Source organism: Podarcis cretensis (genome assembly GCF_951804945.1).
Source record: "Podarcis cretensis genome assembly, chromosome: 17".
NCBI classification, from domain to species: domain Eukaryota; kingdom Metazoa; phylum Chordata; class Lepidosauria; order Squamata; family Lacertidae; genus Podarcis; species Podarcis cretensis.
Genome location: NC_137187.1, coordinates 18,470,562 through 18,542,650, shown reverse-complemented (window position 1 = coordinate 18,542,650; position 72,089 = coordinate 18,470,562).

Below are 72,089 nucleotides of genomic sequence, written 5' to 3'. Positions count from 1 at the left end.
GCAATATATGGATAGGGAGACCTCCTCTGAGCATGGTTGGGAAAGTTCTTCCCATTACAGGATTGCAGAGGAAACTTGGAATTCTTGCCTTTTATGATAGTACCCTTAGTACGGATGTAAGAGGGCATCAGTTTCAGTTCCTACCTGTGTTTGTTATTTACAACATGCAGTGCTGATTCCATTCAACTGCAGTTTGGATTCTGACAAACACTAGGTTATTTAGCTTGCCGTCTGCTGCTGCGGAATTTTATGTAACTAAAGACATAATGAATTATGTTACCATTATGTTACTCCACACCATGCATTTCAATGCAAAGGCTATTTGTTTCACTGCAACGAAGAATCATAGAATTATAGTGTTGGAAGGGATGCCAACTCCCTACTGTTAGTTTATTCAGCTCCGGCCCTTGAGCTGATATGGCTCATCTTGTCTTGAGCCCAGCGGAGTATGATCCCATAGTCCGCAAACGAAAGGATGAGGCAGGTATGGCTACATTGTTAAACTTTATTTCTAAGCTATACTGAGAACACACAAATGTACATCTTGCCTCTGTGAGAGCAGAGAGCAACTCCAACAAAGAAACGATAGAACAAGGAAACAGGAAACCAGTGAACGTCACATCCAGTCTCCCTTTCCCGTGAGAATCCAACAGTATCTGGACTCTGTGGAATGTAAACACAGTCCTGTGACTGCAAGCAGCTGCTCAGTGAGGAAACAGAAACTAACACTTCCAATGTAGGAATCTCAACTAAAGTATCCATGACAGATGACCACCCAACCTCTGCTTACAAACCTCCAAGGAAGGAGAGTCCACAACCACTCAAGGAAGTCTGTTCCACTGTTGAAGGGCTCTTACTGTCAGAAAGTTCTTCTTGATGTTCATTTGGAAATTCATTTCTTGTAACTTGAAGACATTGCTTCAAGTTATACCCTCCAGAGCAGAAGGAAAACAAGCACGCTCCATCTTCCATGTGACAGCCTTTGAGACGGCTATTGTACCTCCTCTTTTCCAGGCTCAACATGCCCAGCTCCCTCAACCGTTCCTCATAAGGCTTGGTTTCCCGATCCTTGATCATCTTGGTTGCCCTCATCTGTGCATGTTCCAGCTTGTCAACATCCTTCTTAGAATTCTCTATCAACTCTGATCCTTAGATAATGGTTTAAAAAGTTACAGGAGAGGGATAAAATTGTGGGCAGTCCGTGAATGGGGTTCATGGATTTCATTAAGCCATATACCTTTCACACCATAATTAGAGCTCTGATTTTGCACCCATAATATTCCATGTAGGGCGTTCAATGGAAGTGGGGCCATCATATATCACCTGTCAAAATGGTTGGCCAAATTCAGCTCTCAGTTCTGTGCTTGAAAACAGAGCGGTTAATTCATTCACATGCCACAGCCAGGAAGATCCATCAATGCCATCAATACTGTATAAAAACAAAACAAAGGCAGCTGTGTTGGTCTATATAAGAAAGGAAAAGCACACACTCCAAAATCCACAGTTGGGCAAGAGCAGCCACTATGTGACAAAATAATGAGCAGCAGTTTTCAAGTTCTCTACAACTGTTTATCAGGCGAGAATCTAGTTAGTAGATGTTACACAGAGCAGGGGTTGTGGAATACCGGGGGGGGGGGGGGGGGGAGAACAGTAGACAATAGGCAGGTTGCTGAAACCATGATGTCTATATTTAGATTCTGACATGAGATTATTGCATTAGTTTTGCTGGTTATAATGCCAGTGCCTCAGCCCTGATTTCTGAAGATCCTTTTACACTGCAGTACCTGTTGCATTTTGGAACTGTGGCTTTTTAAATCAATATACCACCATGTCACACTAGGACATGGAAAAAAACCCACCCTGTATGCCAAGATACCACCCCAAAATTTTATCACATGAAATTACAATGCAAAACTCCAGCGATTGTCCAAGTTAACGAGGTTGCAAATTGATTTCTTCTGGAGATAATTAACATGGAAATTAGCACCAAGCTTCCACTAGATTTCCATAAGTGGCTTTTCCATTATGTGAAAGATCACATAAAATGTGGGAATCATCAGGCAAACAAACATCAGGAAAATGAACTAAAGTGCTGTCTGTTTGGGTCAACCAGTGTCATATAACCAACATGCTTAATTAATGCATGAAAGGGTTAATACCATAGAGTAAGCTGTCCTGCCCGGCTTAGCTATGTCACTTTCCCTCATTTTGGGAGGAAATAGGTAATCAGCCTATTGTTGTATTCAGTATCCCTTTGAATCCAGTGTGTTAGGAACTTTGGTTTGGTTCCTCCAGCTCAGCTGCATGGCTTCCACCAGCTTCTTTTGTGCTCTTATACCAGTAGTTTAGGAACTTTTACCACTTTGTAACAAAGCTATGCTCTACTGCCTGTGCAAGTTTTCTGACCGATGTATGAAAAGCACATGAATCTGATCTTTGGGGAGTTTGTAAGTAAACCATTTTTAATGGAAAAATGGGAAAGGGTAACTGTGGAAGGAACTTTTAAAGGGCACAATTTTTGAACTCATATCTTTAAAGGGATATCTTAAAAGTTTTACAGCTTATATTTCCTCACTTTACTTTGCTGCTTATTTTGTGATTTTAAATCTTTGCTAGAGTTCTCTCAACAAAGAGTACTTGCCCCTCTTGGCATCCAGGAATTCTCATTTCTTTATTTTATTTTATTTGTACTAGTATTCTGAATGCTGTCTGTCTGAAGATGTAAAGTGTAAACTGAATTCACCTTTGCTAGTTGCTTGCAGGTATCAGGTTCCCCTAGGATCCCAGGATATGGAAACAAAGACTAATCTTACAGCGCAGCAAAAATTTGGACCTCCACTGTTTTTGAAAACAACACCTTCCTTTCCCCCAGATCTGTCACAATGCCATTGTTCATGCTCAGATGCTCCCTTTCCACTACACCACAGGTCCACAAACATTAAGAAAGAGCACATTCTCAAGGCACTGAACATTTGTTCACAATAATCAAACCAGTCAAACCCACAACACCAACCTCATGCTTGTATAGGGTTGCCATATTTAAAAAAGTGAAGACCTGGACACAAAGCTTGTTGTGTGGCTATTCCCTCCCCCCCCACAGGTGGAATAAATGAAGACAACGGACACAGAGTTTTAGGTTAATGGGCGAAAATGGCCACAACTTTATTGATTACAGGAAAGAAGGGTATTGGCTTTAGGCATTGGCCCTAACCGACTATCCGGTCTGACCGGGAAGGGTTAAACACCAACAGGGGGAGCCACCCGAGATGCATATCCCTAGGCGCTCCCCGATGGGTTACCGCTCGGGGGCGCGCTTTAGGCCCTAGCCTCCGTAGGTTTCGGACGAGGCGTCGCCCCTCGGAGTCCTTTAACGAACTACCCTTCAAGCATTGGGGGAGGTGATGGCGTTCCTCCCCCCCAACCTCATCTGCATGATAATACCCCGGCCAATGCCTACCGCCAAAACCGAGGGAGTTGTGACGATTTGCTACGAGGTAGGCGAAAAAACCAAGTGGCTCACAAAACCAGCCAATTAGCCAAATGGAAAAACTCCTACCAGGCCCCTTGCGGCGACCAGCCGAAGCCCATAGCAAGGTCAGTGGCAAAACCTAAAGGGCGGGTGGGTGGGAAACTGCGTCGTCTCCAGGGAAGAAAGGGGGTGAGCCAGGGGCTGCCCTGACCTTAAGTGGCCCTAGGAAGGCCCGCCCCTGCCGCCAGCCAATTGGCTGGCGCCACAGGGTATGCTAATTGGGTGAATCCCTGTCTCCTGCGAGGCTGACGCCAGCCTCGCAGAGTGAGTGTGGGCGGGGTCGTGATCCCACAACCCCCCCTCCTCCTGAAGATCGGAAGGGGCATTGTGCTTTTTTTTCGCAAAATCACAAAAACGATGGTGTTATTTTTAAGGGAAATAGGCAAAAATGACACCACTGACGTGTCGCCATATGTCCGGATTTTCCCAGACATTGTCTGATTTCAGCCCGGACACTGCAGTATTCCGGGTAAATTTCAAGCAGATGGCAACCCTTTAGAAAGACTTGTCTTCCGTGACATTGGCTTAAAATGGTTTATGGCTTGATGCTGTCCTGAGTAAACACCAGTTAAGTTAAATACATACCAGGTGATGCATACCAGGGATAGCTGTTCACATATCACAAAGCTCTTTCGCCATCACCAGTAAATACCTTCCCCCATAGACAAAACTATCCCTGCTTAGAGCATTAAGGCCCAAATCCAACAGTAAGAAAATTAAAAAAGCGGCTTTTATCCCTTTACCACTGCCTCTTCTTCAGGTACATGCTTGCTGAAGACAGGAATTTCCCCAGGCATTAAACCCTCCCTGCCCCACAAACACAAATTATCATTCCCTTCTCCAGCTTCCCATTACATACACAATTTTGTAAAATGAGAGGAGCTTCGCTGATAGGAGGAGAAGGAGCAGGAAAACGCATTGCGTGCCATTTTGTACTGTCAGAGCTGCATTTGCAAAGAAATATTAGCAGAGCGACCCTAACTATAGGAACCTGTCAAACTGAGGTTGAAGGCTATAGATCAGGGGTCGGCAAACTACGGCCCAGGGGCCGGATGCTGCCCGAAAGGGTCGTGAATCCAGCCCACACGGCCATTTGAAGACCCCTGCCAAGTGCCCGAGGCCGAAAGGTCATGTCGGCATTTACCTCAATGTGGGGCGGGGCAGCAAGCATCTCCAACGCAGCTTTTCAGCAGCGTGGAGACTGATTGGTCAGTCCCCACGCTGCGCTGAGGTAAACTCCAATGTGGACTTTCATTCGTTGAGCCACCACCAACACGCAGCCACCCATGGCTCCCACAGCAGCGTGGGGCTGAGCAGAGAGTGAGGTGGGAGGGAGCAGTGAGGGGGCCAGCTTGTGGGGCTGAGGATGCAGCTGAAGCTGGGCTTCCTCTAGTGTGCGGCGCTGCTACTCGACTGCTTCCTGGAGCCACTGCTGCTCTGGTCATCGCTCTAGCCCCACACCAAAGACCCTAGCCTGGGGGGCAGGAACCAGGTGAGTTGCTGCTTCCTGGCTGAGGGAAGGCAGAGGAGGAGACGGGGTCTCTGTGCCCGAACGGACGGTAGACCTCCCCCTCCCGCCCCCAGCAACAACCCTTCTCTCTTCACTGCCTGCTGCCCACCTGCTTCAGAGGAGCCGGGCCGAAGCCCTCTTTCTCTCTGTCTGGGTGCCTTCCTCTTCAAGCCTGGGCCAGCGGGCCAGGAGGGGGCGGCTTCGGCGGCAGCAGCGGCTGCTGTCCCTGCCCAGGCTGAGGCCTGTGGCGTTGCGGAGGCCTGAGGAAGGGGGGAGCAGCGAGGGGGCCAGCATGGAGTGGTGGCGGTGCTTGGGCCCTCTTTCCGCAGCGGGGACTGTGGCTGCGGGGGCTCCCGACTCCAGCTCTTTCTTCTTCTTCTCCCCACCCCCGTGGCAGTTCATATTCCCCCCCCAAAAAAATATAGTCCAAATCTTCCATTTTCCCCAAAATAACCTCCAAGGAAGGAGAGTCCTTAGAGGGTTTTTTTTTTTTAGCAGAGGTTAACCTGTTCCTGTGAGCAGTCTGTTGCTGCATCCTGAGGGACAGGTCTGAGGGACAGTGAACCGGTCCCCTGCTGAAAAAGTTTGAGGACCCCTGCTATAGATGGCTACTAGCCTTCATGGCATACTCTGTCTCCACAGCTGGAGGCAATAATACTTCCAAATACCTGTTGCTGGAGACCCATAGGAGGAGAGAGGGCCAGTGTGGTGTAGTGGTTAAGAGCGGTAGGCTCGTAATCTGGTGAACTGGGTTCGCTTCCCCGCTCTTCCACATGCAGCTGCTGGGTGACCTTGGGCTAGTCTCTCAGCCTCACTCACCTCACAGAGTGTTTGTTGTGGGGGAGGAAGGGAAAGGAGATGGTTAGCTGCTTTAAGGCAGCTTACGGTAGTGATAAAGTGGGATATCAAATCCAAGCTCCTCTTCCTCTCTTCTTATGCTCAGATCCTGCTGGAGGGTTTCCCACAGGTGTCTGATTGGTCATTGTGAGAACAGGATGCCACTGGCCTGATCCAGCAGGCTCTTCTTATTGGGTCACTGGACACTGTGTGCAGAGACATTGGGGCCAAGTCCAGTGGGTGTATTCCCATTTTCCTCCCACTTGCTTCATAAACACATCTATGCACATGTGAAAAGCCATAAGCTCTCATGGAGCCATATAGTCCAGACTCAAATTACGAACTATCCATTGTTTGGCAAAGGTTATAGCAATTCTGAGTTGGAAATGTCTCCCTTCCTCTGCAGAGAAGTACAGTTCCTATAATTCCCTGAACAGTGAGAGTATTATTATTATTTATTTGCAAAAAATGTCTATACCGCCAAGATTAGGGGGGGACATCATGGTGGAGAACATAATAAAACAACACTAAAATTACCAGTAACAGCTCAGAAGAATGCATCAACATAGCTGGTTCACATCTCAGAGTTGGGATGGAGAAACCTGTCAATGCTGTTTTTTCTCGGTTTCTCATTTTTCCAGTCTCAAATCAAATCCCCCACATTTCCACATCGGTTTGTGATTACTTGTTTAAAGGCCTCATGAAAATTCAGCAGCAGTTTAGTGCACATGCCTCCCAAAATACACGTTTTTGCAAAGCAGTATTCCCCAATATAATGATTTTTTGGCATTTCCTTAACGCTGCCTTTTTAAAAATAAAAATAAAAAATGAATAACCCAGTGCAACAGAATTTAGCAAAAGCTAATTCAAGGGGAAGGTGATCACATCCCTCTTTTCTCCTCATTTGGTCACCAAAGATTCAATTTCATTTCATTTAAATGTGTGAAACCTAGTTAGCTTCTTTCCTCTCTCCACCAAATAACATTAGATTTCAAATATATGTGTGTGTGTATGCGAACGGCTGCGTCTTTGCTGAAGGCAATTAAAAACCTCTCGTGTGAGCTGATCAAATTAAATAAAGCTTCTGTGCTGTTGAGATTCACATCTACTGATGTGCCAACATTTATTCCACGGTGCCGTATTTATTTGTCAAGGCAGGCAAGATCGGCTGGGCTTCCTTGCTCTGGCAGCTACCTAGGAGGGAAACAGGCTGGATTCTCCCTAAGAAAAAGAAACAAAAACCATGGATGCTGAAATTCCGCCTTCCAGTTTCCCTTCCTGCCCAGCTCAGAGCAGCTGGCCTTGCTAGATTCCACCAGATGGCATTCTTTCTCCAGTGAAAAGAGAAACAGACTGTCTTCCTCCAATCACCTCTGAGCCTCTGGGTTTATGTTTTCTTTTTCTTCCCCCTGCTGTAAAAGAGAGGGTTTAAACTACCGCCAGCCTGCCAGTATCTTATTTGGCAGGTAAAGGCAAGGTAAAATAATAATCGTAAAAGAAATGGACAGACCCTGTTGAGCGTTTGATAGGTGTCAAACTGTAACCTGAAGAACAAATGTTGGAAAGTTCCCAGGAGTAAAACTGCTCCCGGATTGTATCTCTCCAGACTGCAGGGTGGGGATTGTTCATTTCCATGCTGCACAACTTTCAGGGAGAATCTAAGCTCTCTCTGTGTGTGGAGGCTGCATGCTCTAAAACGGTGAAGTCCAAGAACAGTTGTGCAAGTCAGGGCTTTGAGAGTGGTATGTACTAAAAAAACCAACCCTAGGGAAACTGTATTTTATAGTAAGCTGGACCCACTGATCTCCATGCTGTCTACTGTGCTGTTTGACAGTGGCTCTCCAAGGTTTCAGACAGGGCTGTACTTCAGCCTTATCTGGAGATACAGGAGACAGGACTTTTTTTCTCTTTCACAAAGCCATCTCTCTTTCCTACAGAAGGGAGTGAGGAAACACTGGGGTCTAGCCTTCCCAAAGCATACTCCAGAGAGGTGTGGGGTGTTGCTTTCTGTACGAGCGTAAGAAGCCACTTTAATATGTGTTGGACCATTGCTTCAGGTCATTTTACACAGTCTAGCTCAGGAATTCCTCTGCAGCTTGTCTTCTTCTTCTTTGGCGATCACTCGTAGCTGAGTAAGAGTGTCTTCCATAAAGATGGCTTTAACAATGAGTCCGTAGATGACCGTGGAGGCCAATTTTGGATCCACACGTCCTTCCACAGTCAGGACATTGGTTTCTGGGCGGGAGTTGATCACGGTGAGGGTTTGCCAAGTGTGCCTTCCTCTCAGCATGTTTCTCCCTTGCATCCTAAGTCTGAGTGTCTTCAACGCCCATGACACCTTTGGTAAAGGCTGTTATCCAACTGGAGCGCTCACAGGCCAGTCCTTCCCAGTTGTCAGTGTTTATACTACATTATTAAAATTTGCCTTGAGACAGTCTTTAAACCTCTTTTGTTGACCACCAGCATTATGTTTTCCATTTTTAAGTTCAGAATAGAGTAGTTGCTTTGGAAGACAATAATCATGTATCTGAACAACAGCTTGTATTTCTTCCTTCACAACCCAAATAATCAAAATCCTACCATTTTTTAATTTCTTGGGTTTTGGGGGGTTCCCCCCAAATCTATAACAGTCATTTTGGCATCTAAGGCAGAGAATTGCAAAAGCCCCTCTTCCCAGTGCTACAATATAACAATAATGACTAAAATAAGACTGCAGTTCTGTGACACTCATTAGCTGTCTGTGGCAGGAATGGGTCTAGGAATCCATAAACTTTCTTAGGGCTGTGTACACATTACTGCTTACTCCGACTCCAGTTCATTCCAGCTAGGGGTGTTTGAAGCTGAGTAATATAGATGGAGGCTAACATCTGATGTTAGCCTCAATCCATATGTAGCCTGAAGTTTTTTGAGAAATACCCTTGTTTGATATGTGTTCCCCTCAAACCAGCCTCCATCTGATTTGAAATCAGAACCCATCATTACACTGAGGTGTACAGATCTGTTGCACATGTGTAGATGACAGCTTCATGGATTAGGAGTGGTGGGAGAGGTTGCGGAATGAAACGAAACAGATCAGGTAATGCGCATCAGGTGAAAACCCATCTCTGGTGTGTACGGGGGGGGGGGGGGATGTGACTTGAAATGTATCAAAGAGAACAGGCCTTGCTGTGTTTTAAGCCGTTAATGCCTCTTGTGTGTAACTGCAAAGGTACAGGAGTCCTTTGCATCTGTGAAGAGGAATGAGAACCAAGCAGGGCAGGTCTGCTCCAATAGCATAATCCTAGCCATGACTACTCAAAAGTAAGTCTGCAGAGATCAATGGGATTTACTCACAGGTAAGTGGGTGGAAGATTGCAGCCTAGGTGACTTTCATATGTCATTCCTCCATTATGTTGCGTTGTTGTATGTTGAGCAGACTGGAGCAGGATTTTCTTACTTTTGTTCTGAATGTTTGTTCACATCTTTGTTTTCTACTTTGACTTTACCCTTTATGCAATAAGATGAGTCTTGCTGGATCAGACCAAAGGGCCATCTAGTCTAGCATTCTTTAGCCACTGCAGCCAACCAGACACATACAGTGATACCTCGGGTTAAGTACTTAATTCGTTCCGGAGGTCCGTTCTTAACCTGAAACTGTTCTTAACCTGAAGCACCACTTTAGCTAATGGGGCCTCCTGCTGTCACCGTGCCGCCGGAGCACGATTTCTGTTCTCATCCTGAAGCAAAGTTCTTAACCCGAGGTAATATTTCTGGGTTAGCGAAGTCTGTAACCTGAAGCGTATGTAACCTGAAGCGTATGTAACCTGAGGTACCACTGTATAGGAAGGCAACAAACAAGACAAGTGTGGAGCAGCACACTCTTGATCTCATGAAGCCCAGCTACTGGTCCTCAAGTGCACACTGCCTTTGATTCTGGAGATGATATATACAGTAGCCATCATGACTAGTCTCCAGTCTCCACCAGGTTTCCAGCTCCCATCATCCCCCATCAGAACGGTCAATGGTGAGGAGGATGGGGATTGAATTTTTTGGCTATTCGGAGGGCCACACACTAGCCACTCATAGTCTACACTCTGAGCAGAGAAATCAAGATAAGGAAGCTCTTGGTTGTGTCCTCTGGAATACAAGGGGTGCCATACAAACTAACAAACTGTATCTATTTGGAATTTAAAAAAGGTAAAATAATAATATGCTCCATGGCTGAGGATTTTGGCACCCCAGATGGTTGTCCAGGGGAAGGAAGGTCACTCAGTTATAGAGCATCTGATTTGCATGCAGAAGGTCCTTGGTCCACCACCTCTGGGATTGAACCAGGGACATACTGCATGCAAAGCAGATGCATTTCAGGAATCCCGGAGAGCCACTGCCACTCAGTGCAGACAATGGTAAGCTAGAAGAACCAATGATCTGATTCAGTAAGACAGCTCCTTATGTTCCTCACTGGTCTCTGTCCAGTCCTGAAATTAGGTCTTGAAGAGCAGCAGCCTAGCGGCCCATGTACATCTCCATGCCAAGGCTTTAAAAGTTTTGTTCAAGGATCTTGACTGTTCCTCCTCCCAAGTTCAACAAGCCACCCACGACCACACCACCATGTCTTTGTGAAACGTTCCGCTTTGCCTCACCTCCTCCTGCAATTATATCACCCTCTTCACCGATATGAGTGATTTTTCAATCAGCCTCTGATTTACAATTAAGTAGATGAGGAGAGGGCGTTGAAGGAGGGAACACAATCTATCTCGCTGGGTGGGCACAGCAGTGCAGCCCGCAGGGAAGAAAACCCAGGCATGCCGCAAAGGCACAGAAAACAGGGAGGTGTCTAGGAGGAGAAACACACTGCAAATAGCAGATAAGAGAACACAGCACTGAAGAATCGCGGCTCTATACATTGAAAACAAGTTTCATATTTAAGATCAGAGAAAGGGGGTGCTATTTATCTCTGTGGGATATATATGTGTGCAAGGTCACATTTCATTCTAATGTTAGGGCTGCAACATTCATAGAGAATAAGGCTGTCAATAGCTACCAGCCATGATGGCTGTACAGTACCTGCAGGAGCAGATACAGGCTGCCTCTGAATACCAGTTGCAGGAGAACCACTGCCCCCAGTTTCTGGGGAACCATTGTCTCATGTCCTGCTTATGGGCTTACCACAGGGAACTGGTGGGTTGCTGCAGGAAGCAGTGTGCTGGACAAAATAAATGAGGGGACAACAATCCCCTCTGGACACATCTCCCCCAGATCAGACCCCCTCCCTTGAGAAACAGAAAGAAGGGAAGTACAAGCAGGAAAACTGCTAAACAGGGCAACTTATGAATGGGGTTTAATACAGCTGCAGCTTCCAGAACTTGTCTAAGGCATGCAGCAACATTCTGCCTAAGCAGAAGCTTCCAAGCTGTCTTCAAGGCCATTGTAGTAATCAAGCCTGTAAATGAGCATGTATCAGTTTAACATGTCCTGACCTGTCTAGTAAAGTTGGGGGAAGCATTATTGACAATCTCTGCCATTTGCTTTTCAAAAAGCAGTGCTGGATCCATGGATACCTCTATTTTTTAATAAGAAAAACTCTGATGGGTGAAGCTGACAGCAATTCCATTGATCACAGCAGACCAATCTCCTCTAAACTACAAGCATTTCTTACCTTATTTCTTATCTCTGCTTTTTCCTGGATTTTAACCCATTCTCCCTCATCTGCTGGGGAAAAACAACAACTTCTGAATAAATTTCTCTTACAAACTTGACCCAGGGATCCAAAAAATGTACAATTTTTGTACTTGGAATATCAGAAGCCAAGCACAAAACATTGCAATATGGATCAGGGAAGCTGCTGCAGTGCTCACTGAACCCTGTGCATGAGAAGTCACCAACACCCATAATCCATGATTTGTATACTACAAGGAGTGTTGAGTCATAGGAAATGTGGCTCTGTTGGCACCTCTAGAATCCGCGCTTCATGCTTCACCTCTCTCGTTTTGCACCTTTCTTGACTGATGGAGGCTCCTCCTGGAGCGAATTAATGCTTCTGTAAGAAATGGTTTAAATTCTCCTGCCAAGGGCAGAGTTTACAACAGCTGCCAACTCTGCTGGCACTTAAGAAAGTAGTGCTGTTTTCGTTGCTCATCTAGGCAAGAGGGGAAACAGAATTGCTTATCCTGGCAAGACTTTGCATGCTGGAACTCTGGGTGTGTCATTGTTCTGGGCTTAACTGCCTCCACTCATGAAGCATACTGAGAACGGGAACTCATGCAGAAACACAGATTCCTCCACGGATGCATAATATAAGTAAGGTCTATTCAGAAGTAAATTCCAAGTTGTGGTAGTTAAGACACACTCCCCCCTGAAAACAGTTAAAATGATGTTCAAAACCAAAAGCAACAAAACTCAACCATCCTAGATTAAAATGCCTAGACAAATAAAAATGATTTTGCTTGGAGCCCACTTCTGTAGACTCTAGGCATCTCTTAAGTTGGGTACCAAAACACAAAAAGACTGTTCCCAGGTTACCAGATGCCTTACTTTAGCAGTCAGGGAAGCAGACCCAGAGAAGACCTCATCAGAATTCCAAGTTCATCTATTGAGTAAAAAAGGAACTTCCAGGAGTACACAGTAAGGCAGGGGTAGACATTGTGGTGCTCTCAATATGTTGTAAATTCCAACTTTCATCAACTCCAGGCAAAATGATCAATGCTCAGGGATGATGGGAGTTGTAATCCATCACATCTGGAAGACACCAGGTTGACAACCCTAGATTAGTCTATGATTAACAGGGACGCGGGTGGCACTGTGGTCTAAACCACTGAGCCTCTTGGGCTTGCAGATCAGAAGGTCAGCAGTTTGAGTCCATGTGATGGGGTGAGCTCCCGTTGCTCTGTCTCAGCTCCTGCCAACCTAGCAGTTCAAAAGCACACCAGTGCGAATAGATAAATAAGTACCGCTGTGGTGGGAAGGTTAACGGTGTTTCTGTGCGCTCTGGTTTCCGTCACAGTGTTCTGTTGCACTAGAAGTGGTTTAGTCATGCTGCTCACATGATCCAGAAAGCTGTCTGTGGACAAATGCCAGCTCTCTCAGCCTGAAAGCGAGAAGAGTGCAGCACCCCATAGTCTCCTTTGACTGGACTTAATTGTCCAGGGGTCCTTTACCTTTGCCTTTTTACCTTTAGTTTATGATTGGATCATGACAGGGGTAAGCAACCTTTTACAGCCATGGGCCAGTCCACTGACCCTCAGACCATGTGGTGGGCTGGACTATATTTTGGGGGGAAATATGAATGAATTCCTATGCCCCACAAATAACCCAGAGATGCATTTTAAATAAAAGGACACATTCTACTCATGTAAAAATACGCTGATTCCCAGACCGTCCACGGGCTGCACTTAGAAGGCAATTGGCCGGATCTGGTCCCCGGGCCTTAGTTTGTTTACCCCTGGATCATGAGATCAACCTCTAGCAACAGCACTACAATAATTCACTGTGAGAAGCTCAAGGCAATTTGTGGTTATTAAAAAGTTAGTCCACACAAGCAGGTAAAGGCATTCCTGGACTGTACCACTCAAGACTTGTAACGAGGGTGTGCCCCATAACTTCAAAACCAAATAAATTTTGAATAATCTGTATATAATCTGTATATAATCTGTATATAAGGTTGCAGTCCTAAGCACTCTTTCCTGGGAGTTTGACCCTTGAGCATAACATCAGCCGAGTCCTGTGGAACACCCTGCCACTAGAAATTTAGCAGGCACCTTCTGTGCCAACTTTCAAATACCTGCTGAAAACATTTCTATTCTACCATCTCAAGCAATTACTGTAAGAGTGCATCCCCCACAATGGTCTATTGAGGTTTGTTTTTAATTTATTTTTGCTTTTAATGTGTTTTTAACTTTTTCATGATTTTCTTGTTTTGGTTTATGTTTTTATATTGTTGTTAATGTATATATAATGGTATATACATATTTGTATAAATAAATAAGTTTCCCCGAATACAGTTGGACTTATTTACTGGAAAACATGGAAGGAGATTTTGTTGTATGTCTTTGAAGCGTACTAAAATGTTGCAGACATATCCCTTTGTCTTCTTCAGTAAGCAGCATCTGGGCTAAGAAAGACCCAGGATTGCTGGTGACAGTATTTTTAATTGTAATTTCCCAGCAAATATCTTCTGCAAATAATTGTTTTGTTTTTGTTACTGCTGCTGTTCTCAGTCTTAGCTAAAATAAATAAGAGCCTCCACCTCCTGCCTGTAGAGATGGGGACATTTAATTTATGGCAATTTCCCTCACATCAATTTCCATGACTTTGCCAAAACAAAGCATGATGGATCACAGCCTGTATCTGCATTTATGCTAAAGTCTGTGCAGAGCAAGCCATGTCGGACACAGCAAATATGTGAGCATCATCAAACTGCCTTTGCGGCATCAGCAGCAGACCCTAGAATGCCATCATTCTACCTGCCAGCCTAGCTGTGCAAATAAGAAGACCGTCTAACTTCAAGCTGCTTTTAAGTACATGCCCTCCAACATTTCTCTAATGAAAATAGGGACAGTCTATTCTACGTCAGGAAGCTTCTCCCACGTTTGATCTCTTGATGCATAGGCATCATAAACACATCCACTTCTGTCACCTAGAGCCAATTGCAACCTCTTTGCCTAGCCTACCTCACAGGATTGTTGTAAAGAAGAAAATTGTGAGGGAAGAAATCATGTGCAACACCTTCAACAGATAAATGGAATGAAATACAATTGTAGCTGTAAGCTGCCTTGATTCCCTGACAGGGAAAAAGCGGGAAACAACAACAACAACAACAACAACAACAACAACAACAGACACTGTGAGAATGATCGGGAACATAGCAGAGAGTACAGTGGTACCTCTGGTTACGTACTTACTTCGTTCCGGAGGTCCGTTCTTAACCTGAAACTGTTCTTAACCTGAAGCACCACTTTAGCTAATGGGGCCTCCTGCTGCTGCTGCTGCGCCGCCACCACACGATTTCTGTTCTCATCCTGAAGCAAAGTTCTTAACCCGAGGTACTATTTCTGGGCTAGTAGAATCTGTAACCTGAAGCGTATGTAACCCGAGGTACCACTGTAAATCCTATTGAACTCAGTGGGACTTAGTGCTAAGTAAAAATGCTGCCAAGCCCTCAACCTTCCTCATGTTTAGAGCAAAGTTTTCACTTGAGGATGAGGACCCTCTTCATGAGAGAGAGCCCCAGATACCTCAGGCCTGCAGTCACTATGAGTGGGGCTGATGTGTGTGGGCCCCGTGCCTCCTATACGTGACCAGACTTCCTGCTCAGGCATAACACCTGAATAGTTTTGATGCTCCTGACGTCACGTGATTGGCCTTTCCATGCTTATTATTTTCTTTACCTGAGAACATGCACTCCAACATTTCTCCGATGAAAACAGGGACATCTTAAGGAAAAGCTGGACATTCCAGGATCAAATCAGAAACCAAGATGGCTTCTGTAAATCCGGGACTGTCCCTGGCAAATAGAGACCCTTGGAGGGCCTGCAAAGAATAGTCAGGGCCGTCTTAAGCATATCCGGTGCTGTGGTGCCAAGCTCCCTCTGGTGCCCCCCCCCCATTTCCCAGAGTTTTTTTAGGGAGGATGGCGCTGCCGGCGGGACTGGAGGAGGTGGGCAGTGGCTGGCGGGTGGCTCCTCTGGTAGAGAAGAGATGGAGGCTGGCTGCAGTGCCTCCCAGCTCAGCTGGCCACTTCATGCCACGGTGGCCATGGCAGACGGAGGCTCTGGGCGCGGTGCTGCTTCGGCACGGCATAGCGGAGGCGGGCGAGGGTGCTGAGCTGATGCTGGGAGCAGTGGCGTAGCGTGGGGGTGCAGGGGGGGCCGGCCGCACCGGGCGCAACATCTGGGGGTTAGGGAAATCCACGGGTTAGGGGGCACAAATCCACGGGTTAGGGGGCGCAAATCCATGGGTTAGGGGGCGCAAATTACTTGCCTTGCCCCGGGTGCTGATAACCCACGCTACGCCACTGGCTGGGAGAAGAAGAAGAAGAGTTTGGATTTGATATCCCGCCTTTCACTCCCTTTAAGGAGTCTCAAAGCGGCCAACATTCTCCTTTCCCTTCCTCCCCCACAACAAACACTCTGTGAGGTGAGTGGGGCTGAGAGACTTCAAAGAAGTGTGACTAGCCCAAGGTCACCCAGCAGCTGCATGTGGAGGAGCGGAGACACGAACCCGGTTCCCCAGATTACGAGACTACCGCTCTTAACCACTACACCACACTGGCTCTGGAGTGTGCCGCGTCCAGTGGCACTGGAGGTGCCACGTCCAGCCTCCGCCTCTTCCCTAGCACCCTCCAGAACTTGGGGCCCTGGTGCCCTGCGCCACTAGCCTCTATGGGTAAGACACCCCTGAGAGTAGTAATGGGGGGGTGATTGAGAATGTGTGGTAAAGGTAGGAAGGTCATTGTGACCCACAGGTACCCAACATGGGGCCTTCTGGATGTTGTTGTGCTGCAATTTCCACCATCCCTGACCACTGGTTATTCTGATTGTTGGAGGTGATGGGAGGGGTGGTCCAGAAACATCTTAAGTGGACTATGTTGGTTCCCCTGCTGTGACTCTTGGTTCCCAATACAGATCTCTTTCTGGCTGCTTATTTAGTAAACAAAGGAAAAACATGCATTGGGTCAACCATGGGGCCTGGCCCTTAGATAACTCACTCAGAAACAGAAGTAATCAGTTAGAGCCTTTCAGCCAATTTTTATCTTTTGGGAAATGGGCTGTCGCTAAATGCGGGGTAAATGAGATAATTTGCTACATTTGGATCAGGCCGACATAACATTCTGCAGAGAAATAAGGATTTTTCTGCTTGGTGATGATCAAAGAAAGCAACAACATTATCCGACCATTATTTTTATTGGCATATTCAGATAAAGCAGCAGGTTCCTTATTAGAATGAATTCTCGTTCAACATGCCATGGTTAAAACCACTTATTTATTCAAATGCTAATGCTAAGAAAAAAACTTTCCTAAGAGCACAGCGGGTGAGTTTTCCTGCATTATCTGAACAGAAACAGTCATTGTGCTAAGGGGGGACCAGCAATGTATTTACTGCCTATATCCTCTAATTGGCGTGTGTCATTCAACAATGCGATGCAATGAACATTGTATGCGCTGCCCCTGTGTGTGTGTGTGTGTATTATCTGTGTTTTATGCCTCTGCTAAATAGCAATTTAAATCAGGAGAATTCCAGTAACACGGTATAGCAGCAATGCAGCAAATCAGTGTTTAGCAAGAAAGTGTTAGGAACACTCTGTTTAGGTTATGCACAGAGAAAATAAGCTCTCATGCTGTGCTTCATATCTGATAGAGTGCACCAAGGGTGGGCAGCATTTCTTCTTCTTCTATTGAAGGCCACATTCCCTTAGAGGTTATCTGCCAGGGGCCGCATACTAGCAGTGGGCAGGCCTCTTCCGCATGTTCCTCTCTTTCTACAATTCCAACTTTCCTCCATTCCCCATCCCAACCCACATTCTGATGCTGTTCTATTTTGTTTTGATTGATTGATACATTGCATCTTATGTACAGTGGTACCTCGGGTTAAGAACTTAATTCGTTTTGGAGGTCTGTTCTTAACCTGAAACTGTTCTTAACCTGAAGCACCACTTTAGCTAATGGGGCCTCCCGCTGCCGCCGCACCGCCACTGCGCAATTTCTATTCTCATCCTGAAGCAAAGTTCTTAACCCGAGGTACTATTTCTGGGTTAGCGGAGTCTGTAACCTGAAGCGTCTGTAACCCGAGGTACCACTGTATTTTATTTGACACATGCAGGACCTGAATGCAACAGCACTCTGCTCTCCTGCAGTTTCTAGCAACTGGTATTCAGTATTGCAGATATTAATACTGTGCAGTTTGAAGTGACTGGATGCATGAGAACTGACTCCTTTTGGAAGAAATCATTGTCCACACCTATAAAAATATCATCCTAACTTTTACTGGCAGAACATAAGCATCAAAGACTCATAGGGCTTCTTGTGCTGTCCAGTTATTGGAGAACCATTATCATGTGCTTTTGTTCTCTGTCTCTTTCAGAAAAAGACTAACAGCCACCACCCTTTCGAGATGGCAAATTTGCAACTCAATACCTTTGTCACCTGATCTAAAATTACAACACTCACAAGTTAGCTAGTAGAAAACAATAGTTAGTTAATTAAATTGGCAAGAGCTCAAAGTCCACTTAGAAAACCCCAATGTTAGCAATACACAGTTAGCCATTTTCCATTTTAAACCTTTATTAATATACATACATTTTTCATTTCTGTGTTAATTAAATCAATTATACTTAACATTCAACAGCACACTGCCTCAGACTGAACAGGTAGAACATCTCCGTCAGGGTTAGTGGTCACTGATCTAGATTAGCTACTGCTGAAAATAAATTTACAACACAGGCCTATGCATCTCAGAAGTAAGTCCCACTGAGTTCAATGGAGCTTACTCCCAGGTAAACGTGTACAGCAGGAGGGCTAACCTGAGGTTCTCAAGGTGTTTATCTGACACCAGATCCTATCAACCCCTGCCAAAATGGTGATAGGAGTTGCAAGCCACCAGTTAGGTACAGGATCGATGCACAGGATTGCAGCCCCAGAAGTAGTTTGCTTCCTCGAGTGGAGCAGCCTTGGCACCATTCACCCTCGCTTACGTTCTCATGGCTGGTACTTAAAGTGATTTCTTTATACTCTGGAAAAAAAACTGTAAACAATTCCCAGGAGGCTTTAATAAACTGGAGTGAGTGCTCACAATAACTTCCCAGGAGCAGTGTTTGGCCTCCCGGGAAGGAGAGTTCACTGGTAGGTTTTCTCTTTTCTCAAAGTAAGGATCTCCTGGGGATCTCTTTGTTTATCTCCCTTCTTGTGGCTCCCTTTCATTTCTGCCTTTTCCAGTCCTAAACTGTGTTTTGCTGTTCCTTTGAAGTGAGAGCGATGCTCTGTGGAATACGTTCCTGTGATGAGCGTATACCAAAGGGACTGGGCAAACTTGGTTAGGCCGGACAGCCAGATAAACAAAGCAGGAGACAACAATTTCTCTTCAATCCTAAAATAGTATTTTTACCATCAAATAAATAAATAAATAAATAAATAAATAAATAAATAAATAAGAGTTGTGGGTCTGCTCCTGACCTGGAAACCTCACCTTCAGGTCTCAGGTGACGATGAGCTCCGAGGCACTAGGAATTATATACACAGCAGCAAGGTTCTACTGGGGTTTGCCGTAGAAAGAAAACTGTGTGATAATGAGTGCTGTGGGATTAGACTAAGGGTCCTTTTATGCCAGCACTTCAGTTTCTAACGAGGCCAGCATGCAAAGCGTTAAAGAATGAACTGCATCTTGTGGATTTTCACCCCTATTCACATCAGTCTAATTGGCAGAAATGAGTTCAGAGGCAGAGGAACTTGAAAGGCAGCTGATGAGATGGCGTTTTTGAGAAGGCACTTTGGGAAAGATATTTAATTCCTTTAAAAAGAAGAAGAAGAAGACGTGAGAGTTATTTTCTTCCATTCATATAAAGCCATCATGGAACTCAAAGCCACTTACACAGAGTTCCCAGGTGTTCACCCACCTAGGTGCTGACCAGAACCATACCTGTCTTGCTTCAGTGAGGTGGTAGCCTCATGCTACCACACTTTCAGGCATAGGAACCAACTCTTAGGGGCTGAGATCCCTTTGCCCCCCCCCCCCATAAAAGATTTGAGGGGACCGGGACCCCCAAAACTGATGGGAATTGCCATTCAAATGCACCATACCTTGTGACTGATTATGCAGGGCGGGGCTTACCTGCCCCCCTCCCCATATTTTATACAAGTTGGCACCCTTGTCCTCAGACCATGCTTGTAATATGTGACTGCAGGAAGTCAGAGGCACAACACACAGCACAGTTCATAACACTGTTGTAAAACTGGTGTTTGTAATGATTGGATCACTCCTTCATGAGTACTTTGGAGTCAACTGTAAGACCCAAGAAGGAAGTGCACAAAGGCGAAGGACAGTGGTCCTCACGCAAGATGCACATCATTTGCTATTGAGATGAAATCCTTAGGAACTCTTCCGAATCCTGTCAGGAGGCCTCAGTGTCACAATAGTGTGGCGCATGTTTCAGCTCTCTAGCGGTTTGCTTTCATCCTTCTGTCTGTCACACGTAAAATTATTTTCTGATTTATGTCCCCTGTTTTCAATTATTTACTGCTTTCAGATCCACAGGGCCGGTGCTCATTCACACAGTCAACAGCTTTTGTGCCAGGCTCAGAGCACTAATCCACTGGAGTTTTCAAAGTACCAGAAACCCATCCTGGATCTAGCCAAATAAGCTTCCGTCCATCTCCCCATTTGGTTTGTTTATTTTAATTAGGGTAAACAGATTTATTTTGCCTTTTGCCGTAGCATCCTTGGGATGCTAATTGGTCTTTAAACACATGCATAAGAATTATTTGTGTTTATGCAGAAGTGATGGGAAAGGAGGGGAAAGTGAGAGAATGAAGGTAATTATGCCTATAGAGAAATGTAATGATTAATTATCTAGAGTTCATCATCTATCTGAGAGTTCAGCAGAGGCAACACACAATTGTGTCTCCCGTGTGTCCTTTACTGAGCACTCTAGCCAACAGTCCCAAATCTAGTGAAATCTCCATGGACTCCATCCTTTCAGCATTGCTGTTCCACATGACCCATCAAAATGAATGGGAAGGCTGTAGGGGATTGATGGTTGATGCCAGAGAAGCTACAGCAGAGATATCGTCCGATCCGTCCCTCTGCTTTCCTTTGCATTCTTTGCCGGCACTCCGAAGTCCATCTGTCACTTTGACTGCGTTGTTCTGGGCCGATAACCAGTAATGTTGAATTTGCAGTGTCCCAAGCACAGCGGAATGATGAGGAGTACGTGCCACATACTCTATATTACTTTATTTACACTTCAAAGCTGGTAGATTACAGAGAAACATCTTGCCTCTGCCGGAGCAGAGAAAGCATCCTCTCTCCTCTAAAGCACGGAGAGAACTCTAGTGAAAAACAGGAAACCAGTGTACGTCACATCCAGTCTCCTTTCCCGTGGGAAAACCCAACAGCACAGACTGTGGAATGTAAACACCTGTCTCGTGACAAGCACTTCGCTGCACAGTGAAAGAGAGCAGAAACCAACATTATTTGTGTTTATGCAGAAGTGATGGGAAAGGAGGGGAAAGTGAGAGAATGAAGGTAATTATGCCTATAGAGAAATGTAATGATTAATTATCTAGAGTTCATCATCTATCTGAGAGTTCAGCAGAGGCAACACACAATTGTGTCTCCCGTGTGTCCTTTACTGAGCACTCTAGCCAACAGTCCCAAATCTAGTGAAATCTCCATGGACTCCATCCTTTCAGCATTGCTGTTCCACATGACCCATCAAAATGAATGGGAAGGCTGTAGGGGATTGATGGTTGATGCCAGAGAAGCTACACAGAGTGAACTGTGTACCGCAAAGATCTTCATACATTCATTATTCATTGAGCAGCACCACATTTGATGTCCACAAAGGATGACAACCAGGAAGAGTTCTACTTGGGGATACTTCTGGATCCCCTCTGTTGCCTGAGGATCAAGTGGCCTCAGTGGCATGAAGTGTGAGTCCTACCCTTCAGAGCAGGAGAAAACAATCCTGTTCCCTCTTCCATGTGACAGCCCTTGAGATATTTGAAGGTGGTTATTATATCTCCTTTCAGCCTCCTCTTTTCCAGGCTAAAAATACCCAGCTCCTTCAGCTGTTCCTCATAATGCTTGGTTTCCAGACCCTTGATCATCTTGGTTGTCATCTGGCTTGTCAACAGCCTTCTTAAATTGTACTACTCAAAATTGGACAGAGTATTCCAAGTGTGGTCTGACCAAGGCAGAATAAGGTAATGGTAAAGAGACCCTTGACCATTAGGTCCAGTCGTGGCCGACTCTGGGGTTGCAGTGCTCATCTCACTTTATTGGCCGAGGGAAGCCGTACAGCTTCCAGGTCATGTGGCCAGCATGACTAAGCCACTTCTGGTGAACCAGAGCAGCGCACGGAAACGCTGTTTACCTTCCCGCCGGAGCAGTACCTATTTATCTACTTGCACTTTGACGTGCTTTCAAATTGCTAGGTTGGCAGGAGCTGGGACCAAGCAACGGGAGCTCACCCCGTCGTGGGGATTCGAACTGCCAACCTTCGGATCGGCAAGTCCTAGGCTCTGTGGTTTAACCCACAGTGCCACCCACGTCCCCCAAGGCAGAATAGAGTGGTGCTAATACTTCCCTTGATCTGGACACTATACTTCTGTTGATGTTAGACAACAACTCCCGTCAGCCCTGACCACTGGCCATGCAGAATGACTTTGAAGGGAGTTGTAGTCCAACACTTGGGAGCATTAGGCTCCCCATCCCTTGTGCATTGGCACAAGATGTCAGAGACTGTGCTGAGGGAGACTGCACTGAGGAGGAATGTTGAGGGGCACTCCCCCAATCCTGAATCTTCCCAAGAGCAGGACAGTATAGATTTGGAACAGTGGTTTGCAGAGGGGCATAGTTCAGAAGGCAGAAGCTGGGAAATACTGGATGGGGAACAGCTAGAAGAAGAAACACTAGAAGAAAGAGAGTTAACAGATTCACAGTCTCTGGACAGCATTCAATCCCCATCCCCAAAGACACGGAGAGCTCAGAGAGTGTTAGAACAGAAAGTGTGGAGGGTTCAAGCTCAGATTACAAAATGTAGGAGTGACGTAGATTAATAGGGACAGAAGGGGGAGTGTCCCTTAATTGGGAGCACCCATTCTAGGGAGATGCTTTCTTTTGTTCCTCGCTGTGTTTATTAAAGGAACTAACTGGTAAGAATTTCCTTTCTTTTAATCTGCTTATTACTGCCAAAAGGGAGGAAGCTGATTCCCCAAAGCCTGACACAAAACCACTTGGGCAGAGAGCAATTTCCCGAAATCTAATACTTTCCTAATAGTCAGATCTTTCAATAAATGTCTTGGCATTGAGTCTTCAAATACAGAATCTTCAGCATAGTATATCAACAGTCTCTTTAGCAAGATTTAAATAGACCACCCTGCTAACATGGTCACGCCTCTGTGTTTGACTTTTCAGGTCTGTATTCTGGACTACATATTACCTTCAATATTTCATTCTGCACCAGGGAACATTCTTAGCGTTGATGAAAACTGAGGTGCAGAGGTAGAACATGTTTCCTATAGTAAATAAGGTCAATGAATAATTTCCTTAGTCTGTTCTTCCCCCCTCCCTCCAAGTCACTAATGAAGCAGATTCTTATCGGACTCATAAATATGCAAATGGTTGAGCTGGCCCTCCCGATCTTTTCTTCCTGAGGAATGTGGCTGAAGATATAATTCAGATTCAAAATTTCCGGTGGCATCTCAGCCGAAAACAAGTGAAATCCATCCGAGAGAGTCAGAATGTAAAGGTCAGCACTTTGATGAATGGCAGAGGAAAGGTGAGGGAAGGGGGACATGCTGTTTCCTGCTGCCATAGGACATCAATAGGTTTAACAAAACAAAGAATAAAATACATAAAACATGCAGGAAACTTTTCAGTGACAAATAGCTAGAGGCAAACAAAGGTTCATGAGGGGAATATCCGAATGTTTCTGCTCACGGTGGGATTCCCAAAGTGTATCAAAACTGCACGTGAACGCAAGAATCAAATACATCAAATACTCAGACTCTCCCAGAATTGTTTTAAGGGTGCTGGGAGAAGTGACGTTGTTTGTCCTTGTTTCTCAGTTTGATCCTTTTGCATGGTTCTGTATGGTTCTGTTTTGTGGTATTATGTGCATTTTGACTTGCCGTTATTTTTTTTTACTGATTATAGTAATCCTTTATTGTAACTGATAAGTGCAAACTGTTTGATTATTATTTGCTGATAATTCATTTTACCGTTTACTGTTATATTCTAATGCATGACTGAATATTGCTTAATTTGATATAAGTTGCTTACTTAAAAGTTGTTGTGACTTTTTGATATTGGGTCAGATTGTTATTGTTGGTGCATCTACTGTTGGGAGTTCATTTCTTTCTGCAGCAGAGTTCCTTTTACAGAAAAGTTTTCCTGCATCTTTTACTTCTTCACGGCAGCAGCAGCAACAACATTCCAGCTGGTACCTCTGGTTATGTACTTAATTCGTTCCTACTATTTCCGGGTTAGCAGAGTCTGTAACCTGAAGAGTATGTAACCCAAAGCGTATGTAACCCAAGGTACCACTGTACAGGAATAAACACTAATTTGTTCTGTTTCTCAGAGACTTTATTATTTACAAAACTTTACACTGGCCATTGATAAACAAACAAACAAACAAACAAACAAACAAAGCAACATAATCTTTTTCTTTTTTTAGCCATCCGGCCAGAGACCTAATGCTGACTGATTCACATGCTCATTTAGACTGACCTAGACTTAGTTGAGAGGAGAGCTTTCGTCAGGCCTCCTTCCACCTGCCTTGCTCCACCCTCTAGTCTCTGCTTCTCAATTTGTATTGTATTATTTTATGTACTGCGGCTTGCCATTGTTTTATTGATCATAGTTTAGAAATTATTTATTGTAACTGTTGAGTGGATTTCTGTTTAACTTGTATATGTTGATATTATTATTTTATACTATTCTAATGATTGTTGAATGTTACTTTTTTGACGTAGGTTGCTTATTTTAAAGTTTTGTTTTATTATCACATTTTTGTATTGCATTAGGTTGTTATAAGATATACATTTTTTGTTTCTTCAGTTTGTAAACCGCCTTGAGTATTGTAAGATAGAAAGACGGTATACAAATCAAGAATGATGATGATGATCACATGCCCTAATAAAGGCATCTGTTGCCTAGCAACTTGTTCCGAAACCAATGCCAAGTTTCTTCTAGAATATTCCAACAGTTATTTCATGTGTGATCTTTGCTGTCTATTTTGTTGTTTCTTCAGCTTGTAAATGGCCATGTATATTGTAATATAGAATGGGGGCATACAAATTAAAAGTGACATTACATGAAATGGAATGAGGGTGTAATTTCAGTGCTCAGAATTGGTATCTCTGTGTGTGTTTTGAATTTGCTTTTAAGATATGGTGTATACTCCTTTTTGAGGTTCCAGAAAGTTCTCTAAGCGAGGCCCAAGCCTCAGCCACTGGGTTTCCTGGAGATGGATGTGCTTCTGGGGGAAAATGTGGGATTCAGGTGTGACCCTGTGACTGCAGCCACAACAATAAAATATGCTGAATTATATATGTTTCCCTCTAGAAGAGTAGAGACCAGTACGGTAATCTTCACATGTACAATGTGTCCATAGAGAAATGATTAGAGGAGTAATTGAGGTGAATGAAACTTGCATTTTCGGAGAAGGTTTAAATTAAAGAATTACTGAAGTAAATCTGGAGCTCGGAGGTAATACAGTATTGGTTTTCCTTAACAAAGAAGAAGATAAGAAATGTGTGGAGGTTGTTTTTCCCCCCTCTCCTCCAAAAAAGTGCCAAAGTCTTTGAAGTCAGAAGTCCCAGAAACCTACATTTGTGCTACAAATAATCCTGTGATAGTGTTTGCAGACTTTATAATCCATAGTCATCTCAGGGGTTTTGACCAGATTAATAGAAGCTCAATAGCTTTACTAGGAAGATATTATAGAGCTAAAAGTTTATACTTTTTATAGAGAGAAAAATGCACTTAGGATTCATTCATGCAGATATGCTGATGAGGCTTCACTATTTAATTTTAATCATCCTGCTTCCTGTTAAGCTTGATTATAAAAGTTGTGCCTGGTAATGATAAGTTAGGTAGGAATCATTTCTTATTGTTAAAAGAAATCTGACTGGCTCAGTAAGTGGAGTTTGAAAGTTGCTAATTATTTGCCTTACAAATGGAGTGAGTTCATACATGATAATTTTCAGGCACCACAGATTTGACAGTAACTAGAGTCGAACCACAAGTAGTCACTATTTTTCCTGAGCATTTTTGGCAGTGTCAAAAAAGCACCTCCTGTTTCAACGTTTCAGCACCGCTTGAGAAAATGTTTGCCTATTCTCTCCCCCCCCCCCCCAATGCCTACAATTTCTCTGTCTCTGTCTTTTGTTGTCTGTGACATGACCCCAAGGCCAAATTAAGGTCTTGGTGCAGTTTCCAAAATAGAACCCCCTTGCCCTGGAAACCTAATACATTCAATAAGGGACCAGAAAAAATCTATTTAAGTATCTTAAATTTAGCCTTACATAAGCTTTCAAGGAGTACAAAAAATAATAATATTCTGAGCAGATGCAGGTTCACAGCTCTTGGCAAAGTGCACACACACACAAAGTAGTTTGATAACTTCAATAGGCAAAAAGAAAACATGGTTGTTGTGAGGATATATGAGACATAAAATGGCTGCAAAAGGACCACATGTCTCTGGATAATACACCCTAGTAAATTAGTGTTTTTGTGGAGGTTGACACTGAGTTGCTGGAATTACGAAGAAAGCTGGCACCTTATAGAATTTTTTAAAAGATGAACATCAACAGACTAAAACTATTTTGAAGGATATCATTTTCTCTTTTTTTGCTCCCCTCCAAAATTGCAATATTTAACTAGAAAAATAACATTGGGAAATATTTCAGGGCAACCTAACACTATTCTAGGGTTGGAGAAAGTATCACCAAACTCATATACAGGAGCACCTGCATCTGTGAGCAGGTGTAATGTAGTGGATGGCTGGACTTTGGCTGAAAAAAACAGTTTATACTACCCTTGAGCCATAAAGCTCCTGGGTGGCTTTGTACAGATCACCATCTCTAAACCTAATCCCACGCAGTGGCGTAGCGTGGGTTATCAGCACCAGGGGCAAGGCAAGTAATTTGCACCCCCCAACCCATGGATTTGCGCCCCCTAACCCGTGGATTTGCGCCCCCTAACCCTAACCCCCAGATGTTGCGCCCGGTGCGGCCGGGCCCCCCTGCACCCCCCACGCTACGCCACTGATTCCACGGAATTGGAATGATAACACAAAATGACCCTCTGCACACTGTACTGATCTCCTGGGGTGGGGGAAGTTGGGGTGCACATCTAATAAATAAATATAGTGATGGTTAGTCAATACAAACATAGTATTGCCCTCCCAATGTGGACTATTTTGGCTGTGAGCCTTGGAAGACCTGCTTCCTGCCTTGCAGGTGTTTTTATTTAGCAAGAGAGGTTGCCATATTGGACAAAATTTATTTCAGTGTAAATGGGTGGAACCAAGAGGGGGTGGTATGGGTTTGAGGAAAGGGGAGGTCTCTAAGGATCTTTCTGATACCTTGTGCCCAGAAGCTTTAACTATCAACTGTCCATTTTGGACGATAACTCATCTGCTAAATTTATGGGTGGTAGGTCAGCAGCTAAACCTATTAATAGCCCTCCCATATTTGACCACGTAAACAGAAAGAACTGTTGCAGCGATTGGAAAACAGCACACTAAAGATCTTGACTTAGCTACCAGTCTTCCTGGGACTTCAAACACTGCCGTTTAACCTCTCCAGAAGAGAAAGATAATGTTACTAACTTTTCAACAAAGCTGTGATTAATTGAGGGATGTAAGGAGTGCGAAAATACTATGAAGAAGGCTTCATGTTGGATTAAGCCACTGATTTTTATTTTTTAAAAAAGAAGAATCAAACACACAGTTTCGCTTTGCAGGTTGAGACAGACAAATCCACAGATGGAAGAGCTGCCTTTAATTATTCCACTGAAGAGGCTTTAAGATGTCCTTCTAGTTTTTTTATGAAATCCCCCGAGCGATTCCCTCTCCCTGCCCCCCCGTTTGCATCTTAGAAGGTCATTTTGATTCTAAGATAGTAAAAGAAAGACTGTAAAACCATTATTTAAAGAATAAGCATCAGGAAAATTGATCTGTATATTGTTATGAGTTTGGGTGCCAGAGTTTGTGGGTGCAAGGCACCCATAATTCCTAGATTTAAGTAAAGCGTTATAATTTAATCAATGCTTGGAGGATCTCAGAAATCCCGTGTTGAGATCACTTAAGAGGTCGGGCAGAGCCTCACCCTGAGATAGTTAGTCCGAAGGCAATGCTAGAGTTTTTGTTAGGAGGAAGTTTTAGGTTTTCAGCTGGTGGAAAAAGGTGTCAGTCTGTTAAACCCAGTAGGTTGACTAGGTAGTTGTGCTTACATCATAGCTGTCAACCTTCCCTTTTTTTGTGGGAAATTCCCTTATTTCAGCACCATTTCCCGCTGCTTTCCGCTGCTATCCCAGATTGTTAGATATCCCGTAGACTGTCCCCAGGACTGGTGAGGCTGCTGATCCCTTATTTTCAAATCTGAAAGTTGACAGCTATGGCTTACATTGCACTTATACAGTGGTACCTCAGGTTAAGTACTTAATTCGTTCCTGAGGTCCGTACTTAAGCTGAAACTGTTCTTAACCTGAAGCACCACTTTAGCTAATGGGGCCTCCTGCTGCTGCCGCGCCGCTGAAGCACGATTTCTGTTCTCATCCTGAAGCAAAGTTCTTAACCTGAAGCACTATTTCTGGGTTAGCGGAGTCTGTAACCTGAAGCGTATGTAACCTGAAGCGTATGTAACCTGAGGTACCACTGTATTACACTTCCACATCTATGGACATCTATGGCATGTGTGCAGCACTTTAACAAGAGTAGACCAGAAGTGCTTGTCACTGGTCCCACTTCTTTGTCCCCACTCATTCAAATCACCATTAGTTGCTTCCCATTAGAGTGGTGGCACAGCAAGTGCTTGGAAGATTGGTGTCCACCAAGGGGATCAACTAAAAGGAATTCTTTGCTATCTTTCCCAAGTTCTCAAAGCAATTGTGAAACTTAAGATTATTCCTTTTCCGTTATTCCTCTTCAAGTTCTCTGCTGTCCACCAGCATTTCAGAAGATGCCTTCCTATAATATTTTTTCTGCATTTTACATAAATGGAGACCTTCTTTTGTACATTACTAGAGTTGATTCCGTGTGAAATGTCATGGCTAATGCATCTCTCTTCCACCTCTCTAATATTATGGTGAATTATTTCAATTTTAAGTTGTTTCCAGAAGAAAGCAATGGTGCTCATCACTTCTCCTTCTTCTTCCAGTGTTTCTTCTTTATGGGATTTAGGCTGTTTCACATCACATTCATTAGAATTAAATGACTCCTGAGGAAAAACATGGTCAGTTTTTCCCCCCTTTGGCTCACTGATTTATGTAATTTGCTCTGTATGTATTACCTGAGGAACTGAATTCACAAAAATGAGATATAATTCCATGAATGAGTGCTAACATTTGGGTCTTTCCTTCTAAAAGGTTAAAGACTGATGCCTGTTATATTGCACATATCTCATAGTGTTGTTACAAAAGCCCGGCGTTTGTCCCTCTCTCCACCAAGCAGGGAAAAGAGTACATGGGGTCTCAGGTACCCAAACAGAGTCTGTGTCCCTTTGGAGGATAGAAGACATGGCAGAGACTGTTGTGCTTTAAGATATAAGGTTTATTCGTCTATTTACACCTTCAGTTTGCATGGAGGACATCCAGATATTACAGCATGGCCCACAGCATTGCAGGTAACCTTCCCTCTCTCCCACAAGTATTGATTTCAACCCTGCTTCTTCCTCCTTCTGCCCAGAAACCCTTGCTTCAAACCTCCCATTTCCTGTCCCCTCAAACACAAACCCCAGCACCTTGGTAACATCTCACCCCTAGGCTAAAGGATTACATTCCTCAATGGCCCTTCAACACCTTTTTGTAATGCTAATAGGTCTGCTCTTCCTGCAGCCAGACAGGCTGGTTTGCATAAGCCAGCCAGGAATTCCCTGAATTCCCTGTCCGACACAATTCAGATCCTAAGGTTTATTAATTTTACCTACATCTATAACACCATATTCACATCTTCTGTTGACGGGCAGAGAATAACAAGTAATGCACACTGAAATGACAGCATAATGAGTTTCTAACTTGTATGTAACTAACCTATGGTACAGAAGCCTGCTTCAAGTACTCTCCAAACCCAACTCAATGTCAGGGCAGCTTCTCCAATCAGCCAATTTATTCAAATGAAGGAATGACTCAAAAGCATTTAATCTGCAGAATTTATTCTGACTGTATAACATGTACTTTTGGTAAAATTTTATTTTTTTACAAAGTGTAGCTGTGTGGAAGGAATTGGGCTACCTTTGCGCTCCTTCTTGGCAGTAGGTGCCTTCAACACCTGCCTGGACGAATAGCATTGGGCAGGTGAAATACTTCCTGGCTCTGTGAGAAAAGCTTTATTACTAACATTTTGCCTGTTGGGCAGCATTTTTTTTTTTACCAGAAAAAAAAGAAAGAAATGAAAACCTGGCAACTTTAGAAGAGAATTAAGGTGGAGGTTTTCCAGAACCCCACAGAGACATTAAATTGCGACCATGTGGGGGAAAGCATGGAATCACAGAATCCAATTGTAGAGTTGGAAGGGACCATGAAGAATATTTTGCTCAATGTGGGGCTCTTATATAAGGCATGAGTGGCTAATGGGCAAATGAAAAGCAACTGCTCAACTCTGTTAGAAATGAAAAAGGATGCCAATGAAAATATTCAGACTTTGGTGGGTCCAGTAAAATAAACCCTATTTTGACCCCCCCCCAAATAGCTGTCAAGCGTCCCTTATTTGGCGGGTCAGTCCCTTATCCCAGCGCCATGTCCCGCTGCTGTCCCTTATTGATGATGTCCCTTAAATAAGCTATTGAAGGTAATGGGGCCCTTTCTATGTCCAGCTGTCCTTTGTCGACAACAAATTGTTGCTTTTTTGTGTTGAATATATGCTATATAGTAATTTATAGACCTAATAGGTATCTAAAGCCATTTGCACACAACAAAATATGTATTTTATCAAAGTAATTGTTGATCCCTTATTTTGGCTGCTGATCCCTTATTTTCAAAGCTGCTGGTCCCTTATTTTCAAATTTGTAATTTGACAGCTATGCCCCCCCCCCCCCCGACTTGTTTGACACTCAGAATGGGTCTGGAAAGCACTTGGATAGTCTTAAGAGTCTAGGACTACCTGAACCAGCGGCTCTTCAACTCCCCCCCCCCATCCCCATCACTTGAAACTTGAAACTTGCTGAGAGTTTTGGCAAATCATTGCATGACTTTTCTGCCTTTTTGCTTAAAGGGACAGGACATAAATAAACAAAAGTCCAAGAATTTGTCAAGCAAATCCAAACTATCCATCTTCTGTACACATGTACTTCAATATAACCTTTTGTTGTAGCGACATGCATATATGTATGTGTGCCACACACACACAGAGGCGTTTCTGTTCTAAACCAGCGTCTGGCTTCACACCTTTTTATCAGATCCAAATTGAGTCACAGAGGCCCCAGGCATAACCAGAGCCTGTACCTGCAGGTTGAACACAGTCGGAAAAGTTTCCTCCTCCTCCTCCTCGTCTTTATTTTGTGTTCAAATCTTCACAGTGAAAACACTTTTCTTTAGAGGGCAAAGTGAATCCCTTTAAATTCTGCTTTGAGCAGGGCTCTCTCGGTGTGAAGGATGCAATGGTAAATTAAAGTTGTATGGTATTGATTTGATGGGAGGCAACACCACATTGATTTCAGAGAGACTTCTCCCCTGCAGTAGCCTGGGCAGCTGAAGGAAGAGACAGCAGGAGAGAGCTGCAGCAATCAGTAATAGAGGACTCTGCATTTAGGTCAGTGACTTCGATCCTGATGAATTTTTGCTTGCTCTAGACATTCACCCAAAGCAGCAACAAATACAGGAGTCTTTCTTACACAGCTGAACTGTGCGGTCAGCACCGAGAACATATAAGGATGGGTGCATGGTGTTGGTTGTTCTGCTTAAAAGTCTGCCTATAAGCAGAACTTGAGGTGACAAAACTTCTCCTGTGGTGTGTTTGAAGGAACACTGGAAAAAGAAATATGGCCACTCCAGTTATGGATTAGATGGAAGTTTGCAAAATTAGCAAAACAGGACCTTGGAAATACAAAAAATACTTTCTACAGGGCTCTATCCACTACACTGTACTGCCTCTTGGACTAATGCTCAACAGCATTGAATGATGCAACAAACATAAAAAGAGCCTACTTGTTCAGGCCCAGTGGCCATCTTCTTCAGAACCCTGTTCTTCCAGTGGTCAACTAGATACCTATGGGAATCAGCAGCATACTCCCCTCCTGAGGTTTCCAGCAACTGGAATTCAGAACTAAGGTTAAAAAAAGAGAAAAAGGTAAACGACCCCTGCATGGTTAAGTCCAGTCAAAAGCGACTATGGAGTGCAGTGCTTATCTCGCTTTAGGCTGAGGGAGCTAGCATTTGTCCACAGACAGCTTTCTGGGTCATGTGGCCAGCATGACTAGACTGCTTCTGGTGCAATGGGGCACCTTGACGGAAACCAGAGCACACAGAAACACTGTTTACCTTCCCACCACAGCAGTACCGATTTATCTACTTGCACTTGATGTGCTTTCGAGCTGCTAGGTTGGCAGAAGCTGGGACAGAGCAACGGGAGCTCACCCCGTTGCGTGGATTTGAACCACCGACCTTCTGATCGGCAAGCCCAAGAGGCTCAGTGGTTTAGACCACAGCTCCACTCTCATCTCTAATTCAGAACTATACAGTGGTACCTTGGGTTACAGACACTTCAGGTTACAGATGCCTCAGGTTACAGACCCTGCTAACCCAGAAATAGTACCTCAGGTTAAGAACTTTGCTTCAGGATGAGAACAGAAATCGCGCAGCAGCAGCGCGAGGCCCCATTAGCTAAAGTGGTACCTCAGGTTAAGAACAGTTTCAGGTTAAGAACGGACCTCCAGAATGAATTAAGTTCTTAACTCAAGGTAAGTCAGTGCCTTTGACAGTGGAATGGTCTGGTCTGTGTGATTTTTTTAAAAATATGCTGCTTATTATAATAACAAATCACTAAACTTTCCATAAAATGCATAGTGGTACAGCCAGTCATGTTGAATAAAGTCTCCTAAAAGCCATGTTACAGAAAACCCTTCATTTATATTCCTAAAAGAGGATGTTGTTGTTTAGTCATGTTCGACTCTCCTTGACCCCATGAACCACAGCGTACCCTGCAAACTCTCACTTTCTTCTCAAAGCTTCCCCTTTTTATGTCCATGGAGTTTTCTTGGCAAAATACTGGAGTGGTTTGCCAGTTCCTTCTCCAGGAGGAGAGCCATTGTGGTGTAGTGGTTAAGAGCGGTAGACTCATAATCTGGTGAACTGGGTTTGCATCCTCGCTCCTCCACATGCAGCTGCTGGGTGACCTTGGGCTAGTCACACTTCTCTGAAGTCTCTCAGCCTCACTCACCCCACCGAGTGTTTGTTGTGGGTGAGGAAGGGAAAGGAGAATGTTAGTTAGACTCCTTAGGGTAGTGATAAAGCGGGATATCAAATCCTAACTCCTCTTCTTCTTCGTCAGGTAGATCACATTTAGTCTAAACTCTCAGCTATGATCTGTTCCTCTTGGGTGGCCCTGCATGGCATAGCTCACAGCTTCTTGGAGTTTGCCATGAAGGGGAAAAGAGGAAAGATCATTGCAAATTTCAGATACACTTGTGCATCTTTCACAATCTCCCTACTTTTGCTCTATACTGTAGTTGTAGGGCTTTTGTTTTTATAAAAAGAAAAACCTCCCTATTTCCTCCTTGTGCTTGTCTTAGCCATTGTTCCTTGGTGGAATCCCAGTCATTGAAGCAACTCTCCACGAAGAGCATTCTTGATGGTGCAGCAGATATGGCAGCATGAGAAGAGGACAAATGGTAAATAACCATAGAATTGTAGTTGGAAGGGACCCGAAGGGTCATCTAGTCCAACCCCCTGCAATACAGGAATCTCCACTAAACCAGATGGCCATCCAATCTCTGCTTAAAAACCTTCAAGGAAGGAGAATCCACAGTTCCACTGTTGAACAGCTCTTACTTTCAGAAAGTTTTTCGAGTCCTACTCTCCAGAGCAGGAGAAGATATTTGAAGATGGCTATCATATCTCCTCTCAGTCTCCTCTTTTCCAGGCTAAACATACCCAGCTCCTTCAACTGCTCCTCATAACGCTTGTTTTCAATATATAAAGGGAAAGGGACCCCTGACCATTAGGTCCAGTCATGACCGACTCTGGGGTTGCGGTGCTCATCTCGCTTTATTGGCCGAGGGAGCTGGCGTACACCTTCTGGGTCATGTGGCCAGCATGACTAAGCTGCTTCTGATGAACCAGAGCAGCACACGGAAACGCCGTTTATCTTCCCACCAGAGTGGTACCTACTTGCACTTTATCTACTTGCACTTTGACATGCTTTTGAACTGCTAGGTTGGCAGGAGCAGGGACCGAGCAACGGGAGCTCACCCCGTCGTGGGGATTCGAACCGCTGACCTTCTGATCGGCAAGTCCTAGGCTCTGTGGTTTAACCCACAGTGCCACCCGCGTCCCTTTTCAATATATAGTCCTGCAATTACTGCAAATTTGAAGTATGTGAAGTCTTGAAATGAAATGATGTGATATAACTGAAAGGCAAAAGTTGTCTGTGGACAATATACAATAGATTTCCTCCTCCCCTCGGTCCCCAAATAGTTTTGCTATTTCCATACATTTCTTCATGTGCTTTGCCTTCTGTAATGATCAGACTGCATTTCTAAGCAGCTTTGCTTGAAAGCAGGATTTAAAGTGAAATAACAAGGCTTGGGTCTGGGGAATATGCTGACTGTGGATTATAAGACTCTTTAGGAAGAATTCAAATCACTTTCCTTTAGGAAAACTCTCAGAGTCTCTGAGCTTGACTCTTGTCTCTTTTATGTCTTATTTAATAAACAGCAAATGTAGGGAAAACCACTCCAGAATAAAATGAGCACATGACAGTCAGGAGCAGTATGCTGTACATGTGTACTTATCACTAGTGATATGCAAAAGACTGAAGCGAGTTTCTGTTTCTACTTCTGTTTTTCCTTCCTCCAAGCTGTGGGTTGTGTCCAACAAAGTCATCCCATTAGCTCAAGGACATCTGCTTGTACAACAGGACTTCCTCTTCCTCTCCTCTCCCTGTGCATCCCAGCTACCCAGTCTGTTTTGGGGGTTCCCCTAGCCCTCAGGAGCAGCTGGGGGTGCAGGATGAAGAGTGGAAGTCCCATTGCATGGGCAGAAATGATAGTCCTCACTTTTTAGTTCATTCTCTTAAAAACAGTGTCCGACAAAGAATAAACACAAACATCCACACCAGACTTTCCAAGTGTCTATGGAGTTATCCTACCCCAAGCCAAGGAGATACGTAACTAGACAATCCCTTAGAAGACATCTGAGGTAGCCCTGTATAGGGAAGTTTTTTTTAAAAAAATATTTAATGTTTTATTATATTTTTATATATGTTGGAAGCAACCCAACATCTAACTGGGTTGCTGAGGCTACCCATTTAGATGGATGAGGTATTATTATTATTATTGAATAGGATGTCTCTATTTTCATTGGATAAAGCGTGTTCTCACTAAAGGAGAGCACGTGTTGCGGATGGGGCCAGGCAAAGCACCCCATAGTTGCCAGGCAGGATAGATTGAAGGGGCCTGGCTTGGATTGGTGGTTGGTGTTGCTGGGGTAAATTTGATGTTGCCAATTTGGAGGTGGGAACAGAGGTTATTTAAACAAGGTTCACAGCAAGCTGCTTTCTCTTTCGCTGTGGGCACCGGATCACATGGAGCACTTGGACTGTCTGGAGGACAGGGATGCAATCTTTTCATTGTCTGGTTACATTTCTTTATTTTCCCCTTCTTTTAATCCTCTCTAGTCCCTTAAATAATTTAATTCTCCTTTTTTCCTGTTTGATTTTCCACCCCACCCCTTACCTTGCCCTGTGGGAAGATTCTCCCTGTATCTGTGGCTTGCCTTTCCCAATAGGGAGAGAGCCCCCGTTAGGGGCTTTCTTTCGCAAAAAGGTTTCCCCCATTTCTCCTGTTGTAAATTGTGGGGCTAGTCAGGGCTGTTCCCAGCTTAGCTGGAATCACTTTTGTTTATAGTATCCCCGAAGCTTGGCCTTATTTTGAGTGTGTGCAGCGCTGTTGGCCAAATTTTAATCTAGCCTTGGGTGGGAGCACCAAGTCCCTGGCATCGGACTTGGGCCGTGCAAGCCCCAGGGGGCATGTGGGTGAGAGATGAGGGTCTGATGCTCAGCTCCATTTCTCCCCATATGGTTCTCCCATACTGGCTTCCACTGGAATCTGGAAGTCAGTTCTGTCCCTGGGGCAAGGGCTTCCACTGGAATCCGGAGGTCAGTTCTGTCCCTGGGGCAAAGACAGATAGTCGTAACCAATGCCTAAGCAACCACTTATGTGTGTATATTTAAATAAAGTTGTGGCCAAATTCATGCCCCCCATGCTGTTTACCGGTACTGATGATATGGTGGGGCCCAGTTGTCAGTGCTGCCCTGCTGAGGTCAGGTGCAGCTAGTCGGGAACCAATGCCTAGACAAACTACCACCAAGGAGGCCAGAAAGCATGTTAATAAGGTGGTGGAAAAATAAATAAATAAATAAAGTAAAATAAAATAAAATAGGTCCTTGCTTCAGGTGGTTCCGTGATTTTGCACCCTGTGATTACCTTCAAGGCTGCTGCCCCTTTTAGGGTGCATCTTTCCCCTATAGGGAACGACACCTGGTTGGCTACGGTTGCTTTGGGATTGAAGGAAGGGTTGCATTTGTGAGTGGTTTGGCGGTGAGCTAAGGCTCTGTGGCGGTTAGGCATTGGTTTAAATTGGTTGGTGGAGGGGTATGGATTGGCTGTGCCTGCCCCTCCAATGCTGCTGCTGCACGGGAATTCCGTTAAAGGAATTCAGGGGCTTACCATCCTTTCGTCTAAACCCCTGGAATCGGGTTTGGGCTGCGTAAGCCCCTGGGAGCATGAGGGGAGAAGCTGAGGGTCTGTGCCGCAGCTCCAGTTATCCCTGATCTTGTTCCTCCACACTGGCTTTCGCTGGAATCCGGGAGTCAGTGCTGTCCCCCAAGGCGGGGGGGGGGGGGACAGATAGTTATAACCAATGCCTAAGCAACCACTCACAATTTGTATGTTTAATAAAGTTGTGGCCAAAATTATGCCAAAAACCTTAAACAAAAATTTATGAGTGATGTGTGAGTTATTGGGGTAGGGGTGTTATTGGGGACCTCAGCACGCAAATGTTGGAAGGTATGCCAGATGCAGAGATATCTGTTTCCTAGAGGGAGATGGAGAGAAGCAGCAAGTTTCTTCCAGTCCAGTAGCTTCATTCTTACAGACAAGGGATGGAGAACTTGATGTTGTTGTTGTTTAGTCGTTTAGTCGTGTCCAACTCTTCGTGACCCCATGGATCAGAGCATGCCAGGCACTTCTGTCTTCCACTGCCTCCCGCAGTTTGGTCAAACTCATGCTGGTAGCTTCGAGAGCACCATCCAACCATCCATCCATCCAGTTCTCCAATGATGGTGTTGGATGGTTGGAGAACTTGATGCTCTCCATTAATTTCAACTAGTGCTGCCAATGGTCAGGGATACTGGGAAGTGTGGTCCTCCAGGTGTAAATGAAGTTCCCATCCCTGCTATTGACCATGGGTGGGCTCCCAGTAGCCTGAGGGTCACCTGCAGTCTTTGGCCTAATTTTATGTGGCATACGTAATTCCAGAAGCCCTCTGCAAGTGATCATTTGCTATGAGCAGTCTATCTCTACCTTGAAATCTTAATGGTGAGGACAGGGCAGCAGAAAGTGTGGGGGAAAGGGCATAGCAGAGAGAAAGAAAAACGGTGGCTCACCAACATTTTCTTTGGCCCCATCTGCCTCTGGCTTCAGCCTCAACCATAGCAAGCGAGCAGCCCCCGATAGATGAATCCCTGAGGAAATGTGACCCTCAGCCGAAAAATGGTTGTCCTCCCCACCATAGACAATGAGCTTCCTGTTGAGACTGCCTTCGATCCCTCCTCCCCTCTCAGCTGCACAGAACTGTTGACAAAACAAATAAAAAAGCAAATGGCCTAATAGAATAGTTTTTGATGTGCAGCCCCATTATCTGCCTGACAAAAGAGAAACTTGTTGCCTTCACACTGCAGAGCTGGAGGGTCTTTAGTAATGGTGTTGGTTTGTTTATGACTCTGGTTGTTTTCTGACCGATCCATTCCCTAGACATTTAGTGGAGCCATCAAAGAGCGTCATTGGGCTCTTACCCTTCTGAAACAGTTGATGGATAAAGGAATATTGGAGTGGAATTAAGAAGCTCCCTCCTGGGAGCAAAACCCTCTTCTATTTATACTTTGGAACAGGGGTGGAGGGAGAATAGAAGGAAGGGAGAAAATGCTTCACTTTCAGTTCTACAGAATTGCTGTTTTAATAAACTTCTGCAAAATGTCTGAAGCTAGAGGGGAATCTGCAAAGGCAGAATACATTATTATCATCATTATTATTATTTCTCTCCATCCACCTTCCTCTTGATTTTGTTTTCTTTTGTGCACTGGATCCAATTTTGGTTTGTTTCTTAATTTATTGTGGTCTCCGAAGGAAAGGATATAACGTAGTGTCCAATTTATTTGGAAGCTCGGGGTCTCAAGAGGGGACTTGGAGATGGCTCTTCAGATGGTTTATACGGGAGCCTATTCTCTGCAGCGATGCGGATGGGCTTTGTGTGTGATCTGCTCCTGTAGCTTTATTGTATGTATACAGTACCCTGCAAACTGGGATTAATCACTGAAATACAAAGCAGATTCTCTATTTGCTTCTTGCAGCTAATGCCATGTTGTTATCCTCTCAGTGTAACATCTCATTTGAACTCAAGTGCAATGTGAGTCTTGCTGGAATGTTTGATTTTCTCTCTCTCTTTCTCTTTCTCTCTTTCTTTCAGAATGGAGGGTGCATTGGAGCTGAAGATAGGGTTAGCTGTGCTTTCCAGATATGTAGGAAGGTTTCAGTGTGTACTGTTTGCACAGTGGCCAACCAGATGCCCATGGGAAACCAGCAAGCACGATTCGAGCACAAGATCCTTCTCCCCTCCTGTGGTTCCAAGCGACTGGTATTCAGAAGCATCCTGCCTCCAACCATGGAAGCAGAGCACAGTGGCGTAGCTTGGGTTGCCAGTGTCCGGGGCAAGTGTTGTAAGCCCTGGTGGACCGGGCAGCTGGGGTGGGGATGTGCACTGGTGGGTGAATGAAGCCCATCTCCAACAGGCTCCTCACCTGCTGCCTCCATCCACCTGCTCACAAGACCAACCCACCTCCCTCTGCACCATAGCCGCCAGTACTCCATGCCTGTTGTGGGGTTGTCTGGTTGCGCCTCTTCAAAAATGTGCACCTGGCACCACAGCCCCCCCCTGCCCCCCCACTATGCCTCCAGCTATCAAGAGATTTATGCTCCATGAATTTTTCTAACCCTCTTTTTAAAGCCATCCAACATCTAAGCATGTTAAGAGTTAGGACTGCATTTAAAATAGGGATGAAGCATAAATTGGATTCAGTTTGCATGTTCATGTTGACCAACCTTATTTGCACTTCCCCAAATGATAAAAAGGTAAAGGTATCCCTGACCGTTAGGTCCAGTTGTGGATGACTCTGGCGTTGCATGCTCATCTCGCTCTATAGGCCAAGGGAGCCAGCGTTTGTCCGCAGACAGCTTCCAGGTCATGTGGCCAGCATGACTAAGCCGCTTCTGGCAAACCAGAGCAGTGCACGGAAACGCCGTTTACCTTCCCACTGGAGCGGCACCTATTTATCTACTTGCACTTGATGTGCTTTCGAACTGCTAGGTTGGCAGGAGCTGGGACCGAGCAATGGGAACTCACCCCGTCGCAAAGATTCGAACCACCGACCTTCCAATCCGCAAGCCCTAGGCTCTGTGGTTTAGACCACAGTGCCACCCGCGTCCAAATGATACGCAAACATAAACACAACAACTATCCTTCAAACTTCACACTTTTCTGAATTTTTGTAATGTGGTTCTCCAGCGACAACAAATGTGTGTGTTAGGGAAAAGTCAGCATAAAAAAGCATATATCGGTGAAAACATGCATTATATTAGAGAAACTTGCTTGGGGGAAAATGTGTCTCTGTGTTAGGCAAATATTCCATACAAAAATGGGCGTATCAGGAGAATTCTGCAATAAAATGCTGATGAATCTTTGTGAGGACATAAAAAAATATATCCTAAATTAATGCAGGAGTGCGGCAAATGCAGCTGAAGCCTGGAAAAATGAGAACGAAAGAAAGCAGAACTGACAGATTTATCTATCCCTAGTTGTAAAATGGCCGTTTTCCTCTCCCATATATATTCGAACATGGAGCCTCTCAGTGAAATTGCCAGTGGATTCAGAACTGACAAAAGAAGCTATTACTTCATGCAGCACACAATTCATTTCTAGAACTCATGGGGGGCCCATTTAGCCTACTCCCCGGTGGTCAGCTGACGTTGGGTAAAGACGTTTTGATTTAGACAGGCCTTAACGGTCTGATTTATCGATCTGCTTTTCTGCCTGCTGGGTTTATATGCTGTTTTCCATTTTATAGGATTCTGCAGTGGCCTGCGCAGTGGTGGGGAGCTACCCTCCCATGACATCAGTGTGGCTGCTTGTTTGGATGGGGATGGGGTTGGGCAGTGGCAAGGCAGGAGCCACACAGATGCAGCAGGAATGCTCCTGCTGGTTCAGCCATATGGACTCACAACTGCTCTGCCCATTGCAGTCCCGTCCAGGTAACCCGTATTGTGAGAAGCTCTTACCCTCACCGCCACCGCTGGCGCTGCTACTGACATGTTGTATGTTCTTGTAGTGGTTAAGAGCGGTAGTCTTGTAATCTGGGGAACCGGGTTTGTATCTCCACTCCTCCACATGCAGCTGTTGGGTGACCTTGGGCCAGTCACACTTCTTTGGAGTCTCTCAGCCCCACTCACCTCACAGAGTGTTTGTTGTGGGGGAGGAAGGGAAAGGAGAATGTTAGCCGCTTTGAGACTCCTGAAGGGGAGTGAAAGGCGGGATATCAAATCCAAACTCTTCTTCTTCTTTTATTATTTTCTTTAATAAAACATAACAAAGAACCACGTTGCAATAATCAATCAAATGCATTTGCTCCACCGAGCTCGTGACTTCCCTCCTTCCCTTCAACTGGTTTCCTGTTTCCTCATAAGTTATACACGCCTTTCTAATGTCAGTTTCTGTCCTTTAACACATATCAAATTCTTCTATTGTTTATGGTCAGATACTAATTATTACCCTATGTTGCAGGATTTATGTCAGTCCTGTTAGTGTTTTCAAATTTTTACAATGATCTCTTACATAGTCAATAAATTTACTCCAATATCTCTGGAATTTCTGATTGCCTTGGTTCTGAATCCTCACAGTTATTTTGGCCAGTTCTTCATATTCCATCATCTTTGTCTGCCACTCCTCAGTCATTGGTAATTCTTGGCATTTCCATCTTTGGGATAACAAGATTCTTGCCGCTGTGGTAGCATACATAAACAGTTTTGATCTACTTTTTTTTAAATAAATATTTATTAAGGTTTTTCACAACAAATCCAAATCAAAACAATACACCAAAGATCACAATCAAAAACAAAACAACACAACAAAAACAACAAAAACAAAAAAGAAAAAAATATTACTTGCTTACTATCTTTATAACCCTCTTTCCTGACTTCCTCACATCTCCTTTTTCTGTGTTCCCCTTTACACAAATCAGTTTTAGCAATTTTAGCAATATTGTATATTTCAACCTATTATGCATTTATTTTCCTTCTCTTTTTAAAAGAATTTTTTTTTTATCACATGTTCTTTATAATTTAACTTAATCCTTTGTATCATTTGTTTAGTCACGACATAATAGTATTCTGGTCTTACCCCTTCTTTTCCACATCATCTTTGCGTATTTATTTTTACCAAACCCCTAATGCCCTATTGTTTTTATATCCCACATCATTTTAACATTCAAACATTTTACAATGGTTTTGAAGATATTCTTTAAACTTCTTCCAATCCTCTTCCACCGATTCTTCTCCCCAGTCTCGGATTCGGCCAGTCATTTCTGCCAATTCCATGTAGTCAATCACTTGCATCTGCCATTCTTCCAAGGTGGGCAAATCTTGTGTCTTCCAATACATATTTGGTCAATTCTAGTCCAGGTCATTTGGGCTTCAGAGAAGAAAGTCCCTTCTCTCCCTAAGGGATTTTTAGTTCTCCAAATGTCAATCAAATCCATATTGTCAGTTAGATCAAAAAAGGTTTTCGGTAGCCTGCCATCCTTTGTTATGTTTTGTCTTTGTGCTTTATCCATATTTGTAGATACCACCCCATTCATATCTCCCATCATAATAATGTTGTTATAGTCCATGTAGTCCAGCATTGTCTCATGCAACTTCTTATAAAATTCTGACTTCCCCTCATTTGGTGCATAAATTCCTAAAATCAAAAATTTTTCTCCTTGTATTTGAATTTCAATTGCCAAAATTCTCCCTTGTTCATCTTTGAACCTCTCTTCTTCACTCTGTCCAATGAGATAAGTTCTTGGCCTAATCTTTTGTTAATTAGAACTTTCCTGTGTAGCCTAGTCACATGCATTTCTTGCAGGCAAATTAGGTCTAATTGTTCCTTTTTTAATATATGAAAAATCCTCTTCCTCTTGTGAGGGGAGTTTCAATCTTCCACTAGAGGGACACAATGTTTGTCTCAAAATCGCAACTTATAAGGTCTTTTTCAAAGTCTTTTCAAGTTACAAAATGTCCCTTCAAATTTATAACAGTTTCAAATGTCCAGAGAGCCTCAAATGCTTTAACTTGCAGAGTTAATCATAAGAAGTTACAATGTCTCCAAGAGGTGCGAGTTGCAAAATGACAGTTCCTGCAGCCTGACAGCTCAAATAGTCTGGCAGCCCGGTCTCCGAGGATACAATAAATTTTTGTAAATCCACACAGGAAGAGGGAAAGCCAAATTCTTCCTCTTCCACCTTAAAATAAGGTGAAGTTCTATGTCTGATGTTCAGATAACTATCTTTTTAAGCATAGTTCAGAGCAGAAGTATGTTAAACGTCCTTGCTTTAGATCTTTAAGCAGAGCCGGGAGACGGACTTCCTGGTTGCGTCTCCCGCTTCAGTGTCCAAATTTAACTTATTTTTTAAAGTCCGAATTTCTTAAGCTTCACCTACTCACGGTAGTCGTTTCTTAACCGAATTGTCCCAAGAAAAAGGTCAGCGCTCACCGACAGCAGCTTCACGGCTTCACTCTGCAGAAAGAGCGATCGACCCTCGGCACCGCGCCAGCCCTGTCACTTTCCGGAGCCCCTTGCAGGGTTCCTTTCCAGTTTCGGGGGACGTTTAAGGTGCCCGCTGGGTCCCACGGCCACAGGCTTCCGCTGCCTGTGGTTTTCCAAAAGGGGTCTCCGCTTCGCCGTAGCGGACGACCCTTTCCCACGGAGCTCCCTCTTCGCAGTTAGGAGAGGGCAGCCATTGCCGTTCGCGCCGCCTCCGGAAGTCAGTTTTGATCTACTTTAGCAATCTCTTCTCCCTTCAACCCAAGCAAAAATGCTTCCGGATTTTTTGGGAAGGTATATTTTAACATCTTTTTAAACTCATTATAGACCATTTCCCAGAAAGTTTTCACCTTATCACAAGTCCACCACATATGGTAAAAATCTGCATCCTTTTCCTTACATTTCGAGCATAATTTGTTTTTCATCCTTTACATTTTAGCCAATTTAACGGGTCAAATACCATCTATACATAATTTTCATTACATTTTTTTCCCCAAGACCGTACATGCTGTGAATTATAGGTTTTTTGTTGCTTCTTAAGTCTTAGAATCATAGAATCATAGAATCATAGAATCATAGAACTGTAGAGTTGGAAGGGACCCTGAGGATCATCTAGTCCAACCCCCTGCAATGCAGGAATATGCAGCTGGTCCATACAGGGATCGAACCTGCAACCTTGGTGTTATCAGCACCATGGTCTAACCAACTGAGCTATCCAGGCTCATAAAGTCTTGCGTCACGAAAAACAGGTATAGCCACTGCTTTTCTTCTAGAAAAAAAGGTGTCGGTAATGCGTATCCTTGAGTACCCCCAGAAAAAATGCACTGGATATAGCTAATGCATCTCAAGGTTGCAGGGAAAAGCAACTCATTAACAATTGCACTAGCACAGACCCTCCAAATGTTCCTATTTTCCAGGGACAGTCCCAGATTTACAGAAGCCATTCCGGTTTCCACTTTTCCTTAGGACTGCCCTATTTTCATCAGAGAAATGTTGGAGAGGATGGAGTTATGTGAGACCCTGAGCCAGGGAGATAAGCAACTATACAACCTTTCGAAGACATTTGAAGGCAGCCCTATATAGGGAAGATTTTTTAAATGTTTAATGTTTTATTATGTTTTTGATATATGTTGGAATCTACCCAGAGTGGCTGGGGCAACCCAGTTAGATGGGCAGGGTATAAATAATAACATTATTATTATTATGGAATAGGATGTCTCATTTTCATCGGAGAAATGTTGGAGGGTATGGTAGGATAGGGTGGTTTAAGGCTATGAAACTAGGCTGGCATTTTCTGCTTCTCTGGTTAGCAATAGAATGTAGGGAAAGATCTTGACCAGGGATCAGCAAACTTTTTCAGCAGGGGGCTGGTCCACTGTCCCTCAGACCTTGTGGGGGGAATGAACAAATTCCTATGCCCCACAAATAACCCAGAGATGCATTTTAAATAAAAGGACACATTCTACTCATGTAAAAACACGCTGATTCCCAGACTGTCCATGGGCCGGATTGAGAAGGCAATTGAGCCAGATTCAGCCCCCAGGCCTTAGTTTGCTTACCCATGATCTTGACTTTGGCTTGTTTAAAAAGTTGTGTTGAAGCATAAAACTGTTTGGAACTGACACATTTTAGAGGCCTCTTTGAAACAATAGGACCATACCCTTTTTAACATTTAAAGATGCACACAGAGACACAGAACCCCCCCCCCCACTACCTTGCAAGGCATCCCTCAGAGAGCTCTTAGTGATGAAAAACACTGTTTTGCAAAAGAACAGTGGTCCCTTTTGGAATGTAAAGAACTAAAAAGGGAGGGAGGGAGTCCTAGATGTCTGGGTTTATGCAGCCCCATTTGCAGAAATCACAACCCATGTCGCTGACTTATTTTTCTCTTTCCTCTCAAATTTAATTAACACCCATTGGCACACTGTAGTATTGCCACTGGCTGTGGCTGCTAGTTATATCTGCATGGTGAATGCTAAATTTGAATAACGTCTCTGGTACCAATCTTGTTTCCCACCCCCATCCAACCCCCTTGCTGACAAAACAAGCCTCACTCCCTTATTCCTTTTTTATTATGTTAATAGTATCTTCAACCGCATATTAATCTCCAGGTTCTAATTATATTTAGTTTAGTCTCGGGGAACAGGTCATGGTACACACGTCCAAGAACAGACCTATGCCTATAGAAGAGAATGATTTCTTTGTGCAAACTATTTCCCCCTTGTGATTAAACTGACACCAAGTGCCATGAATAGAAATGCTAATAATTTTCCCCAGTGCCTTTGATGCCTGTAGGCAGATTTTTTTATAGGATCCCAGGTAACTTTCCAGCTTCTTTTAAAATATTAAAAAAGAAAATGGAAACACTCCTGCAACACCTATAAAAATGCACTTGTGATTTTATAGGAATTGCAGCAAATGTAGTCAGAACTTTCCCCACACCTCATTTGAAGAGTCAATGGCAGCAATACACACAGGCCTAAGCCCTGTTTAACTCAATGGGACTTAACTATGAATAGATATGCACAGAATTGCACTGTAAAGAATCCAGAAAACCACTGAAACTTGACTACCACTAAGTGCATCAAGAGACTATTGAGCAAGCTCTTTTTCAAATTATAATATGCACTTTCTTGTAATGTTTTATATACAGCATCCTAACAACTAAACTAAACTAAAACCCTTGCAGATTAGGATCACAGGAATGTGTGGACACTGATGACTCACAGAGTTCTCATTTTCTATCACCTAAAATCTGCCATTACGAATCTTAATAATATGCCCAAGCCACAGAAGAGAAGAGACTTAAATTTAATAAATGGCCCTGGCTCTAACTTCTGCTTTTGTTATTCTCTTCTGTCCTGCTATAGGCATATTAAGCCGTAAGGATGTGGGTGGTGCTGTGGTCTAAGCCACTGAGCCTCTTGGGCCTGCCAATCAGAAAGTTGATGGTTGGAATCCCCACGATGGGGTAAGCTCCTGTTGCTCTGTCCCAGCTCCTGACAACCTAGCATTTCAAAAGCAGGCCAGTGCAAGTAGATAAATAGGTACTGCTGTGGCAGGAAGGTAAACGACGTTTCTGTCTGCTCTGGTTTCTGTCCTGTTGCGCCAGAAGTGGTTTAGTCACATGACCCAGAAAGCTGTCTGTGGACAAATGCCGGCTCCCTCGGCCTGAAAGCAAGATGAGCGCTGCAACCCCATAGTCACCTTTGACTGGACTTAACCATCCAGTGGTCCTTTATCTTTACCTTTAGGTAAAGGTAAAGGGACCACCGACCATTAGGTCCAGTCGTGACCAACTCTGGGGTTGCGGCGCTCATCTCGCTTTATTGGCCGAGGGAGCTAGCATACAGCTTCCGGGTCATGTGGCCAGCATGACTAAGCTGTTTCTGGCGAACCAGAGCAGCGCACAGAAACGCCGTTTACCTTTCCGCTGGAGTGGTACCTATTTATCTACTTGCACTTTGACATGCTTTCGAACTGCTAGGTTGGACCTCACCCCGTTGTGGGGATTCGAACCGCCGACCTTCTGATCGGCAAGTCCTAGACTCTGTGGTTTAACCCACAGCGCCACCCGCGTCCCACCTTTACCTTTACCTATATTAAGCCCCATTGCAACAAAAGATTCCCTGCCTGAAACTTTGGAGATGCCCTGCTGGTCAGTGTCAACAATACTGAGCAAGATGGACAAATGGTCTGACTCAGTATAAGGCAGCTTCCCATGTTGCTAAATATCCAAACTATATTGTTAAATAAAGGATGTTATACTGAGTATTTTGGGATCTGCCTTCTCCGGTGCTGAGATTGTCACATGGTCCCTGGAGTGGGATGTCTCCAGAAGCGCTGTAGGCCAGTTGGAAAAGAAAAGACCTCAACTGAGAAGTTCGAATGGAGCATTTAATAACTCCTCACTGAACTAAGCTTTTTCAAAATGTGGCAGAAAAACTAAGCCAACCTTTCGTTTGTTGTTTGTTGGCTAGTGGAAGAACATAAATGGCAGCTGCTCTTTCTCAGTGAAGTAGGCTAAGAAACAATTCACCTGTGCAATGGACTGCAGCTTTCTGACACTGAAAAAAATGAGCTGCAAACTTGCATGGGAAACATTTGCAAAAAATTTGCCTCCCTAAGTGTTGTGACACCTTGGGACACTATCACATTCAGAATGAGATTGCAGGGAAAGAGAAATTCCTGTGGCTGACCTCCCACTGCTAAGCGAAAGCTACAATTATACCTGAGCCTATTCTTAATGAAATGCTGTACCGATCCATTTATTTTGCATAGAAGATGATTAACCTAAATGCATTTAATGGGGACTCCATTCTAACCAAGGGCATGGGAGCTACCAATGAAGCTTGAGGGCAAGGCTGTGCTGGCACGGTTCAGGATAGTGCCAGCCGGGGACACTAATGCCCACCTTATGGCTGAATGCATGTAGAGATCTTCACCTGGTGAAAAGTGTCAATGCCATGGTTCAGGAATGATAGAGGTGCATTTATTGGTGCTTGTGATGGAATGGGAAAGCAGTGCTCTAAACACAACATGCAGCTGCTAGAACCCAATGTGCTCGCCATTTATGCTCTGACAAATTTGTCTTTCCTAATTGCAGATCAAGGGTATCACTAATATGCCATCCCCAAAGGGCAAGGAAGGGCTACAACGGATTCCGAGAATAGCTAACTAGGAAGGGAAAGACACTTCTGCTTTAGCAGAGGAAACCAAGGTCCTCAGAACTGTTTTTGTTTTTCTTAAGTGGGCCCGGAGGACATGGGAACACTGCCATTATGCTGAACTTCAAAACTAGGTACAAATGAGCAGAGAAGTCCCTGTCCTCAGCTACTGTGACAACCAGAGAGTACAAAAGTTCTCCACAGATATCTCCAAGGGTGGCATTGGTGTTGTTTTCATTACAACAGCACAAGGAGATGTAGAAGCTGGTGGCTTATGCATCCAGAGACCCCAGACTGAACATCAAAAGGCGTAAACAGAAAAAGAAGGCCTGGTGTTAGGGATGCACAAAATTCCATGTTGCATACCCTCCAGCAGTCTTCTGATGAAAATTGGGACTTGTGTCAGCTGACTCACGTGAGAGGCTGGCACCAAAAGGGGCACATTTTTTTGGTGCTGTGCTCTGGTCGCAGGAAGCTGACTTGTGCAGGGGCGTGGCACCACTACATTACCAGTGCCAGCTGCGAGCACCGACTCATCCTCCTTCCAGTGCCAGGAGTCCAGTTCTCAGCTTGATAACGCAGTGAGCATAGGTAATTAAAAAGGATGATTTATTGCCAAAACAGATAACTCTGAACAGCTGTCATAACACCATCACTATCATTAACTTCTAACTGCTTCCTGCAAGACCAGAAGCAACTGAACTTTTTCCTCTGACGTCTTTTACTCTGCCTCCTGTCCTGTAGCCCTCCCATTCACTGAGACTTGGGACTAAGAGTCAGCTCCCGCCTCTTCCTCATCTCTTTGTGGGACTGTGTCTTCGCTCTTTCCTGCCTGATGAAATGCTTCCATCTCTATACCCGGTATTTTGCACTTGAGAGCATTGGCAGGGCTCCTGTTCACCCTCCATCATTCTCTTATCAACTTGCATTCCTAAGGGTGGGGGAGTTCGCACTAGGCTATCCTCATCTTGCCTGGCAGTTAACCTTCTCTCTTCCTGGATGCTTCCTTCACTGGGAGCTGGCTCATTCATGACAGCTGGGGGGGCACACTGCTTACTGGCCCTGCTTTGCACTTGAGTGTTTTGGGCTGGATTGTGTCCTTGAACTCTGCTAATGCCTAGATCGTCTAGATTGAAGAAGAAAGAGTGTGTGTGCAAGTTGTACCCTCCAACATTTCTCAGATGAAAACAAGAACATTCTATTCAGGAAGCTTCCCCTGTGTCTGATCTCCAGAACAGATGGACAGAAGAAGAAGAGGAGGAGGAGGAGTAGTTTGGATTTGATACCCCGCTTTATCACTACCCTAAGTAGTCTCAAAGTGGCTAACATTCTCCTTTCCCTTCCTCCCCCACATCAAACACTCTGTGAGGTGAGTGGGGCTGAGAGACTTCAGAGAAGTGTGACTAGCCCAAGGTCACCCAGCAGCTGCATGTGGAGGAGTGAGGAATCGAACTCGGTTCACCAGATTACGAGTCCACTGCTCTTAATCACTACACCACAATGGCTCTAGACATCATCTATACATCTGTTACCTTGAGCCAATTACAACCTCTCAGCCTCAATGCCTCACAGAATTGTTGTAAAGAAAAAATGTGCAAGAGAAGCAGAGGCAGCACTAGCTGCTCTGGCATTCGGAGCAGTGTACATGCTGTGCACCGGGGGCAGGACTAGCCGCCCGGGGTGAGCATCCTGGGGGTGTGTGTGGCGATGTCAACCCGCCCCCCCCAGGGATGACACCCGGGGTGAGCCGCACCCACCGCATCCCCCTCCTCTGCCAGTGGGGAGAAGGAAAATGTTTACATTGAGAGCCAGCGTGGTGTAGTGGTTAAGAGCAGTGGACTCGTAATCTGGTGAACCGAGTTCGCTTCCCCGCTCCTCCACATGCAGCTGCTGGGTGACCTTGGGCTAGTCACACTTCTTTGAAGTCTCTCAGCCTCACTCACCTCACAGAGTGTTTGTTGTGGGGGAGGAAGGGAAAGGAGATCGTTAGCCGCTTTGAGACTCCTTCGGGTAGTGATAAAGCAGGATATCAAATTGAAACTCTTCTACATTGGCAAAGCTCTTTTACTTGTGGCAACCCGTTCCATTCAAGAAGTTGATGCCAAATTCAGAATGGGGCACATCATATGAGAAAACTTTAGTGGAAATTGGACCCTGAACACCATGCCTTGATACACTTCTGCTGGATCATGCTTCCGGCTGTGTCATGTGGAGATGGGTGTGTGTGTATGAGCTTCATTGGACAAGGGGGGTGGAATTGCTCAGTGGTAGCTTGCTCTCCATTTGCCAGAGAAAGAGACTCTCTCATTTGACGACTCTAAATTAAGATTTGTCCTTTCAAGCTGCAAAGTGAATCAATCTCAAGCAGCGTAGTTACCAAGGTGAGACGCTTTGGTGCGAAACATGAGTGCTGTTTTATGTATGGAAATGGTAAGCCTTGAAAAATCAATTTCATGCCACAGCTTGATGATGTCCATTTTTACTTATCATGTTTGCACTTCAGGTGCTAGAAACAATCCCACATTGTAATAAATTCATGCTGTATAATCTGACAGCACTCAGATGCCTTTATTACCCAGCCGGGTACTTTGGTGAGAAAAGAAGCAATTTCTATTGACCGCTAGCTTTCTGTTGGTGGCATATTGGCAACTGCAAAGTACAGGGTGTGAGCGAGGCTTCTTGCCATCTATTCCCACTGCATATTGGGATGGTGGGTTGGAGGAGAGCAGGACATACATAACTAGTGCCCAGCCATAAATAGCAGAGTTTGGGAGCTGAATGGGGTGGGACTACTGCTTCCAAGATACACAATTATATGTAGAAACTAAAATGTGGCACTAGGATCAAGATGGAGAGTGGGAGACTCTGTATGTCCTGGACAGAAGAGGCAAGCTTCAAAAAGGCTGCATTCACACAACAGTTTATTCAATTTCTCTGACGTTTCCCTAACGGTTAACTTCTGCCTTATATTAGGGTTGCCATATTTAAAAAGTGAAAATTCAGAAGTTGTGGGCATGCCTGTGTATCTGTCAAAAAGCCCACAGCCCCTAAGCACTGCAAGTGTTGTAGTGTGAAAGGAACATTGGAATATAGTGTTATAACCAGGAAAACTAACACAATGTTCCCCATGTCTGAGTGCATCTGAGGAGAACCACAGAACCCATTTAGAAATGCATGTACAAAAGATGAACAGGTGAAATCATTGGCGATACACTGGACAATAGATATTGGTCGTAATATTGAAATGACAAGAGTGGGAGCGTGGGTGGAACGCTGATATGAAATTCACTGCACGTTATGAGATCAAAGAAAATGATATGAAAATAGATGGTATCTGACTCCCAGTAAATTAGCAGGATTGGGTGCTTGTTGGAAGTGTAAGGAAGAAGAAGAAGAAGAAGAAGAAGAAGAAGAAGAAGAAGAAGAGTGGGGAAGCGAACCCGGTTCACCAGATTATGAGTCCACCACTCTTAACCACTACACCACACTGCCTCTCAGAGAAAGAGAGTGCCTTTTTTCATATGTCGTGGTCTTGCAAGTTAGCAAAAGCATATTGGGAAATGATATATAATGAGTTGGAAAAAAAGCTGAAAATAACATTTGTAAAAAAAAACACCAACCCACAAGATTTTCTTTTAGGAATAATAGGTTTAGGGGTACCCAAAGGAAACTATTTGTGCATTCTTCCATGGCTGCCTGCACATTGTATGCCCCAGTCTGCTGACTTTCTGCAACTGGATTTGACAGATGTGACTTGGAGCATGTTGCATCTGAATTTGAATCATTTGCACACATATTCGCAGGACACTCCAGTATTTTTGTGATTTGTCATACATATGGATTTTCTCTTCTCCTTTTATTTGCCAAGCTCCTTTTAATAAAATATCCATCTCAACAATGCAGTTAAAGTGGGGGGGGGGAAGGGTTATTTGGATTTCATAGTAAAGAAAAACTACTATTTCATAAGCGTATTGTATATTTATAGGATGCTAACAACAACAACATCCTTCCTGAAAATCTATTGGGGGGGCATAAAATAAATAAAAAGAGTATGCACTCAGTTAAGTTTGGAAACCAAAGATATATTGGATCAGTTATCTACCTAGCTAAGCATGCTACAGCTTGCAATATCATGTCTCAGGGGTGCTTCAGAAGAAGGTGTTACAATATTTATTGAATTGATCATACCTCAACCTCAACCTAGTCCTAGTATTTTTCATCTTATTTATAACCCATGGTCAAAATAGCTGAGGATACAGAGTTACTTAAGAAGATATTGTAGGGAGCTCATGGGACTTGGCAGAATGAGATCATTAGGCAATAGGAAGCTAAATTACTTTCTCCAGAGACAGCTGCAAGATAATGCAAATGGGATGGAACAAATTAATTTAACAATATACATCGATGAGTTTTGAATCAGTTGTCCTGGGGTGGGTGGGGGTGAGGGAAGGAAAAGTCATGGTTACTGACAGCTCAATGAAGATGTCACGATAATGCAGAATGCCAGTAAAAAATGAATTGTAGTGATCTGTTATGGTGGCCGTTCAAGTTAGATTTGTAGTCAGATTAATTTTTTTTTACATCAAGAAGGAAAAGGGAAATTAAGAATTTTTGAACCATAGAAGGAATTTGGAAATCAATCTGTCTACCCTTCACAAATGATCTACGAAATACTTGTATTTTTTTGTGCTCTGCAGCACCTTACAGACATTCACATTTCTTACGGCATGAGCTGGAGTCCACTTCATTAAATGCATCTGATGAAATGCTTCAATCCATGAAAGCTTATGCCATAGTAAAATTGTTCATCTTCAGTGTGCTGCGAGATTCTTTGGTGACATTAATATTTGTATTTATAAAAAAACCATTTCATCTTAAGAAGATTGGGTTTCTTTGTACGAACCACGCCCGACAGACACAATTGGTAAATGATCATATCATTTTAGCTAGTCATACTAAGTTTGTGGTTGTATTCATTCAGTAAGATGGGTCTTTGGAGTAAACGCCTTGATTTTGTCAGTATCGGAAGTCGTGATCCAACTTGAATTGCATATAAACAAGATGTTAATGCTTTGCCAGTTGTGTGCTAGCATGAGGATACTCCTTAAAATGTAAACAGAATCAAATTACTCCCTTCTTTCTACAAGGGAGGGATGAGGCATTTGGAGTCTCATCCCTAGTTGCTGCGAAACTTATTGAACCCACCTTCCTGCTTCTGAGATTTTATCAGCAATTGTCCATGTGTTTTTAAACAATATAGATGCAGTGGTACCTCGGGTTACATACGCTTCAGGTTACAGACTCTGCTAACCCAGAAATAGTACCTCAGGTTAAGAACTTTGCTTCAGGATGAGAACAGAAATTGTGTGGTGGCAGTGCAGCGGTAGTGGGAGGCCCCATTAGCTAAAGTGGTACCTCAGGCCGAGAACAGTTTCAGGTTAAGAACGGACCTCCAGAATGAATTAAGTTCTTAACCCGAGGTACCACAGTACTACCCGTCTCAGTGACCAGAAACTAATCTTTTTAAAAATTAAAGAAATGTTGAGGAAACTGAATTCTACTCCCAATACAACACCAAACATGTTTTCTGCACTTCCACAGAACAGTGGTAAAAGCAGAAGGCCTTCTCAGTAGTGGCACCCTCCCTGTGGAACACCCTCCCTTTGGATGTCAAGGAGATAAAGAACTACATAATGTTGAGAAGACATCTGAAGGCAGTTGTGTATTGGGAAGTTTTTAATGTTTAATACTTTACTATGCTTTATATATAGACGCGGGTGGTGCTGTGGTCTAAACCACTGAGCATCTTGGGCTTTCGAATCAGAAGGTTGGCGGTTCGAATCCCCGCAGCGGAGTTAACTCCCATTGCTTGGTCCCAGCTCCTGCCAACCTAGCATGCCAAAATGTGCAAGGAGATAACTAGGTACCGCTCCGGCGGGAAGGTAAACGGCGTTTCCATGTGCTGCTCTGGTTTTGCCAGAAGTGGCTTAGTCATGCTTGCCACATGACCCGGAAAAACTGTCTGCAGACAAACGCCAGCTCCCTCAGCCAGTAAAGCGAGATGAGCACTGCAACCCCAGAGTTGTCCATAACTGGACTTAACTGTCAGGGGTCCTTTACCTTTACCTTTTATGCTTTATATATATCTTGCTTAATAGTTCACTATGCTTTTTATATATGTTGTTAGCCACCCAGAGTGACTTGGGAAACCCAGCCAGATGGACAGGGTATAAACAACAACAACAACAACAACAACAACAACCAACAATCTCAAATTAGTACATTTCTCCAAAGCAACATATCGAGCAGAAATAGCAGGGATTTTGTAAGCATTATGTATTTGTGTAGCTCCACCTCCTTTTGAGTGGGAGGGAGTGCTTGGCGGATGTGAAATGACAATTCACCCACCCAACAAATGGAGGAAATCACTCGTGATGTTTCATTATTTATACCGAGTCCTTGCACTTTCTCCACTTATGGAAACATTCTTGTTCATTGCAAGATTCCCAGTTTATTAACGCCATAAAACATTGCACACATGTTTTCTTCCCCAAATCCCTAAACAGGGGGAAGGGCTTCTGTGGGAGAATCTTGGTAATTTAATAGCTATAATAACAAGAGAACCTTGAACTGAACCGAACGCAAGCTGAAGGGGAAACGCTTTTGTCTGCTGCAGCATTGAGAAGAGTGGCATTGTCTGGCTGAGCTGCATCCCCCTGCCACACACACATACTTGAAACCCTGCCTCACAGCTGCATGGGGGAAGATCCTGCCTTAGGCAGGTTCAGCAGTTTACATGCCTCTCCTAAAATCTGAATTCTGACTCTCATGTTTTTCAGCCTGCCTCTCTATAGGTTAGGCCAATAATCCTGGAATTTTCCTTCTCTGCTGCCAGAATCAACAATGGTAGATATGAAGAACGTCTGTCTGTTGCAATTCAGTAGCAAAATGGCCACCTGTATGATAGGTATGCAATGTGTACCAGTCGTGGTTTCTTTCAGTAGGAACTCGGGGGAAATGAGTTCCCTTACCTTATAAAAATTAAATGATAATAATTGTGTGTTTTTTTTCCATTTTGGATTGGATGTACATCCAATGCTTGAGGCAAAAACCCATGTATAGTGGTACCCTGGTTCTCGAACTTAATCCGTTCTGGGAGTCCGTTCAGTTGGCTTCCAATTGGCTGCAGGAGCTTCCTGCACTCAGCTGGAAGCTGGGAAGCCACACCAGACATTCAGCTTCCAAACAACTTTTGCAAACCAGAACACTCACTTCCAGGTTTGCAGCATTTGGGAGCCGATTTGTTTGGGAGCCAAGCTGTTTGACAACCAAGGTAATCAGTAATCAATAAAGTTGTGGCCATTTCTAATCCAGATCATTGTCAACTTGTGTTTATTAATCATATCTTGCATTTAGCCATTGCCTGTGTGTGTGTGTGGGGGGGGGCACTACGACTGGGCCTGCAACTAACTAACTAACTAACTAACTAACTAACTAACTAACTAACTAACTTCGTGGTGAGTTCTGCCACCTTTCCCCCCAGAAAAAAGCACTGAATACCAGATGGATATCCGAAATCCCTAGGTATCACCCAGGGTGTGGGGACAGTGTTTTCCCCATAGGCATCTGGTTGCCACTGTGGGGACAGGACAAGATGGGCATTTGGTCTGATCCTGCTGGACTCTTCTTATGTTTTAGAGTCTTCTAGGACACAATCACATGGGATCCCTGCTGGTGAAGGCTGAACTGTCCACTGGGAGTCAGGTAATCCTTGTCTTCTGATTCAGTGCTATTTCCCAAAAGTAATCATCTGGGCAGGAGGCAATTCAAGGGGTGTGCCAAGTGGCTGTCTTCATACCCTCCAACAATTCTCCAGTGAAAACAAGGACATCTTATTCAACAACAACAATGATTTTACTATTTATACCCTGCCCATCTTACTGGTTTGCCCCAGCCACTCTGGACGGGTTCCAACATATATAAAAACATAATAAAACATTAAACATTTAAAAACTTCCCTATACAGGGTTGCCTTCAGATGGCTTGGGGGTTGGATAATTGCATACCCTCTAATATTTCTCCAATGAACATAGGAACATCCAAAGGAAATGTGGGGCATTCCAGGATCAAATCAGAAACCAGAATGGCTTCTGTAAATCTGGGACTCTCCCTGGAAAATAGGGACACTTGGAGAGTCTTCAGCTAAGCCTCCTTTAAAGGTAAAGGGACCCCTGACCATTAGGCCCAGTCGTGACCGACTCTGGGGTTGCAGCGCTCATTTCGCTTTACTGGCCGAGGGAACAGGCGTACAGCTTCCGGGTCATGTGGCCAGCATGACTAAGCCACTTCTGGCAAACCAGAGCAGCACATGGAAACGCCGTTTACCTTCCCGCCAGAGGGGTACCTATTTATCTACTTGCACTTTGATGTGCTTTTGAACTGCTAGGTTGGCAGGAACAGGGACTGAGCATCGGGAGCTCACCCCATCACGGGGATTCGAACTACTGACCTTCTGATCAGCAAGTCCTAGGCTCTGTGGTTTAACCCACAGCGCCATCCGTGTCCTTTGGGTGGCTTTAACTGGCCAGGAAGGGCAGGTGTCTAGAGGGCACATGGTCAGACACATTACTGAAAATAATGGGAAACTGAATGGATTTAACAGGTGTACTTCACATTCCTTGCTAAATGCCCTTTCAAACAGGGGCTGGTTTAGATTGCTCCAGTTCTTACTTTGCGCAGTAACATGTCTGCATGTAATGTACAACCTCTCTCCTAGTAAACACAGGAAAGTTGATGGGCTTTTCTTTTTAATTTTTCTTAATGATTTTCTACATTACCTATATTTCAATAGAAATAAATAAAAAAACGGAAAAAGCAAGGGACTAATTGTAGGACTAACTGCAGCCGTTAACAGTCATCAACAGGTTTACCATACCCACTGAGTCAATCACCCATCTCCTACTACCCTTCTGAGAAAAACCCCACCCCACCCTCCCACTATATATAAGGGTCTGGTGACTTCTGTTTCAGTGTATCTGAAAAAGTGTGCATGCACACGAAAGCTTATACCCAAAACAAACTTAGTTGGTCTCTAAGGTGCTACTGGACAATTTTTAAATTTTTTAAATTTCGACTGCATCAGACAAACACAGCTACCTACCTGAATCTAGAATACATTTCAATCGTTTTACAGTCATTTTAACATTTCAAAACTCAACTTATTTCCTCCTTATTCTGCAATTCCTTAAATTTATTTTTATCATTTCCTGCATATTCTAAATTAACTTAACTTATTCTTTTATTCCTCTACCTTAATTGTTTACTTTTATGAAACTGCAGGTTATTACAATAACCTTGCCAATGTCCTTATCTGTTTACATAATTTGTACATAATCAATAAACCATTTCCATTATTTTATAAAAAGTTTGGTGTCTTGATTTCTTACTTTCCCAGTAAGTTTCACCATTTCTGCATAGTCTACAAGTTTTTGTATCCATCCTTTTTTCGTTGGGACTTCTTCTTTCCATTCTTGCCGCTGTGGTCACATACAGTACATGAATAAATTTCTATACTGTAATTCCCAGAAGAAAAGCTTCTGGGTTTTTTGAGAAAGAAAGAAAGAAAGAACCAACAATTGTAAAAAAAGAAAAAAGAAGAAAAGTTGTTGGGTTTCTGTCTGTCTGTCTGTCTGTCTGTCTGTCTGTCTCTTTCTTCTAAAAAGCCATGTTTTTTAAAAAATGGATCATTGACTTTAATGTATCTCCTTGTGAATCATTTGCCAGAAGCTGAACTGAGACTCACTGGGTTTGATGATCAGCTGTCAGAATGTGTAGGGTCAGAGAGTGTCTTGATGTGTGTGTGCATGTGTATGTATGAACATGTGCACTCAAGTTTTCTGGATGAAAGCACCCTTGAAATAAGAAACCATTGCCATTTATTTTATGCAGTACAGTCTCCCTTTTTATTGTTTTTGACAGCCACCGTTATATAACTTAATGCCACTGCAGAATCTTGTTTCAGACCCACCATACATAGTGCATAACTCTTTCCTCCCTTCTTGAAAACCTTCATTCCAAGTTCAGAATCAATCTTGTCAGTTTCTCTTTCGTAAATGAATGGGTTGCCTTTGGGATGGAGCAGCACTCTTCCAAAAGTGGACTGATGTGGTTAAGAGAAGGGGGGAGGATATTATGGTCAGTAACAAAATTACTTGCTTAGGACCAAGGAATTGGAGATTTAAAAAATGCAAACAATACAGATGCAAGCAACACAGAAGTGCAAACAATACAGATCTTCCAGCAAAACTACCCACAGATTCACACCCCTCTGAATGTTGCAATGCAGTTCTTGACGGTTTCTTGATGGTTTTATTATATCAAAATTCACAAACATTCCCCCACTAGTGCATGGAAGGCAGTAATGGGGACAGAGGTTTCTGGAAATGACAAAATATTTTGGCCAGGTTAAAAAGGACAACTCTCTCTCCCTTATCTGGTTTGAGAGGTTCAGGTGAAAATCTGGCTTAAATATACCAGTGAGCAGCATGTCTTCAGTACCTATATCAAATGCAATTTTTGTTTGTTTATTTGTTTTGCGTTGTTCTATTTCTATAAAGTTTTCAGAAAGAGAAAATGGACTCTTGCATTTAACAGTGTTTACTACCTGGTGTACACTATTCCACCCACCATAGTCATATTATTTTTACAGCACTGTAAGAGTTATCAGAATGCCAGCTAAGCTGAAAAGATGAAACATTACAGTGATGGCTTTTCATCCTTTCTTTTTTTTCTTTTTTGCATATAAAGGATTATTCCTAAGAAATTGCCAGTTTTCCTGCTGAAAAGAATTACCATATAGTCTGCCTAAAGGGAAAAAACACACACATACACACAATCTGAATAATGTTAATCCATCTCTGAAAGGCTACAAGATCAAAAGATAGTAATGTCTCCAGTTATTCAAAGTCAGAGCACTACCACCAGTAGATATTAGCTGTGGTCTGTTGCTTTTCTCTTTTGGAACTCTTCCCACCTACCTTTCACCCTTGTATCGCTGTAGCAGTCTTCTTCCTCTGCCAGATTTACAAGGCACTGGGTGCTTTCCTACTAAGTGTTTCTCAGAGTAGCCCCACCAACATTTTGATGTGTCTCCTCTGAGTAAAACTTAGACGGAATGCCACTTATTTAGAGGGGACCAATTAAAATTCATGGACGTTCCAAGAGTGGCTCTATCTGGCTTGAGTGATGAGTTTAGACTATGGGCCAACCCAAGGTATTTGCTGCTTAGCTGAGGGGAAGAGTTGTGCTCCTCCCAACACCACCCGTCAGTGGCTGTCACGATTTATGGGCTAACTGCCTAGAGAAATCAGAAACATGGAGAGCTTCTTCCAGTTCTTTTATTTAAATCAACAGAACACACAGAGAGTGATGTGCAGCGTAAATTAATAATGCAGAGTCTTCTTCAGTAAAAGAATAAAAACTTTACTGAGTTAAAAGAAACTTGTTTGCAAATAACACCATAGTGAACAGAAGATTAAACTAGCTTCAGAGCATACACAGAGTTTCCTTTGAGCACAGGCTTCACAGAGCACAGGCTCCATCACACACAAAGAGACACTGAGATATGGAGACATTGAGTTGCCTGCAGGCAGATACAATACTTATACAGAGAATGAGCCATCCTCAGGATAAGTCACAGTGATTCAGAGTGATTGCAGCTTTACACCATTTCTCAGCATTTCTACACTGCTTTACTGCTTCCCTTTACAGTCATACCTCATGTTGCGTTGGCTTCAGGTTATGTCTTTTCAAGCTGCGTGCCACGGCAACCCGGAAGTACAGGAACGGTTACTTCTGGGTTTTGTCACTTGTGCATGCGCAGAAGCGCTAAACTGCGCCGCACGCATGCGCAGACACGGCACTTCTGGATGAGAATGCTTCGAGTTGCGGACATGTCTCTGGGACGGATTACGTCCGCAATTCGAGGTTCCACTGTACTGCTTCTGCTCTCAGATACCTTTGTCACATGACAGAGAGACCATGAATTATGCTCCCTCAGTCTTGGGGTGTTGCTCAGGGTACCTGCTCCACCCCCCTTGCTACAGCTTCCAAAAAAAACCCTTACTACCTGTGGTGGCCAGCAAAGGAATATTCCTGTCTCTGTTTGTTTTTCTGCTCTAAGATATGAAGGGAGTGCCTGGTTCTCAGAGAAGGAGGAGGTTCCAGCAGGCTTTCAAGTGACATAGTTTTAATTGTCTGCCGTACTGTTTCTCCCACTTTGGAGTTCTGTCTCTGTTCAGGGCTACAGCATCTACTAGTTTTCTCCTGTTCCCCATCCTCCATTATTTCACAGCTCTTTGCTTCATCTTCTGGGGTGTGTCCTGTTCACCAACACCATGAACCTGAGTCCATACTGTTGTCATCTTCCTCCTGCCCAGAAGCCTCTTGGGGTGAACATCTTCACCATCCCTCATAATCTGTCCAGTCCCTGACAGTGGTAGACCGTGGGTTGCTGGCACCAAGGGCGGGCAAGGTGCCAACACCACCAGACTGACCCCCCACTGGAGTCATGCAGGGTCGCACTGTGACACCTGCCTGTCTGTGCAGGGGGGAGCCTAGCTGTCTGATGCGACTGTTGGAGATTCATTCCCCATGTCTGCAGTCATGGGATTGTTGTCTATCACATGATGGTGTATGTTTTCATTCCACAGAGTGGGAAGTGATGGAGATAGGATGTTTGTGTTTCTGTGTTCCATGAAGTGGGACTATTGTCCTTTGTTCTCTCTCTTTGCTGTCTGATGAGAAAGAGGCAGGAGCTAAGTCAGAATGCTCCGTGTGTATTTTATGTAAATAAAGTAGATTAGCCAAAATGCTGTGCTATTGATTCTGTTACGCAAACTGTGAATACTCTGTGGATCCCTAAGTGTGCTAATGCCTTTTGGCATTAGTCACTGTGATGTTTGGGCTGAAGAAAGCTTTTGAAGCTCCCGAACAATTGACCAGGAGGGAGAGAACATGCCAGTCGGGCATGTGTCTCTACCAAGGTCCTACACGAGAGTAGGACTCTCCTAACAGTGAGCTGGGTGGGTGTATCCTCTCAATGCCAGCAGAGAGCAGGGCCGGGCCAGGCCACACTGTGACTACTCCTTGCCTCCATCTCTCCATCTGCACGAGCTCATTGTGGCCTGGGCTACACCTGCCACTGTTCGGGGAATGTGGCACACTGAGTGAGGAGCAAGGACCTCTCTGTTTGGTGGCCTCTGCCAGGGATGCAGAAGTGAGGCCAGGCTGGGCTCTGGAGCACAGAGACTGGCTGGCAGGCAGACAAGGAAAGACATGGAGCCAGGGACAAGTCCTACCAGGAAGTGCCTGGGCAGTGGTGGCACCACTCTCCTGACAGGCAGTACAGGGATCCTGCAGAAGTCAGGGCTGCATGGGGGTGGCTGGTTGTACCCCCTTCAGAATTTTGCAACTGCCTCCCAATGCCACTGCTACACATAGAAACTGACTGGACTGGCACTGGTGATAGAGTTGCAACCTCCATTGTACCATTCCTGGGGGAAGCAGACTAACTCAAGAGGTGTATTGCAGGCTATGTGGAAAGGCTGTCCTCCAACACATTGCCACCATACCGCAATCTGTGGCACATGCCTCACTCAGCCTAATGGTGGGGCCAGGGGAAACCCTATTGGTCCCCTGTGTCACCTGATCCCTACAGAGTTGGTCCTTTCAGTAGTCCTCTCTGGTAAACTGAAGTGGTGGCAGTATTACCCAACAGAAAGCAGGCAGAAGCTCAGGTCATTCCTTGAGTCTTCTGGTGACACTGAGGCGTTTCTCCAGTGTCATGAGGTGGATGGAATATCAGCTGGGGTCTCCTGATAAGAGTCCATTCAATGGATTTAATGGACTAAATAGGGCCCAGTTCAGGCAATTTGTCTGCAAATTGACAAACGAAGCATAAATAAATCTATGTTTAGTATTATATTTGCTTAAAATCTCTCTCAGAACCAGTGTTTAGGGGCTTAATAAAAAATTAAAATCTATTATTTCTTGGATTTATACAAGCTCATTGGAACCCTGAGTCGAAAATATCTAATTAATTTAATGTGACAGGAAATCTCTTAATGATATCTTGGCCGGTAGCTGCTGCTGCAGCAGCTTTGTCAAATTCCCAAGCAGTTGAAAAATAACGTGCTTTTATGAGAGGGACCCACACATCCCCATGATGCCAAATTCTTCTATAAAGCTGTATGTATTGCTCAGAGCAGTGGGATTCAGCTGACATTTAAGGGATTTTTCGTAGAAAGAAAGAGCTTTTCTGAAATGCTAACATTATAACACACAGTCCAATCCCATCTAATTAAGTATTTAGGTTTCATATTAGTTGAGCTTTGTTTGGCATAACTTTCCTTTTTCTTGTTGAACCAGACACCTCTGACAATTCAAAATGGATCCCACCTGAAGCTCTTCTTGCTTTGTTCTTTTAGAAATGCTTAATTTTTAGTTTCTCGACTCTTGTCCTTGATCCAGAGGACCCGGTGAATACATGGAGCTTGGTAGCTCAATTCAGGCACTACTTTTCATGCAGCCAGGTGTTGGGGAGTGGCCGGATGAGGAAGAATGGTGGAAGATGCCCACCCAGGAGTCCTCTGAGGACATGGAAGAAGAAGACTGAGACCCCTGGATCACGGAGGTGGGACACTGAAGAGCAGTCTGTAGAAGGGACAAGCTGGGAGATGCTAGAATTGGGAGGTTTGAGCAATCAAGAGGGGGGTCAGGAAGAGGATCTTCCAGGGCAGGGTTAGAGGTTGAGAGTGACAGGGTGAGCACAGACTCAGACAGGGAGACGCCCACCTGAGAGGTGCCAGAAGTGAGTTCTGGTGACTGTCGGCTGAAGAAAGCCATGGGTGCAACCACTTTCACAGGGGTAATGATAAGGAAGGAAGGAAGGAAGGAAGGAAGGAAGGAAGGAAGGGGAAGAAGAGGAGGATAGGAGTATTGCCACTGAAAAGAAGATAAGAGAATGGTGGGGGGGGGAGGCTATGGCAATTGGGGGCACTGACAGGATCATGCCAAGGGCAACTTGAGGTGTGGCACCAGTCCCACGGATTCTGAAAAATGATATTCTATACCAAACAGTGAGAATGAAAAAAAGTTTTTCATGGTAAGGCTATGCGTTGTACCCAACAAAATTGTCCTGTTACTGCAATGACTTCCAGCTGTGCCATGGGACTCCGTCTCCCTCTTTTCTCTTCACTCCAATCTCCTCCAGAGGTTGGAGGAAACCCTAGAACAGATTGTGAATTTGCATGGAGAGAAGAAGTCCTGTTGTGTTGCTGGAACTTCTTGTGCTAATGAGAAGACTTTGTTGGAGAAAATGCAAAATTTTAACAGAGTACCATTTATAATTCCTAGAGCAAGTGTAAATAACAGGGGCAGTTGGTTACAAGGTGAGTTCCCTCTTGAGGGCAAAATCAGAAGTGGATTTAGGAGAGAGCGACCAGTTCTGTGAGCAGAGCCTTGGGGATGCCACAAGTATAGTTTAGACTGGAGCACAAGAGGCTGGGATGCCCAATTTTGGTTTCACACATGGCGCCGCTGAAATTTGAGACCCCAAGATCTGCCACTGTCCGAGTTCTGGAAACCTGTGTGGCATCTGTTTATTTGCAAGTATACAAGGTGTACATGGGAGATGAGACAGGCACCCAGGCTGTGCTAGTCTTTAAAGCTATATCAGTTCTCAAAAGCTCTGGTACGTTATCCAAGGAGTTTGCAGTTTTGACAAGTTTTATGCCACCTACAAATGTCACAAGGATATTTTGAACAAACAAATATGGATAAGGTCTTTCACAGAGAACAGCACAGGAAGTGAGACAACCCATACACAAGCTCAAGGCTTTTTTACAGATGGAACTTGCCGGAACTCAGTTCCAGCACCTCTCAGGTGGGCGCCATTGTCATTATAAGAGAACCAGGGAGATATTCATTGTGAGATTGGGCACCTCTTTTTCTAAAAAAAATAGCACTGCACAAACTTCATTGATGTTTCCTACAAAAATGAAATGGATACATTAGATCCTTCCATGTATCATGTGTTGACTCTCAGTCTTAGAGTTCAAATACTTCATTCTGCTAATCCCTGCCCTCCTGCCCTGTTACGTATTGTGGTTACCCAGATTTGATAATGTTTTCTTCTCAGGGCAAAAGTGTGAGATTAAAAGGCAAGACTCTTTGACTTGGTATAGGGCAAAGCAACCAACGGACCAAACCCACTGCTGCAGTTCTTACCCTGATGTTTTTCTTATTACGATAACACCCATCAGATATATTGCTTAGCTCAATTTTTGGTAATAGAATCATATCATATCGTTTCTGCTTGGTGCTGACATGGATATATAAACGCTATACTCTATCCGGCCATCAACCTGTTCGCCGACATTATCTTTCTAATCTGGCACATATTACAATAGTATGTCATATCACCAGACCTCTGTCAAAGTCTCTGATGCAAGTTTGAAAGCCGCGTAGTCATTATCTTTATTATCTGAGGCCAGCATCTCTGAAGGCAAAAGACAGTCTTGGGAGGAAGTTATGAGCTAGCTTAATAGCCATAGCAAATGACTGTGAATCAGTCATCTAACTGACCAAGTAGCAGGGGCTATTTTGAAACAGGTGATTTCAGCAGTTCAAGTGTCTCATTTAGTTGCTTGTACCCCTTCCTTTTCCCAAGGTGCCCAGAGCAGAAGACATTAGCTAGCCCCATTTTATCCTCATAACAATCCTGTGAGGTGGCTTGAGCAAATGGCTTGCTGAGCTTTGTAGCTGTGTGGGAATTTTGACATCAGCACTATATATCTGTGCCAGGGACAATGCAAACACCTCTGTGCTCTGTATATCAATTGGGAATGCTCCCTTCAGGGATTCTAATGCCTCCTCAGAATTCTGCACTAAAGCTGGATTTGCTGCTTCAAAATGTGTGGAACCTTTTTAGGGTGGAATCTTTTTAGTCATTTTAGTCATGTTCAACTCTCTGTGATCCCATGAACCACAGCATGCCTTGGAAACCCTCACTTTCTTCTCAAAGCTTCTCCTTTTTTATGTCCATGGAGTTTTCTTGGCAAAATACTGGAGTGGTTTGCCAGTTCCTTCTCCAGGTGGATCACATTTAGTCTAAACTCTTGGCTATCACCTGTCCGTCTTGGGTGCACGGCATAGCTCATAGCTTCTTGAAGTTATTCAAGGCCCTTTGCCACAACAAGGCAGTGATCCATGAAGGGGAGGGTGGAATAAAAAATTACAATAGTAACGCATATAAAAAATGCTGTAAAAATGCTTTTTTAAAAAGCATTTTGAAAAATATATATATTGAATTTGCCATAAGCTCACCATTGCCATTTAGTGTCACATTTGTATAATGCACTTAAAACACACTTAAAACATTATATTTGCAGCTGAGTTCCAGGTGTGTGAGTGAAACTGAAACTTGAGCCAATCTGAAAAAGGTTGAAAAGAATCTCAGCTGTGCTGGTGCTTGTTATACGAACCCGATGATCATCGCTTCCAGGCCTTTTGGCTAAGATCAAGTGTAGTTCTTATGGTAAAGTCTCAGATTAGTTGAGCTGGTGCTGTGGCACAGTATGTTTGGTTGCTCAGTTTGCAGTCAAAATTCTGTGAGGTAAGAGGAAAGGGTGAGTTTTGCTGGGTTTAAAACTTCACACAGGGACCGGCTAAGGGCTAGGAAGAGGTCTCTAAGCATTGGAAATTTAACTGAGAGACAACTCAAAGGCAAGGAGGGTGCAAGAAATATGTAGAATAGACAAGGGTCTGGATAAGAAGAAGCTGAGTTTTTTAAAAAAACAACCCATGGAAAATGAAGCTTACGAAAAATGGCACAGATAACGGAGGCAAGAAATAGCTATTTAGAAAAGGGGTTCTGAAAACGCCTTTTAGTGCTGAAATGAGGAGGGGCTACATACTCTGGAGGAAGGGAAATAAGTGTTCTAGTGAGGCCAGTCAAGAGGCAGAGTGGTGCAGTGGTTAGTGTGTTGAACTAGGACTTGGCATACCAGAATTCAAATCTTCATTCAAATCCTCATGAAGCTACCTTGTGCCAGTCACTGTCACCCAGAGTTTTTCTGGGGATAAAATGGGGAGTGTGAGGGGCTGTGTATGCTACCTTAAATGCGTTGGGGGAAAGTGGGACATAAATGTAATAAATGAGTAAAATTGAAGTGAGTGGGGGGAGGAACTGGAGAGAAAGTCGGATAGGGACATAAAGAACAAGGAAATTTGGGGGTGTTTCAGATTGTGCAGGAAAGGTGATATAGGGCTGTGTTAGGTCTCAAATACAGATCTGGATGGAGAAATCTGTGGTTTCTGGCATTGTGAACTGGCAACCCTAGGAGGGCTGTATGGCCCAAAAGCAGATTGTGTGTATATAGGCACCTGTATAGGTTAATTTCCTATTGATTTGTACTAACCAGCCAATTCTTGCCTGTCGGCTTGTTCTCTGCTTTCAATTGTTGAGTGAAGCAGTCAACAAAACAAAATTCTGGGCACATCTCTCCATTTTGCCTGAAAATATCTTGGTGGAAAATCTGCAATCCTCTCTAACAGCTATTGCTGCTCTCTTAAGAAATCTTTATTGCTGAAACACATTTTCTGGTTGGCTTCCTGTATTATATATTTCTCTGACCTCTGGGTTGAGCATTGCACTTGTTTCTAAGTAGATTCTGCCAGTGATAAGTTGCTAAGCAACTAGTCCCATATGATCTATTGTCATTTCAATAAATGACCTAGGCAGATAAAAGGAAGTTTTGAAATCTAATGGGCTGGAAAAGAAAAGAAGAAAGAAACAAAGGCAAACAAACTGCCCCACTCATACAAACTGCTCAATAATGCATTTTATCTAAAAATAATTTCTGGAAACAAACAGGTTTATTTTGAAGGGGTATTTTGCAGAACGCAATAGAACAGGACAGATGCAAGTCTTGACTTAATGAGTCCACCCCTGACTCTCTTCACAATCAACTGAACATACAATTGGTTCCAATCAATGGGCAACAGAGCTCCTTGTTGGTGCATTTCTTCTAATGTGATCAGCCATGCAATTTTAACTGCTCAAAGGGAAGCCTCAGTTCGGACTGTAAAAATGCTGGGTTAATGTCATCTTTCTTCCCTCTTTGCATGCTCAGCAGAGAGATGAGGTATCCTTTTTCTGAGCCTCAGTTCTGCTGCACCAGAGTTTCAGTTGCATTATTACCCCAATCTATCTTGCAGGCTTGAATAATTCAGCGAAAACAATGTACTATTAAATCTCTTTTCATTTTGCCAACTAATTTCAGCTTTGGTCAGTAACGACGGGTTGGTTTTTCTTTCAAACATATATGTGACTGATCTATCGACTATAAAGTGCTTTTTGCAAAGAATCAATTTACCTTTGGTTATTTCTGTGTTTGGTTTTAGTTATTTTTCATGTTTTCCCTCTCAGGTATTTCCCAGGGTTTTGCAGCTGTTCTAAGGCCTTTAAAACCTAGATCACAAGTAGCGCCAGCACCATGCTTTAAACAGCAGCTTTCCTTTTTCCTCTCTGAATGATTATTTATTTATTCAGTCTGTTTGTATCCTGCTGTACATCCTAGGCTCCCTTACCCATTCTGGAGACTATGGGCAGAATCCAACATCATTCAATGACTTGTGCTCTCACAACAGCACCTATACCCTCCATCCGAATTTTGGGAGTGTCAGTAGTTCCAGTGTTCCAGTGATTCCACATTCTTCTGTTTTTGATTTCTAGATCTTGTTCAAACCACTACACGTGCTGGGAATTTCAGTTTTGCTTCTATTTTATCAACACTAGATGTAGACACAAGCATTAATCCACAGTGCAATTTCTTTTTTTCCCCCTTCTTTTTCCTTTTGATTCAAACAGTTTTATTTTGGAGGGTTTTTTGGCATTCCGATTTAACCAGTGGGCATGAGAGAATTGAATACTTCAGCAAACCACAAATGCTGCCTTTCAATCAAGTTTCTGAATACAGTGGTACCTCGGGTTACAGATGCTTCAGGTTACAGACACTTCAGGCTACACACTCTGCTAACCCAGAAATAGTACCTTGGGTTAAGAACTTTGCTTCAGGATGAGAACAGAAATCGCACGGTGGCAGTGCAGCGGCAGCCGGAGTCCCCATTAGCTAAAGTGGTACCTCAGGCCGAGAACAGTTTCAGGTTAAGAACAGACCTCCAGAACGAATTAAATACTTAACCCGAGGTACCACTGTACTCCAAGTTGAACTGGAAGGCTGGAGAAGTGGTATGCAGGATAAATGACCCAATGGAACAATAAGAGAAAAGAACGGGAAAATATTTCTTATGCTTATCCACTGGCACTTTCCCTCCCAGATCTACTGCTGTACCTTTGAAATCAAAAGTTGGAGGCCTTGCAGTGGAGTGCATTGTCCTATCTAAGCTGAGCTGATATAACTATTCTTGCTATGAAATAGGTTGGTTTGATTCTGAGCATCAAAAGTAAATGAAACCCCTTATCACCCCATCATCCCCAATTGTTTTACATATTGCAACTCAACTGACTTTTTTAAAAAAATATATAAAATGCATGTTCATCAGGAATTACAAAAAAAGCTCTGACATCCTCCCTGAACATAATTAAATTATTTCCCCAGAATTAACTTTTGCAGAGTAGAAGATGGAATTCATATTCCAAGTTAATGATTGATGAGTGAAGTATCTCCTTGTGGGACAATTGCTGCAGAGCTGAAGAGCTCATTTAGTTATAATGAATCAGTCTAAAGGAAGCTACATCAAGCTAGCAGATTCAATCTACGAGAAAGAATTGGTCGGCCCTAGGGGACCCTTCAGTCATAGGATCCAGTCCTAAAAAACTCAGCCTCCCTACAGAGCTGTCCAGAGTAGATAGTAATTTGTAGCATGGCCCTTCTTTCTATCTCCCTCTTGAGGTGTAATTCTTAAAAAAGAAAAAAAAAGAAAAGAAAAGAGAGAGAGAGAGAGGTATTATTCATTGTTCAGTGGCAGAATACAAGTTTTGCATGCAGAGGGTACCAAATTCAATTCATGATGTCTCCAGATAGGATTGGGAAAAATCCCTGCCTGAAGTCCCACAGAGTAGTAAATTAGGAGTTTTCCTCCAAGAGTCTTCACAAACAACCATGTCTTCACTGTTTCATGAAAGCCAAGTAGTGACTGGGCCAGATGGAACTTCTATTGTGAACACATTCTATTTTGGTGTCAAGACCAAGAAGGCCCTGTTTTGTGTGCCCACCCAACTTTTTCCTGCAGGGTGGAGAAAACAAAACTGTGCCTCAGATGTTGACCTGAGTACAGGGATAGCACTTGAGTTAAAACAGTCCCCCCCACTTTATTTTGGATGACATTACCTTTTAAGGTAACTTAAGAGTGTGTGTTTGTGTAAAATAATATGTCCAGTATCCTTAATGATGAAACAATCCATCCAGCAAGCCTTTTTTTGAACTACTATGTTGATTGGCTTCATGTCGTTCAAAAGAGACTCATATTCAGATAGCAAATGGCTCAAAAGCAGAGAAACAGTGTTTAAGTCACACTGAAATCAAGTATAAGACATGTTAGCTGCGACTGATTCATGTCCTCTTAATTTCAGTCACACTTTAGCATGACTCACACAGCATAATCCTATACATACTAACTCAGAAGGAAGTCCCATTGAGTTCAAGGTGACTCAAGACCAGTTCATATAAGATTGCAACTTACCGGTATGTTTCTTTGCATTTGGGCTGACATGTTGAGATTAGGGATGGCAATCCTGTCTGTTTTGGTTTCTCTTGGTTTCTCATTTTTCCAATCTTCTAGTCACTTTCCAACATCAGCTGGCATTGTTTTTTTAGTGTGAATTCCTTCTAACATTTTTCGCAAGCAATGTTCCCTAATATAATGCCTTTCTATTCTCAAAAAATATATTCATCTTTATCCCACCTTTGCCTAGGTATGTGCATTTCTGTATACAATGGTTGGCTGGAGAGCAAAACAACAAGATCTGGAGAAGTTTAAATTTTAAGTGTGGTATTGTTTCTGCACTTGTGAATTAGGTAGGTTTGCCTTTAAGTGCACACTGCCCCGTCCCTAAGAGATCTTTTACATTTCATCTTCTTTTACTGCTGGAGAAAGTTTTTTTCCAACTTACCTGCTCATATGTAATGAAGAGTGAAGCAGCCGTTTAATCTTTTGTGCAGCTGCATTGTGGCTTCATTTGTGTTTGGACCCTCTTTCCACTTGTGAAGTCTACATGGTGTTATTTATCACCCAGGAAGAGGGGGAAATGCAGGCCCTCGCTTCAATATGGTTTACCTTTCAGGAGAATGTATATTATGGCATGCATATGAAATGCAGGCAGTTTAAATGCCCTCATAAACACCCTCATGTGACTATAACAACAGCCAACATTCTAAGCCAGACAGAACACACAATTTACACCCATCCTCTGCAGTTCCTAATCCATCACGGGCATCTGTTTTGGCAGTATTGCTATGACAATGTTCAACTCGCATATGTTTGTGGGCTTTTACTGCCTTGCGGGATGAAATCAGGCTCACAAATCCTGCACACTTTGCCAGAACTAGGAGTTGGGAAATGCCAAAAGCTGGGTTTGGTTGCAGAGGTGGGAAAATGGCCTGTAGCAGAGGGGCAACTGTGAACCTTCAGATGTTGTGAAAATGTTCACAATGAAAAATTAAGCTTGGTTTTTAACAAGTGCTTTGAATGTGTTGACATTGCGGAACTCTCTTGCTTTTGCCAAATATGAAAGTGTTGTCTGTTTTTCTGAGGCATGCAGAGTGATGAAACAGTTTCACCCTCAAAGCCCCAGTGATGAATTAGACCCCTCCCCCCAAGACTTTAAAGGTTACTCTTTACTTGCAGGATGGCAACTATTAACAAGCAGTCGTATTTAGGCATATCAAGTCCAATACAACACATTTATCGCCCTTGAGCCCAAGAAAGGGTCTTCTTGCTTCTTGTTTCCAAATAATAATGATAATAATGATAATAATGATAATTAATAAAACCCAGCCCATCTGGCTGGGTTTCCCCAGCCACTCTGGGCGGCTTCCAACAAAATATTAAAATACAGTAGTCCGTCAAACTTTAAAAGCTTCCCTAAACAGGGCTGCCTTCAGATGTTTTCTAAAAGTCTGGTTGTTTTTCTCTTTGACATCTGGTGGGAGGGCGTTCCACAGGGCGGGTGCCACTACCGAGAAGGCTCTCTGCCTGGTTCCCTGTAACTTGGCTTCTCTCAGCGAGGGAACTGCCAGAAGCCCTCGGAACTGGACCTCAGTGTCCGGGCAGAACAATGGGGGTGCAGACGCTCCTTCAGGTATATTGGGCCGAGGCCGTTTAGGGCTTTAAAGGTCAGCACCAACACTTTCAATTGTACTCAGAAACGTACCGGGAGCCAATGTAGGTCTTCCAAGACCGGTGTTATGTGGTCTCAGTGGCAGCTCCCAGTCGCCAGTCTAGCTGCCGCAATCTGGATTAGTTGTAGTTTCCGGGTCACCTTCAAAGGTAGCCCCACGTAGAGCTCATTGCAAGTAGTCCAAGCGAGAGATAACCAGAGCATAACTCCTTCATATCAATGCATAAGTTATCAGTGCATTGCTTGCTTGTCCTCACAAACACCTTTGGACATAGCATCTACTTAAAATTTGCACACTCGGCAAAACAACGGTGAAGCACCCGGTAAACCTCCAGCTCCCACTCCTCCTATCTAAGACACTCACTCACTCACTCACTTTTAAAGGGAGTTAACAAATGGACAAGGCAATAATTCAGTGTTTCTGTGACCTTAATTGGAGTCACAAGATTTTGCAGCTGTTACGTTACATTACAGTGGGTGCTCGGGTTGCGAACGTGATCCGTGCGGAAGGCACGTTCGCAACCCGTAGCATTCGCAACCTGCAGCACCATGTCTGTGCTTCTGTGCATGCACAAAGTGCGATCTAGTGCTTTTGCGCATGTGCGAGCACCGAAACCCGGAAGTAACATGTTCCAGTACTTCCGGGTTTGGCGCAGTGTGCAACCTGAAGCATCTGTAATACAGGGAATGACTGTACATAGGTTTTCTTTCTTCCCGGTACAATGACTTCTTTGTAAAATACATTTCCTGACAAACACAGTACAAATTATAACAGAAATATCACAAGCTATTTGTCCTCAAACAGAGGAAGGGCCATAACTCGGGGTGGAAGAATGCAAAGCATGCCGAGAGTCCCAGGTTAAATCCCTGCCATCTTCAGTTTTAGCAGGCATCAAAAACGGTGATACAAAACTTCTGAAA